Source organism: Gossypium hirsutum, chromosome D03 (genome assembly GCF_007990345.1).
Source record: "Gossypium hirsutum isolate 1008001.06 chromosome D03, Gossypium_hirsutum_v2.1, whole genome shotgun sequence".
In the NCBI taxonomy this organism is placed as follows: Eukaryota; Viridiplantae; Streptophyta; class Magnoliopsida; order Malvales; family Malvaceae; genus Gossypium; species Gossypium hirsutum.
In genome coordinates, this window is record NC_053439.1 from 42,402,879 (window position 1) to 42,471,631 (window position 68,753).

At 33.2% G+C, this 68,753-nt stretch overlaps 4 protein-coding genes, 1 long non-coding RNA gene and 1 pseudogene across 5 annotated transcripts in view; 2 read left to right on the top strand and 4 right to left on the bottom strand.

Annotated features, from left to right (window-relative positions):
* Positions 1 to 845, top strand: part of LOC121215497 (uncharacterized) — a 3,474-nt gene extending 2,629 nt beyond the window's left edge. Inside the window, exon 4 of the long non-coding RNA XR_005911370.1 lies at positions 1 to 845. This exon is cut by the window's left edge and continues 950 nt beyond it. This is a non-coding gene — a long non-coding RNA (uncharacterized lncRNA).
* The window catches only part of LOC107949889 (protein ARABIDILLO 1-like), a 23,108-nt pseudogene extending 14,105 nt beyond the window's left edge, over positions 1 to 9,003 (bottom strand).
* Positions 9,004 to 32,103: 23,100 nt separating this feature from the next.
* Positions 32,104 to 33,402, bottom strand: LOC107949887 (transcription factor DUO1). Its single transcript, XM_016884652.2, has 3 exons — positions 33,209 to 33,402; positions 32,879 to 33,098; positions 32,104 to 32,795 (listed from the first exon to the last, which is right to left on the bottom strand). Exons 1-3 carry the CDS (start codon positions 33,400 to 33,402, stop codon positions 32,352 to 32,354), a joined length of 858 nt encoding a protein of 285 aa, XP_016740141.1. The 3' UTR covers positions 32,104 to 32,351.
* An 804-nt stretch (positions 33,403 to 34,206) lies between these two features.
* LOC107949678 (hexose carrier protein HEX6) lies at positions 34,207 to 37,169 on the bottom strand. Its single transcript, XM_016884406.2, has 4 exons — positions 37,014 to 37,169; positions 36,801 to 36,932; positions 36,363 to 36,685; positions 34,207 to 35,513 (listed from the first exon to the last, which is right to left on the bottom strand). The coding sequence occupies exons 1-4, from the start codon at positions 37,057 to 37,059 to the stop codon at positions 34,437 to 34,439; spliced, it is 1,578 nt and encodes a 525-aa protein (XP_016739895.2). The 5' UTR covers positions 37,060 to 37,169; the 3' UTR covers positions 34,207 to 34,436.
* Positions 37,170 to 42,453: 5,284 nt separating this feature from the next.
* LOC107949677 (8-amino-7-oxononanoate synthase) lies at positions 42,454 to 47,246 on the bottom strand. Its single transcript, XM_016884405.2, has 11 exons — positions 46,922 to 47,246; positions 46,576 to 46,718; positions 46,381 to 46,488; positions 45,814 to 46,052; positions 45,669 to 45,710; positions 45,251 to 45,338; positions 44,785 to 44,918; positions 44,141 to 44,229; positions 43,358 to 43,508; positions 43,107 to 43,175; positions 42,454 to 42,848 (listed from the first exon to the last, which is right to left on the bottom strand). Exons 1-11 carry the CDS (start codon positions 47,169 to 47,171, stop codon positions 42,722 to 42,724), a joined length of 1,440 nt encoding a protein of 479 aa, XP_016739894.2. The 5' UTR covers positions 47,172 to 47,246; the 3' UTR covers positions 42,454 to 42,721.
* A 7,975-nt stretch (positions 47,247 to 55,221) lies between these two features.
* On the top strand, positions 55,222 to 57,487 carry LOC107949676 (F-box protein At5g07670). Its single transcript, XM_016884404.2, has 2 exons — positions 55,222 to 56,664; positions 56,969 to 57,487. Exons 1-2 carry the CDS (start codon positions 55,499 to 55,501, stop codon positions 57,234 to 57,236), a joined length of 1,434 nt encoding a protein of 477 aa, XP_016739893.2. The 5' UTR covers positions 55,222 to 55,498; the 3' UTR covers positions 57,237 to 57,487.
* The last annotated feature ends 11,266 nt before the right edge of the window (positions 57,488 to 68,753 follow it).

The window sequence follows — 68,753 nt, forward strand, 5'->3', positions numbered from 1 at the left end:
ACATCACAATGGTAAAATTACTCTACTTATAGTTTATGTTGATAACATAATTATGACAAAATACAATAGGAAAGAAATGACCCACCTTAAGAAACAATTGGCTCAAGAATTCGAAATCAAATACTTGGGAAAGTTACAATTTTTCCTTAGAATAGAAGTGACTAGATCGAAAGAGGGAATCTTTATTTCCCAAAGAAAGTATGTCTTAGATCTTCTGACAAAGACTGGCATGTTGGGTTGCAAATCAGGAAAATCACCTATTGAGAGTAATCACAAGTTACAAGTAGGGATCGGTGAAATGGTAGATAAAGGGAGATATCAAAGACTCGTCGGACGATTGATTTATCTTGCTCATACTCAACCTATTTATGCATGATCCTCGTGAAGCCCATATACAGACAGTATTGCGCCTTTTGTGCTATTTGAAGTCTGCACCAAGTAAAGGTATTCCTTTCTCCAAAAATAATCATCTCAAGATAGAAGTATTTACAGATGCAGATTGGGCTGACTCTCTTGATGACAGAAGGTCTACAATAGGTTATTGTACTTTTGTGGGAGGAAACTTAGTCACTTAGAGAAGCAAGAAACAAAGTATTATTGCTCGATCAAGTGCAGAGGCTGAATATAGGGCCATGGCTTAAGGTGTTTTTGAGCTTTTATGGCTGCGAAAAGCATTGAAAGAGCTAAAGTTGTTGAATGAAAATGGATCAACCTTATACTGTGACAATAAAGCGGCCATCAACATAGCTCAAAATCAGCACGATAGGACCAAGCACATCGAAATGGATCGTCATTTTATTAAGGAAAAAATAGTCAATGGTGTCTTAAGTTTATCTTATCTAACATCCAAAAAATAGTTGGCTGATGTTTTTACTAAAGGGCTTAGCTATAAGACTTATCATAGTCTTCTCTAGGGATTATAGCTGATTTTTAGAGATTCTAGTTAGAGATATTCTGTACTTACATGATTCAATGCTAATGTATATATATCTATACATATTTTTGAGAAATATATAGTTTTTAAATGAGTTTTTCCTCAATATATTAGAGTATTTATCTCTAGTTTCATCATCTGCCCAGTCACATCAACTTTAAGTCATTTTATTCTCTAAATTGTTTTCAAAAAAAATTCAAAGAAATCACAACCAATGCAATTGCACTAACAACAACATTAGATAGAGGATAGTCATAATAAGATTACAATCACAGTGAATGTAAAGAAAAACATCTTAAACTAAATTTGAGAGAAACGACTAATTTGCAAGCAAGGACTGAAAAACTTACTTCAATATCTGAGCACGCTAAGGCAATAAGGGAAGCTATACCGCATTGTCTTCCAATAGCAATGCTACATTAATAGAAAATATAGAAATATGTATATCAAAATGGCTATTTATAACCAATAAAATAAAGGAAAGGAGGTTGAGTCTTTCAGTTTGACATAATATTACACAATTGAGGCCTAAATCATTGTAGATCATACATTCTGTAGATGCATGAAAACTGAAGATGAATTACATCTAGATTTTAAGGTTTACACACATGTATTAAATGCTTCAAACTTTAAACTAAATAGCACGAACAAGGCCATCACCACTAGCATTCAATTTACAAAAAAAGATCTTTATATAAGTATATAGTACCAAAGCAAATGAGATCTTTAACCTACGAACTGGTTTGAAAAGTATTCATGCATAAGGTGAAAAAAACAAACAATTACAGATAAGAAGTTTCATGCAATACCTATTACTTTCTGATACTGACAATCCCCAAAGGGCATTTGCAGCTCTTTCTTGAAGACCCCGGGAGGCACTTGAGCTAGATTGAGTCAGGGCAACCTAATCATGCAAAACCGGAATAAAATGTTTCAACAACCTGCAATAGGGTTGATAGCAAAATAATATATTTGAGCAAAATCACAACCTAGATGAGGGTTATTAGTTCAAGCAGTGGAATCATAAACTTCTATTTTACTTGTCTGGAGGTATAGGCAAAATTACTAATAGAATCATGGAGGCAGAGAGCTTCTTTAACATGAACGCTTCTCTATATCAAACAAAATCATCTTTAGCACATGTACTTCCTTCCATTTTTGACATCAAACACGGTTATCTTCATTGTTCTTTTATGTAGAGGTGAGCAAACCTCAATTCGATTCGAAAAAATCGAAAAAAAATTTAAATTTCGAGTTAAACTAATCGAGTTACTCGAGTTATTCGAATCAACTCGATTTTTTTTCGAATTTCGAGTTCGAATCGAGTTGAGTTTTCGAATTCGAATAACTGGAATAATTAAAATAATTCGAATATCAAACTATAATATTTTACATTTTTATCCTAAACTCCCAAACTTTTTTACTTTTCCCTCAAAACTTTTACTCCTTCTCACTTTCCCCCAAAAACTTTTACTCCCCTCCCCTCCCAACCCCCCAATCTACCCAAAATCCATTTCCCACCAAAATTTTACTCTTCCATTTACTTTTTCTCAAAATTTTACTCCCCAAAACCCTCAAAACCTTTTATTTTCCCCCAAAATTTTTACTCCCTCCCACTTTTCCCCTAAAACTTTTATTCCCTTCCCATCCCCCTCCCATCTACCCCAAACCCTCCCCCTCCAAGTTTTTTTAATATTTTCCCTCCAAAATTTTACTCCCCTTATTTACTTTCCCTCAAACTTTTATTCCCCAAAACTTTTTATTTTCCCCCTAAACTTTTACTTCTCACCCTTTACTCTCAAATAAAAAATCAAAATTATCCAAAAAAAAATCACTAAACATAAATAGTAATAATTTTATTTATATCTACTATTTATATTATTAAATTAAATTTCACATTTATATTATTTATATTATTAAATTGTTTAGTCATATTGAATATTTATATTAAAATTGAATTCTTAATTATGCCATAAAATATTCGTGTTAAAATTTTATATTGGTATCAATTTCACATTTTATTTTTAAAATAACTTTTATTAAAAAAATCATATGTTTATATTTAATATATTTTTTAATTCCAAAATACATAGTGACAAGAATCTAAAGATAATTGAAACAAGTAAGCAAACAAATAAGCTAACCAGTATATAAAAAATTAATAAATAAATTATGAGGTGATGAAAGTTAATAAAAATTTTGATTAAGGTGGACAAATTTTATTACGATGGGTGACAATGGTTACAAGACCCAAAATTATTTTTTAAAATTTAACTCAAATAAATATATTCGATTCGATTCAATTCGAATTCCATCTCACTCGACTCGATTCGAGAAAACTTCAAATAAAGGTAGGATGATAAAATGAGATTCGAAAACTCGATTAACTCGAAAATTTTCGATTCGATTCGATTCGATCGAATGCTCACCCCTACTTTTATGTAGTTTTAGTTGAACTATAGAATAAACTTTGTATAAACCCCAATTTAGGTTTAGATTCAGTGGGGATATATAGTAGAGACCTCCAATTAGTATTGCTAAAACTATGAAACATCTACCTCAAGTCTAAACGTAGCTAATGCAACAATACTGCCACAACCATTTTAAAGAAAAGAATGACTAGCATATTACGAGTCTCCTGGATTGAGGCTTTGCATATTAATTACCTTATTTTTTATGTTTGAAATCATACATTTTGTGTCCTATTCTAAATGATTGTACTGAATCTTTACAAATAATTCAAATTAAAATAAGAATAAGGAGAAAAGAAAACCAATTGAAAGAGAAAATATGTCAAATTTTGCTATTAGACCGCATAAGTTGTGGATTTAGTACTTGTACTTTAATTTGGTCATTTTTAGTCCCTATATTTTTAGAATTTAAAAAGTTTAGTCCTAACCAAATGATCACTATTAAATTCATTAAGTTAAGTTCTGTTATTTTTAAAATTTGATGTGTCAAACATATTTCACATGTGTAATGCTATGTCTATTTGTTACTTTCACATATTACTCACAAAAGATCAGTTAATAGACTTAAACAATTGCCGTTTGCATTAAGACTAAAATTTTGAAATTAAAAAAATATAGCCACTAAGAATGATCCAATTGGTGAAGGTAGAATAAATATATAACTTTACATATAATACATGACTAATGATATAATTTAACCAAATAGATTTAATTGCTACCATTATGTTAGGACTAAAATTTCAAAATTCGAAAAGTACAGGGACTAAAATTGATCAAATTAAAGTATAGGTATTAAATCCATAATTTATACAAACTATAGGGTCTAATAGAAGAATTTGACAAAAAAAAACTTGTTAACATTCTTATTATAAAAGTAACCATAACTGCAAACTACAAAGAAATTATCAAGGGCATACACATAGCATGGGATACGATCAAATTAAGACCAAGATAAAAAGCATGGTAGAAAAACATTTAATAGTTGTCTAACAGGTAACGAAATACTTGAGATAATTTCATAATTGATGCATCATATGTAAAATAAAACAGAACAATAATTTACTTGAAAACTGAAAACATGAAATAATAAGGTTTTGACATGCAATTCATCATACCAGTGCCTCAACACCACCAGCTGCAGCAATTGCTTCTCGATTTTTGTCATCAAATGATAAATTCCACAAAGCACCAGCCGCTTCCTGCCTGCTTGTTAGTAGATATGAATAAATAAAATGGCATTTTGAAAGGTGGGTTTATGAGTTCGAGCCTAGTTAATAGATGCAATTGCTCACTGGAACGTTTAGGGTGAAATCCCAAGTGTCAGGTAATCTACTCTAGAAGTCATTATTATTGCAGCATGTGATATGAAGTAAAGTAGATTACCTTACAGCTTCATTTTGAGAATAAGTAAGTTGCACCAATGCTTCCAATGCACCTGCCTCTTGTCCAATAGCAGCATTATTGCTATTGCTATCCCCATGAGCAGCCAAATTAGCCAAGGCACGAGCAGCCTAGCCAAGAGAAGAAGAATTCTATTTATCAAGAAAAAATAAATGCTATCTGCTGAAACGATAGTTTGCATAGAAATGCAGAATTATTCTCATACTCTTCAAGAATGGGCTCATGATTTATGATAAAAGTTCGAAAGCAACTGAATGAAGTTAAGGGCTACTTCTTCAACTTATAAAGACATCCCCATTTGCAGGCATATTATTGACCAGGGATAGTATGACCACTTAAAAAATGAAATATGACAATTTTCCAAGTCCTGAAATTAAAAACTTGAAAAAGGATCCAGTTAAATATTGCATTACTCCATGCCTTGTTTGATAATCATAGAGTAGAGGGAGCTATAATCATTAGGCACTCTGAGTGAAAGTATTAGATGCATATTCCATGGTAAAGGCGAAGGTACTTTGCAGTCAACTGTCTTTGGTTACTCAGACATTATACCAACCTACTATGGAAGACAAGAATAGTCTCGATCAAATTCTTTAATCTCCTTATGGTTATTACAAATGCAGATCCATAATCTTTTCAAAAGGACTTCTAAGAAGTCTATTAATTATCCTAAACAAATTATATCAATCAATAACAACGTATCATAAAGAAAACCATCAGCATCAGTTGTCATTCTCAATGTACAAAAGAAACTAAAAACAAAATACCTGCTCTTGCACTCCTTCAAATTTGCAAGTGCGAGCAAGCATCGCTAAAGCATGGATTCCACCAGCCACAGCCACCTCCATGCTGCATTTCTCATCAGCTCCCAAATTTGCCAGTGCTCCAGTTGCATGTTCCTTCATACAGCAGAGGATCAATTTAGCTCTAACAAGAATGCTAATATCTGCAGGAAAGAACAGGTAAAGATGCATACAAGAAGCCCATCAGTGTTTGAAGACCATTTGAATATAAGGTCAACTAAAGCTTTTATACCACCGGCCTCTGCAATGGCACCTTGAAAAAGAACAGGGTTGAATGAAGATAGAAAATCTGAAGATAACTATCAATACAATTCTTCAGTTTTCACAACCTTATGATCATCCCCAACAGAAAGATTCAACAGCCCCCCAGCAGCCTCTTCAGCTACCAATCTGTTCATTGATTTTGCTAAATTGGCAAGAATATTGATTCCTCCACTTTCAGCAACAGCTTTTGCAACTTTTGAATCAATGGACAAGTTTGCTATGGCCTGAATCCCAACAATAAAAAAATGACTAGTCCAGTACCAAAGCAACTTATAAAAACAAATTCCAAGGAGGAGAATTATATGAGAGCATAACTTCTAAAATGGTATTCATGAAAACATCCAAGTTCAGCCGTAGTGACTTCTAACATTGCTTATAATTCATGAAAGTAACGAATTTTTTAACTTTTAGTATATTCTCGGAAAATAGAGGCAATTCATACTTTAACTGCTTCAGACTGAAGCCCCTCTTGACAAGATCTTGCAAGGTCCAATAGCAACCGTATTCCATCTCCCCGTAAAATTGCCTCAGCTCTCTGGCAATCAACAGTAGCATTTTCATCATCAATGACTACAAAACTTGCAACAGCAGTAGCTGCTCTTTCTTGAACTTCCTCCTGTGAACTTCGCAATAAACTGAGTAGTACTGCTGCCCCTTGTGTGAGCCAGAAATCGTCCAACTCCTTCAGATTATTTTCAGCAATACGCAAAAGTGAATATGAAAAGACCCATTCAATCCAAACAACAATCTCATCCAAGTTTTTATCTCTATTCTTTGTTCTCCTCCAATACTGTAACACATCAGTAACATTTTTGGAATTGTCAGCAAATAATGATGTCACTCCCTTGAAAATGCCATTCAGAAAAGTAAGCAATACTCTGCCTTTGTGACTTTGCATAGTGTTACTGTCAACTTCACCCTCAAAAACTGGGCAATTCAAGGCACACAGTACTTTCAAATTTTGGGATGATGACAAAAACCTTGTAATAGCACTCAGATTTACATCAGTTCTAGAAATGTCTAAACAAACCATGCAAGGCAATCTACTCAAAACTTGTGCTGCAGATCCCCATTTCAAGTTTCTAGTCCCTAAAACTGATAAAAATTTAACAGAATTCAAGTTTCCAAGAGCAACTTCATCAATGTTGTCTGATTCGACGAACCCAACATCCTTTAACTTCCTACAATGTTCAGCCAAAGCATTTATAGCATCTCCATTAATTTCCTTAACACCTGGCATCCAAAGCCTCCGCAACCTTGGGCAGCAATATGCAAGTGCTTTGATTGCATCACTGCTTATTCTCTCACAAGCATCTGGGCCAAAATGGACACTCTCAAGCATCTCATGTCTTGCTACTATCACTGAAAGTGCAACATCAGTAATGTCCCGACAGAAACCACCACTAATTTCTCGAAGTTCCCTTGCTTGAAGACTAACTAATGCATCTACTGAGCCGGCTGCATGAAATTTAAGTCTCTGGAGATTCTTGCATCGTGGGGAGAGTGAGACTACAGCTCCAGTGTTAAATCTGTGAGAACGGAGGTCCAGTGACCCCAGAGTGAATGATAACACTCTAGAATAACGTATTTTTATGTATTAATTATGTATTTATTCTGAGTATGATCCTACTAATTTCAGCTATTTATGATTTTTTATCTCATAGGAACTAAATTTGAGTCAAAAATAAAATTAAGGGCCAAAAGCGTAAATTTAGAGATAAAATAGGCCAATGTGCGACACAAGGAAAAGTTTTTGTCAAAAGTGAAAGCATGGAGGACACAATGGTTGAAATATAAAAAGAAGATATTTTATTCTATTAAATTCTATTTTAATTATATTAGGATAATTAATATTGAGATAATTATTAAGGATTATTTTTAGGATTTTATTTTATTTATCTTTATTTATCTTCAATTAAATGTATTTATCTTTTAAGAGTTTAAGTAGGATTAGGCTATCTCCCCTAGCATTATAAATAGGGGGTGAAGTGACTCAAAAGAAATCCATCTTTTTTTCTTTTTCTATAAACATTCTCTCCCCAAAAGTCTAGGCTTTTGTTCTTTTCATATTTCCTTTCAATAAAATCTCCATTTTTATTTTATTTTATTTATTTTCTTTTCCACTACAACCATGAGCCACTAAACCCATCTAGCCAAAAGTTGTCGATATTCCCCAAAAAGGGTTCTTGAGGCTTAGAGTCCGTACTTAGCCTCCTCGCCGAGTATTCATCATTTCTCCGCACTACGGGGCTGACGCTTCCGTCCATATCCCTTAAGAAGTAAGCTTTTCACAGTCGATTCATTAGCTTACTGCGTCAGAGGTTGGCGAGCCTAAGAGACAAAATGGTGTGGGATTCGCCATTGAGAAGTGTTGATCTAGCATAAGACGATCCCACAGAAACGATTGTTAGCTAGAGTCAAGTTCCACTAAATCATAAGTCTAAATCCTTGGAGCTGGTGGTCGTAGGCGTCCTCTTCCACTATAACTAGCTTATTCGGTTTGGGAAGGATTATCTAAAAGTCGAGGATTGAACCCAAGGCGGAATGAGACAATTGGAGGTTGGAATCTCCCATAAGAATTTCCTTTCTCTAAACTCTATTTTTAATTTCTCAAATTTTCGATTCAATATTCTTAATTATGTTTTTATTTTATTTTTCGTTTCCAGATCCAAACATTTAATTCTGTTATTTTTTTATTTTTTTATTTTTTTCCAGTAACGCAGGTTTTCTTGGGCAAGATTCTGCCGGGATTTCACGGAACAAGATATTGTGCAAATCCAATCCCTAAAGATTTGACCCTACTTTCCTTTTACTATTCTTTTTCATTATTTATTAGGGATAAGATATTTTTAGTGTTTTCAACGACCGCGTCAGCGAAGAACTTAAGAGCCTAAATGTTTGGCAAGTTGATGCCAAGCTAGCTCGATCTCGGTAGTTTAAATAAGAGAGTAGTTGAATAACTGAATCATCAGGCAAGGTTGTCCAATCAACTCCAGAAATAGTAGCTGAAGCCAAACTTCCACAGTCAAGGGTCTCTGAACTAATGTTTGTCTTTTCTCCCCAACTATGTTCACGTTTCTGCCTCACTCTTCGACTCATATCCTACAAGTTTTTCAGCACTACAAATGATGACAACAGAGAGAACCAATATTTCTCACTCAATCAAGTTAGAAAATCTCAATGATCAACTCAATCAAAACTCAAACTCGGGGGGAAAAAATCTTGAACCTCAATTGAAGAAACCAAACAAACATTTTTATGAACATGCTACGTAATTTTTTTCAAGAACTAAAGACCCAGTAAGAAGAATCTCAAATTTCAAGCCACAGACACGAAAATAATCCAATTTTCCCAAGAAATAAGCAATGAACGTAATGATCAATCTTGAATTTCAGTAAACAAACAAATGTCCCATCAAACAAGTTTCATTTTTTTCCCTACTACAAAACTACAGAATCCCATTAACAAAAAGTCCTCAAATCAAACATTCAATCAAATAGCCTTTTCCTCAATCCCCAGACACCCGGAAATTCAATTCTCCAAAAAGTCAATAACCCCAGTGCAAAAAAGAAAAAAAATCGAAGTATAAACATAAAGAAGCAAAAAAATGTACCTTCAAGGCAGCAGAAGATTGGAATGGACTGCGGAGGAAGATTCTTTGAAACAGAATAGAAGCTCAATATATATAAAGGGTCAGTAAAACCATGTGGGTTAAAAAAGTAAAAGCAGTAGAAGTTAAAGCCAACAAGGATAAACACACCACTTACATTCCAACTTTCTTACTATTCTTTAGAATTCGTCACTCATTAATTTATTACAATTTTTTTCATATTATTTGTACTGTCAAGTCTACTGCTTTTCCTTTGGACGAGTAGAAGTCAATACCAGAAGTTCTTGCCTATACTTTGTATTGGGGAAAAAATAAGCACGATAAAGTTTATAGGGACTAAAAACTAATTGAGCTCAACTAGATTGCAATTTGCAAGTTTATAAGGACTGCTTTTTAGAACATGCAAATCAGTCGATTGGGGGGGGACTGATGCTTCAGTACCATGAAGTTAAACAAATGATATGATAATATCATGAAGAATTAATAATGGTAGAGGTAAATTGCAGATTTTAGTTAATCATGAATAGGATCAAATATAGACAGGTTTTTTTGTAGTAAATGATGCATACTATATTTAGAACTTCCTTTTCCTACAACTATGAAAAAAAAATGGAAAAGATTTAATCTGATGTTGTTTGGAATCTCTTTTCCTATAGCTATGAACAAAATGAGAAATAGAAAACCAGAATTGAAGAATTTCAGAGCTTTATAGAACTGTCATTGAAGTCCAAAATGCACAAGAATATATTACAACAGTGTAAGAGAGATACCATCTGATCAAATGGATTTCAATACTGTGATCAAATATGCTACGTATAGCAAGGGTCACTTTCACTGAATTAGGATCAAATCTCGGGGACTTCATAATTCCTACAATTCCAATAACAACTAGTTTAAGTTTGTTTTGGTCATTTCTGATATTTTTTTAATATTTTTTAAAAAGTTTCGGTAAAAACCAACTACATCACAACCTATGTAGATATGTGTATACATATATAAAATAAATGATATCTACACATTCATTGGTTTTTTTATTTAAAAAAGTAATTTTAAAAAACACTTAATTCATAATTTGGTTCTTGAAGTATATCCATATTCTAATTTTGGTGCTTAAACTTTTTTTTTGTCCCAATTTGGTACCTAAAGTATCAATTTCCATTATTTTCAGTCGTTAAAAAAATTGTTAGGCAATTTTGTCCAATGAAAAAGCGCCACGTGACATGTTTTAGCCAATGAAAAAATGTCACGTCCCAATTAAGTCTATTTAAAATAAAAAAATTAAACTTACATAAAAAATAAAAAAATTCTAATATAAAATTTTTAAATATTAAAAAAATTATTTTGACCAGTCATTGATCAATCACATAGAACACACCAAATGTAACACCCTCGGTACACCCTTGAGTTAGGAACAGTACCAAAGCTAGTAAGAAATATTAGAGAATTTTAGAAGCGGGTAAATAGGATTTTCAAAGTGTTAGTAAAAGAAATAATTAGAGTTGATAGAAAATTAGAAATACTTCTATAATCAATTTTTGTGTTCACATCTATTTTTAATCTTCCAATTATTACTCTAGTTGCAACTGACAGGAAAATTCAACAAATTATTATATATTTTTATTTCATGTCTTGTATCTATGTCCAAAATTTTCAAGCATAATAGGGAAATGCCTGATTTGTCGTAATTTGATATTTCAAATTAGACTTCCCCGTTATATTTAAGGTGCTTATTTTCGAGTAATTTCGTGTTTTTTCTATAGTTTTTAGGTTTCAATTGAATAAGTGAAAATTGCATCATTTTACTCGTTTTTGAGACCCAAATTGGTCAATGGTATCATTGGGGACCATAACATTCGATTGAGTGTTGTAGGTACTTGTTGGGGGCTTGAAATCATGCAAAAACATCACTAAAGTAGGGGTATCACGACATCAAGGCATTGGAATCGCCATACCCCCATTAATCCCGGGATTAAGGCAAGCTATAGAGGTATCACGATATCTCCCTTGGGTATCGCAATATCCAGGTGACAAGAAGACCTCTATTTCAATAGTGAAGACGATATCACGATATCCAATCCTGAGTATCGCAATATCACTGTCGTCAGGGGACAAAAAATGACACCACATGTAATGTTTTTCCAACCGAAGCACTAATCAAGAGAGGCCCGTTCAAGGGCATTTTGGTCAACAAAATGGGTTAGAAATTGCTACTAAAGCAGCCAAAATTTGTCGAGGAGTAAGGAGGCTACACTGGGATGGTTTTTCCTGTAAGACCCCTCACCCGACCCAATTGTCGGACTTGAGTTACGGAATACTACAACAAACACAAAAATATTCACACACAAATTATAACATTGAATTCAGATAAAATGATCAAATTAATCCAATATTCATGCATAATGGAAGTTATTAGTAAAACAGGGACTACATCGAGCATACAAACATAGCTTAACAGATTCGAGCATGATTAAGGACCAATCTAAAAATTCTTAAAACTTTGGAACTAGGTATCGATACTAAAGTAACAAATACCGATACTTTTATGGTAGGTATCAATATTATAATCGGTATCGATATAGTTTTAGCATTTTGTCATTTTCAAAACACTGTTCATTTGGTCAAGTATCGATACATTGGTCCCTAGTATTGATACTTTTACCCAGATGGTCAAACTCACAAATTTAGAAGTTCATTTCATGCCCAAATCTATATCTTAGCTCATAGATACATATAGGTACACAAATAACCTGCAAATAACTCATTCAATCCATTACTAACATACAACCAATATGTCACAATTGACACCTCAATCTAACAATTCAAATTCAAACATAATACCATATTCAAAACAATCCAATATTCCCTCCAAAGAACTTCAAAACAATTAACATAGCATACCTCATTTAACTATTTATAACACCTTATAATAATGTTTAAATATCAATCATTCAAGCATGCACAATACCTTACCGAATTCATTCCAACCTATTATATACATACCATTCATTTACTAAGCATATTTCAACATGTTACCTTATCACCACCTAAGCATTATAACATACATACTTAGACAATCAACAAAGATTACCAAATACCAAGATCATTACCAAACTTATAGTTATATACATATTCACATAACATTTAAAATGCTAAATTCATTCAAAGCTTAACACATACAACCACATGACTCTCTTTCAAACCAACTAATCTATATCACGACATCATATTACCTATATAATTACATATTCAAAATATCATCTCAAATACCAAATACACAATTCAAACCATTTACTAATGTATATGTTTTCAACAAGCATATTCTTTGACATATTCACACCAACAAGGATTTCAAGCCTTACCACTATATAAGTAAACCAAAACAACTTCTAAGTACATGACACATATAACTGCCTTAATATGGTCAAAAGACTACAGAATCAACACCAAGATAGTGTGAGCTTGTATGATCCACTTAACGTGTTTCGTAAGTTGACAATCTACAGGGAAAGGGAAAACAAACGGGATAAGCATATACAATGCTTAGTAAGTTCATAGGTATAAAACCAAATAACTTACCTCAAGTTATAATTATACATTACACGCTACTTAGCTTGATAAAGTTTTCCTATCATGACAAATCAAATATCAACAAGGTGAGTTCAACATTTATCATACCATAAAATAACTCAGCCATATCGTATTTCAATTCACCTATTTCAGCATTCCATTATCATTCACAAAATAAATAACCATTTAATCAATTTATCATCTTAATCATACCATCCAATCTATTTACCTGCAATACATCTCATTTCAAATTAATGTCAAACATTATTTATATTTCATAATTTGAATTCTCAATCAAATTCATATTAAATCACATAAACTTCATTTTCATATCCTATCAATTCATCTTTATACCAAATAAACATCAATTGTCAATTTTAATGTCAATTACTACTTTGTTTCATAATACGAATTTCGATTCACATTCATCATTTTGCCACGTTTCCATATTAGACCCCTAGGTTTATATAACTAATTCCCAATATGTATATGCATCATCTAATCATTGTATCAAATCAATCTGAAGATCATTTATTCAAATTACATTATACATGTCTCTATTAACCTGATTCGGACTTGGATGAATATACTGATCCAACCAACACATTAATTTGGCATTTAGTGTCTAATGGATAAATCTGTAATAATGAAGTGCGCCTTGCACTGGCTGGTAAAACCAACAAACAAATGTGCCCAACACCGGTCGATATAACCGACAAATGGGGTGCCCAGCACTCCCCGACACAGTAGTCGTATAACCCTAAACTCTTCCTATCCTATGGCATGCCAACTATACCCGACTGTACCCGAACAGTTACTCAATTTCATTACTTACTTTCCACAATCAATCATCAATAACAATACTAATTAGGGATGTTCAGTCAGTTAACTGACCTGAAATACCATTAACTGACCCTTTAAAACTTTTAACCGTTAACCGAACCAAAAATTTTTCAAAAAATAAATTAACCAAACCGAAAATTATATGTTTTTTATTTTTGGTTAAAATAAGTATAAAAATTAACCGAATTAACTGAATTAAAGTATTGAATCACTACATAATTAAAAGCATTACATAAGTCTTGAAATTAACACATAATTGAAATGTAAGTCTTCAATATTCTCCATTTGTATCCATTTCTTCTCTCTAAAAGATCTCCATTTGCATTATACCTACAAAAAAACATGTGCAAAAAATAAGCATATAATAGAAATATATGCATTTAAAAAAATCAAATAATATAAAAAAATGAATATATTGAAAGTTAACAAAAATAAGATAGTAAGCATACCTTCAACTCACGAAAGCTCATGAATTTAGGGTAGGCCCTGATGCATTCCAAGAAAAGTCTAAACATTGAATCAATTAAATAAGTAGAAGTGATTGTAACAGCCCAATTTTCAGTGGCATCGAAAATAGTGGTTTGAGACCACCAAATCCGACGAGTAAGCTCGTAAATTTTATTATTCAGTATTTACTAGTTAAATGTGATTTTAGAAAGATTTTTGAATTCGTAATTTGTGTTTTGTAAGGATTTATTAGGTTAATTGGTTTAGAAAACGAGGTACCGAGACCTCGATTTTATAAACCGAGTCATAAATATTTATAAAAATATTTATGAAGTGTCATTAAGGTATTATTAAAATTTTGTTAGAAAATTTTAACGTTTTGATAGTTAATTAATTAAAAAGAACTAAATTGAAAAACGTATAAAACTTGTTAATTAAAGGAATAGTGATTAAATAGCCTAAATGGTAAATAAGGAAGGACTTAAAGTGTAAATTAGCCTAAAGTAAGTGACTGAGGCAGCATAAGAAAGAAAATAATAATAAAATAATGTCATTAATGGCAAAACTGTAAATAACTTGAAATTAAACATGTAAATTAGAAATTAAAAGAGTTTCTAGGCAATTCTTCTCCAATTTTAAGTCAAAAATAGCCATAGAAGAAAGTTAAAGCTGGTTTTAGCTATTTTTGCTTCATGTAAGTTTAATTCTTGCCTTTTTCTTGTAATTTTTGTGTTTTTAAGATTTTTACAATTAGGTCCAACTAAGTTTTTCATTAGTTTTTTATTCTATTTGAAAATTTGAAAGTTACCATTGATTAATGCTGGATGTTTTTGATGAAATAACATGGATTTAGAGCCTTATTTTTGTTATATGATGATTTTATAAAGTGATTTTGATAGATATTGATAGATATTGATTTTAGGACTAAATTGTGAAAAGACTAAATATTAGGGTTTGATATTAAATTCTGTTTATCAAGGGCTGTATGATGGCTTATAATATTTAGATAAATTTTCAATTGAGAAACATTAGATCATTTGATAGACTAATTAGTAAGGGTCTAAATTGTAAAAATTGTAAAAGTTAGGGTAATTGTGTAATTTTAAAACTTGAGGGGTATTAATTGTGAAGTGAATTGGAACTGAAATATATGATAATGAATGAATAATTTATATTTTACATCAAGAGCTCGTAGACAATTGTGAAAAAAAATTAGCAGAATAGTCCCTAAACTACTACAAATTTTATAATTTAAGCCAGGTAAGTTCGTATGGTTAAAGTTTAATAATTATATTGAATTTATGTATGATATTATACATTTAGTATATTGTTGAAAAATGGAATATTTTTAAATTATGAATTTGAAGTGAATATCTGATTTAAATAAAAACGCAAGATTGAGTACAATCGTTCTGTGGCGACAGACAACAAAGGAATAATTGACGGCAAAATTTCCTAAGTAAATCGGGATTTAGCATTTGTTGCAAACTTTCATGTTTACTTTCCTTTAGCTCTTACGAGCTTCTATTCAACTCATATGAGTTTTCGTTCAACCCTAATGGGTTTTCGTTCAGCTCTTTTGAGCTCTGTTTAACCCTTATGGGTTTCCGTTCAACCCTTATGGGTTCCTGTTTAGCACTTATATGCTTCTGTTTAGCCTTTGGGCTTCCGAAAATGATGTACTCATATCCATATGTCGTTCTCCGTATCGGTAAGATTTGGTAAGTGACATATGAAATTGATTTTAGAAGATTTATTGTTATCATTGGTACTGATTTGAAATAAGTGTATCCATCGATTTAAGTTGTGAATTGACAGGGAAATTACATTAAATGATTTACTTAATTGAATTGTTATAGTAGGTTCGGTAAGATTTACGTTTAACCTATCGAACTTACTAAGCTTCATTAAGCTTACTTATGTTGTTTAATGTTCTTGTAGATTAACTTGAGATCGGTAGATCGGATCAACACATCAAGCCACACTATCCAATTGAATCCAGTAGCTTTTGCAATGTGTACTAAGGTTTATATGGCATATATAGGGTTGGAATGGTTTTAAGCAAAGTTGTTTGGGTAAATATTATGAGTTACACTTTGTTTATATTTCCAATCAACTTATATAAGTATGGATTAATCATGCATGAGGTGTATTTGAAATGGTTAAAATGATGGTTAAGTAATAGGCATATTGAAGCATGGTTTGAGCTAGTGAATTAGTAAAATATGTATATAGGTGTATATGGTTAATTTGGTAAGTTAGGGCATTTGAATATATGTGATGATTTGTTAGGTATAAAATTTGGTATTTGCTTGAATTGAAGGATTTGTTGTGATTTGTGAATGTGCAAATGGTTGTGCCTAGGTTGATACCAAGATTGGGTGAGAGAAGTGGCCGTAAAATGGTCTATTTTTGTCCACACGGGCAGAGACACGGGCGTGTGTCTCACTGTGTGTGACATACGACCTAGCACATGGGTGTGTGGTCTGGCCGTGTATCCCCTGCATCTTTAAATATAGAAACAGAATGCCCAGGTTTTTGTACACGACCTAGCACACGGGCGTGTGGCTTGGCCGTGTGACCTCTGCACCTTAATTTCATAAATTAATATTTTCACACGGCCTAGTACACGGGCGTGTGGCTTGGTCGTGTGACCCAAGTCAGAGAGTTACATTAGCTGGGACACAGCCGTGTGCCTCACATCGAATGCCCACACGGCCTAAGACACATGGCCACACAGGCATGTGTCCCCTACACCTAAGGAAATTTTTAAAATTTTGTGAAAAGTTCTTTAAGTTTCTGGTTTAGTCTCAATTCATTTCTAATGTGAATTTTGGGTCTCGATGGCTCATATAAGGGACAATATGAGTGATTATAATTATTTTCTAATATGTATGTTAAATGATATAAAATATTCGTATTTGATCTAAAAAGTTTGGTAATACTTCGTAACCCTGTTTCGACGACGGTTTAGGGTTAGGGGTGTTACAGTGATATGGTAAAAAAATTGAAACTATTAAAATAAAACAATAAATATATCATTTTCAATCTTGTCAGGCTCTTGGATTTGTTCTTCAATCTTTTTTATGTCTACTTGTGATGATGATTTTTGAATCCAATCTTGAGTACGCACAAGAGCTTGTACAATTTTAGGAGTTAAAGAACTCCTATATTGATCAAGCACATGTCCCCTAGTGCTAAATGCAGACTCTGAAGCAACCGTAGAAACTGGTATAACTAACACATCTTTGGCCATTTTTGAAAGAGTGGGAAATCTAGGGCTACTCACTTTCCACCACAATAAAATATCAAAACCTTCAACAAAATCCTCATTAGCCTCAGCTAGATATTTATCCTACTCAGATGTTTTATCCTTACCACCATTTTCCAACTCACGTTTTTATACAAAGCTTGCATTTGCCTTTTCATTTTTTGTTGTGGTTCACCGAGAGAAACATGTATTGGCACACTCGATTGGATACAAGTACTATGAAGTGGAGGCTTATACTCATCAAACAATTCATACAAAGATTCCTTCAATTTTTGCATCATTTTACAAGTTTTTTCAGAACTAGACATTTCACTAAGTGCAAATTCAAGATACTTTAGTTTTTTCCTAGGATCTAAAACACAAGCAACAAACATAAGCAAATTCATCTTATCAATATTACCCTAATACTATTTAACTGATGGTCATAAACAAACATAAGCAATACTCTTTCAATTTGATGGTCATAACATTTAAATCAACATTACTATTTAACTGAATATCTCGTAAAAGAATATCAATTTCAGAAAGCTCGTCAAAAAAATTATTGGATGTGACATACGAAGTGCCAGATATATGCAAAGTGACTTCATAAAAGTGTTCCAAGAAATCCCTCAAGTTTCTAACATTAGCCCAATCATCCACACTAGGCCAACCTTCTCCCCTTTCAAGTTCAGCCCTAAAGTTTTAATATTGCTCCTTAAATCTCTCAAAAGCTCTCTAAAACTTCTGAGCAGCCTCTAACATTAAGTAGGTCGAGTTCTACCTAGTACAAACATCAAGACGCAACATCTTCTTGGACTCTATCTTTTCCACCACAACACACTCCTTAAACTTTTGTAATCTAGCTGGAGATTGTCTCACATATCTAACAACCCCCCTAACATGTTCAACAGATTTATTCATTTCCTTTAAGCCTTCAACAAAAATTAAATTCACAATGTGTGCTATGTATCTCATATGAAGATATTTACCATTTTGAACTAAACCCCCTCGAGGGTTAAATTTCATTCTCAAATAACCAATAGCAACATCATTTGAACTTGCATTATCAATAGTAACAGTAAACAACATATCAATCCCCCCAATTCAACAAGCATTTCTCAGTCACCATCCTAATGGACTCACCCTTATGAGTAGAAATTGGACAAAAGTTTAAAATCTTTTTATTCAATTTCCAACCGTTATCAATAAAGTGAGTAGTGATACACAAATCATTAACTCTTTGCAAAGAAGTTCATGTGTCAGTAGTTAAGCAAACTTTAGAACAAGAACTTCTCAAAAGTTGTTTTATCTTGACCTTTTCATCTAAATACAATTGATAAACATCCCTAGTCATAGTAGTTTGTGAAGGAATATGAAACCTAGGACATGCCACAAACATAAATTCCTTAAAGCCTTCACTTTTAACAAACTTGAAAGGTAATTCATTAATCACAATCATTTGTGCTAATCCTTTTGATACGAACTCATTTCGTGATTGATTCGAGTCGTTAGTGATGCCCGATCGTGAATTGAGTAGAATAGAATCGTTTCGGTTTAAAGGAAACAAAATAGAAATAATGGCTTCAAACAAAGGTAATAAACAAAATAGATAGGAAACAATAACAAATTAATTGGATAAGACCGAGAATGAACCAACAAATAAGGGAATTGTTGACCCGAATCTCAAAATGGTGCTTAGGTGTTTAACGGTTTAAAGAAACAGCAAGAAACCTTGACCCACTATCAACTATGATAGGAACCAAAGGTATATTGAATGCCACACCAAAGGTGATAAGTTCGGTAAACAAAGAAAAGATGGACGCCACAAGCTATGCTTGATAAGTCAAATCAATTCCGTAAGAACAATGAGAATTGGATAGCTCACAATTCAAATATAACATCTATATTCAGCAAAAGTCCCCTCTCTAAGGCTGATTACAACTATTTATAATGCTAGAACAAGAAAACCGAATGGTAAAAAAAAAACATCCACTTAATGTGCCATAAAAACTGATGTCTTTTCTTATGCTTTGAACCAAAAACTCCTTCCATAAAATCATTTCAATTCAACTGATTTGAATGTCTTTAATGTCTTAAAAATGTCTCTTGAGTTGTCCTTGGCTAGCTGAATAGACACCATCTTTTAACCAACTACTTAATGACATTCAAAGGTTTGATTAATTTCTCTTCAAAGCTCCAAAAACGGCTGGAAGTGGAAGAGTTGCTGCTGAATTTTAAAGGGCATAAAATGCTCTTTAAAAACTCCTTTTAATGATCTTTAAGCTCCTTTTTTTAACAGCCCCTTTAATTGTAACTCAAAAGAACTTGAACAACCACTTATTAAATGTGTAACAGCCTTGAATTGTAACCACTATAAGCTAAAAAGTCACCTGCAATAAACACATTAAAATGAGTTTATTAAACACATTAAAACACTTATTAATCATAACACATATTAAACTTACTTAAATAAATGAACTAAAACATATATGCAATAATTATTCCAGCAACTAGTTTAATTAAAGAAGCATAATTTAAAGAACTTAATTTATGCATCAATAAATAATCCTAGGAACTAGATCAATTAAGAAGCATCTTATTTAATAAAGTTCAATAACTAACTCATGTATTAAAACTTTAAGATAAGTTAAATTAATTGATCAGCAACTTATTTATTAAACTAAAACAAGTTAATTAAAAGAAACAAATTCAGCTTGCAATAAATTGCAAGTAACGCCTTTTGAACGGTTTGAAGCACGACTATCAAATTCGGCCACTCCCTCTTCCCAAGCTCGTTCCACATAGCTTGCTATTACATTTCGAAATCTCTTAGCTCGTGATCGAGTTATTGGTCCTCGTGGCAGCTCAATGGATTCGGTAGTAATTTCCCGGGCTAAGGTTGCATCATTCCCCCTCTTCGAGGCGATTTGCTCCCAAATCGTCACCTAAATCGAAAAGAGATAAATCAGCAACATTAAAAGTAGCACTAACCCCATACTCACCAGGTAAATCTAACTTATAAGCGTTATCATTAATTCTCTCCAAGACTTGAAAAGGTCCATCTCCTCATGGTAATAGTTTGGATCGTCTTTGAACGGGAAATCTCTCCTTGCGCATGTGAATCCAAACCCAATCACCAGGTTCAAATATTACTCGTTTACGGCCCTTGTTAACTTGATGTGCATATTGCTCCGTTCTTCGTTCAATATTATCCCTAACTCGCTGATGTAATTGTTTCACAAAATCTGCCTTTTTCTTTCCATCTACATGCACCAATTTATCAAAAGGTAAAGGCAATAAATCCAATAAAGTTAAGGGATTAAATCCATACACTACCTCAAATGGTGAAAACTTGGTAGCTGAATGTACCGATCGATTGTATGCAAATTCAATGTGAGGTAGACACTCCTCCCAAGTTTTTCAATTCTTACGTATAATGGCCCGCAGTAGTGTTGACAGAACTCTATTAACAACCTCTGTTTGGCCATCAGTTTGGGGATGACTTGTTGTGGAAAATAATAGCTTAGTTCCAATCTTTCCCCATAAAGTCCTCCAAAAGTGGCTGAGAAATTTAGTGTCTCGATCCGAAACAATGGTTCTTGGAATTCCATGCAATCGTACAATCTCCCTAAAAATAGATTGGCAACATTTAAAGCATCATCAGTTTTGTTACATGCAATGAAATGAGCCATTTTTGAAAACCGATCAACTACAACAAACATAGAATCTTTGCCATTCTTTGTTCTAGGAAGACCCAAAACAAAGTCCATAGAAATATCCATCCATGGCATTTCTGGGATCGGTAATGGAGTATAGAGTCCATGTGGCTGGACCCTTGATTTCGCCTTCTTGCAAACAATACAGCGATTGCACACTTTAGCCACATCTCGTTTCATCTTTGGCCAATAAAAGTGTTCTTGAAGAACGACCAAAGTTTTGGCAATACCAAAATGTCCCATTAAACCCCCACTATGTGCTTCATGAACCAGCAAATTTCTAGTTGATCCTTGGGGTATGCACAACTTATTTTCTCGAAATAGGAATCCATCTTGCTGATAGTACCTGTCATACGCACCTTGCACACATAACTTGTAAACTTCTCCAAAATCAGAATCATCAGCATATAATTCCTTTAAATAAGCAACACCAAGTAACTTAACATCCAAATAATTTAAAAGAGCATACCTTCGCGATAAAGCATCTGCAACGATATTTTCCTTACCTTGCTTATACTTAATCACATATGGAAAGGATTCTAAGAATTCTACCCATTTTACATGTCGTTTGTTAAGCTTAGTTTGCCCTCTCAAATGCTTCAAAGCCTCATGGTCCGTGTGTATAACGAATTCCTTAGGCCAAAGGTAATGCTGCCATGTTTCTAATGCACGTATCAATGCGTATATTTCTTTGTCATAGGTGGGATAATTGAGCGTAGCTCCATTAAGTTTCTCGCTAAAATAAGCCACTGGTCACCCATCTTGCGTTAAAACCGCACCTATTCCTATTCCAGAAGCATCACATTCTACCTCGAAAATTTTGTTAAAATTCGGCAAACATAAAAGTGGAGCATTAGTCAAGCAATCTTTGATTTTAACAAAAGCAGATTCTTGTTCATCAGACCAAATAAAAGGTGAATTTTTTTGATAATACCGGTTAATGGGGCAGCAAAAGTGCTAAAATTCGGTACAAACCTCCTATAGAAGCTTGCAAGGCCATGAAAACTTCTAACTTAGCTGATGTTATTCGGTCGTGGCCATTCTTGTATTGCTTTAATCTTCTCTTGGTCCACCTCTAGTCCATTCGCACTTACAACAAAACCTAGAAAAACAACTTTGTCAGTACAAAAGTTACATTTCTTAAGGTTTGCATATAATACTTCCTTTCGTAAAACCTTCAAAATAGCATGCAAATGTTCAAGATGTTCAGTTAATGATTTGCTATAAATTAAAATATCTTCAAAATAAACTACGCAAAATCGACCAATGAAAGACCTCAAAACGTGGTTCATCAACCTCATGAAAGTACTCGGTGCATTGGTGAGGCCAAAAGGCATCACTAACCACTCATACAAACCGTATTTAGTCTTAAATGCAGTCTTCCACTCGTCCCCCTCCCGCATACGAATTTGATGATAGCCACTTTTCAGATCAATCTTAGAGAACAATTTTGCACCACTAAGCTCGTCCAACATATCATCAAGTCTAGGAATGAGATGTCGGTATTTGACGGTAATTTTGTTGATAGCTCGGCAATCTACGCACATCCTCCATGAACCATCTTTTTTAGGCACCAACAGAACGGGAACCGCACATGGACTTAAACTCTCCCGTATATAGCCTTTTTCCATTAATTCCGCTACTTGTCATTGCAACTCTTTAATTTCCTCTGGGTTGCTTCAATAAGCTGGTCGATTTGGAATTGTAGCTCCAAGAATAAAGTCTATTTGGTGATCAATACCTCGAAAAGGAGGCAATCCACTTGGCACATCTTCCGGGAAAACGTCTTTGAATTCCTGAAACAATGAAACAATAGACAAAGGTAAAGAATTATCAAGTTCGTTAGCATCAAATAAGCATTCCTTGTACATAAGTACAAGTACGGGTTGATGCAACAACAATGATTTTCTTATCTCTTTTTCTCTCGCAAATACGCTCATTTTACCACTCTCAATTTCTTTTTGACTTTCTTGTTCCTCTCGTACTTTTACCTCCACTCCCTCAATTTTTTCTTTCTTTTTTTCATTTTTCTTGTCTCTCTCTTTTTCAATCTTTTCCTTCAACTTCAATTGATCTTGGTACACTTGCTTTGGAGTCAATGGCGCTAAAGTTACATTCTTGCCTCGATGCTTGAATGTATAGCGATTTGTATAACCATCATAGATCACGCGCCTATCAAACTGCCATGGACGTCCCAAAAGTAGATGTCCCGCATGCATAGGAACTACATCGCACACCACTTCATCTTGGTACTTTCCAATAGAAAATGCCACCACAGCTTGTTTTGTTACTTTCAGCTCACCTCCATCATTTAGCCATTGCAACTTGTATGGAGTTGGATGTTTAGTTGTAACCAAACCTAGCTTTTCCACCAACATAATACTAGCTACATTAGTACAGCTACCACCATCAATGATCATACTACATACCTTGCCTTGAATGTGGCATCGAGTGTGAAAAATATTCTCCCTTTGTTGATCAGTTTCAACACTTTGAATACTGAGGCTACGCTTCACCACAAGAATTTCTCCTTCAACGGTTAACTCTAAATCTTCATCATCGGATGGCATTTCAGGTTCATTTTCATCCTCTTCCTCCGACTCAACTTCTCTATCAGCTCTTATCACCATAATTCGTCGATTGGGACATTGACTAGCTATGTGCCCTCGGCCTTGACACTTGAAACATCTTATGTCTCTCGTGCGATTTGGCGCTTGCTCATTTTTATTTCGACTTGTCTCTCCAACGGGTTGATTTGATTTAACTGCTATAGTTGGCTCTTTTGTTCTAACAAGGGGTTTGTTGACTCCTTGATTCCATTTGTTGATTGAAGAATTGGCATAGGGTCTACTAACTCCTTTTCGCTTAAGTTGCTTTTCAACCTTAATCGCCATGTGAACCATGTCCATCACTTCAACATAGTGTTGTAGTTCAACTATGTTGGCAATGTCACGGTTTAAACCCGCAAGGAACCTAGCCATGGTTGCCTCTCGATCCTCCTCGATATCAGCTCGAATCATCGCTATCTCCATCTCCTTATAATAGTCTTCAACACTTCTATTTCCTTAAGTAAGGTTTTGAAGTCGTTGATAAAGATCTCGATGGTAGTATGATGGAATAAATCTTTTCCGCATGACTGATTTCATTTCTCCCCAAGTAGAGATGGGTCTTTCACCATTTCGTCTTCGACTAGTTACAAGCTGGTCCCACCACACTATGGCATAATCAGAAAACTCAATTGCCGCGAGTTTCACCTTTTTACTCTCCGAATAGTTGTGGCAATCAAAAACAAGCTCAATCTTCTTTTCCCACTCCAAATAAGCTTCAGGGTCATTCTTACCTTGGAATGGTGGAATTGTCATTTTGATATTCTTAAGATTGTCATCTGGTCGTTCACGATCTCTAGGACCTCGTTGTCGTTGATAGCCTCGACGTCATACACTTTGGGCAGATGAGTGATCACTTTCTTGTCCACTTGCTTCATAAGGATCTTGAATTGGACATTCTCGCTCTTGTCTTGCATCTTCCGGAGTCATCTCACGTTGTTCTCGTCTCTCGACTCGATATAATCGATCTTCAATTGGTTCAAGTTTTCTATCAAATAATCGCTCCATCTCTCGCATAATTGCTTGAAGGGTAAGATCTGGCACTCCTCCTCCAACATTTCTTACGGGACGGAACCCTCCTTCCACATTTTGATTTCTTTCCGGACTTCGTGACATATTTTTTTAAATGAACTCACAACAAAGAATCTCACTATCCACTCACAAAGAAATCTCACTTCCTTGGCTTTTATACTCTCAAATAAACTCACCACTCTCTTGCCTCTTTCCACTCACTCCTCCTCTCTAAGTTCTTGGGAATTATTTAAACTTAAAAAGAAGTTGTTGTGGGTCAGCTTACAACCTTAATGTTTGGGCTTGGTAAGAATATTGTAGGACAAAGGAAAGTAGGCTTGAAACAAGAAATGAAAAGGTTGGATGTGGCGAAATAGTAGAAGGTAGTAATAACTATAATTTGGGCAGCAAACAACAAACTAGCTTTTTATTTTTTTTTCACGAATTTTTTTTTTCACGAAATTTTTTTTTTCAACTTGATATCCAATCTCTTGAGTTTGAAAGGAAACCAATTTTTTTGAATTTTTTTTCGAATTTTTTTTGAAGAAACTACTATACCGTATTACCGACAATGTCGATTCTTACTCCAAATTCGCTAGCTCTGATACCAATTTGATACGAACTCGTTTCGTGATTGATTCGAGTCGTTAGTGATGCCCGATCGTGAATTGAGTAGAATAGAATCGTTTCGGTTTAAAGGAAACAAAATAGAAATAATGGCTTCAAACAAAGGTAATAAACAAAATAGATAGGAAACAATAACAAATTAATTGGTTAAGACCGAGAATGAACCAACAAATAAGGGAATTGTTGACCCGAATCTCAAAATGGTGCTTAGGTGTTTAACGGTTTAAAGAAACAGCAAGAAACCTTGACCCACTATCAACTATGATAGGAACCAAAGGTATATTGAACGCCACACCAAATGTGATAAGTTCGGTAAATAAAGAAAAGATGGACGCCACAAGCTATGCTTGATAAGTCAAATCAATTCCGTAAGAACAATGAGAATTGGATAGCTCACAATTCAAATATAACATCTATATTCAGCAAAAGTCCCCTCTCTAAGGCTGATTACAACTATTTATAATGCTAGAACAAGGTAACCGAATGGTCAAAAAAAAAACATCCACTTAATGTGCCATAAAAACTGATATCTTTTCTTATGCTTTGAACCAAAAACTCCTTCCATAAAATCATTTCAATTCAACTGATTTGAATGTCTTTAATGTCTTAAAAATGTCTCTTGAGTTGTCCTTGGCTAGCTGAATACACACCATCTTTTAACCTGCTACTTAATGACATTCAAAGGTTTGATTAATTTCTCTTCAAAGCTCCAAAAACGACTGGAAGTGGAAAAGTTGCTGCTGAATTTTAAAGGGCATAAAATGCTCTTTAAAAACTCCTTTTAATGATCTTTAAGCTCCTTTTTTTAACAGCCCCTTTAATTGTAACTCAAAAGAACTTGAACAACCACTTATTAAATGTGTAACAGCCTTGAATTGTAACCACTATAAGCTAAAAAGTCACCTGCAATAAACACATTAAAATGAGTTTATTAAACACATTAAAACACTTATTAATCATAACACATATTAAACTTACTTAAATAAATGAACTAAAACATATATGCAATAATTATTCCAGCAACTAGTTTAATTAAAGAAGCATAATTTAAAGAACTTAATTTATGCATCAATAAATAATCCTAGGAACTAGATCAATTAAGAAGCATCTTATTTAATAAAGTTCAATAACTAACTCATGTATTAAAACTTTAAGATAAGTTAAATTAATTGATCAGCAACTTATTTATTAAACTAAAACAAGTTAATTAAAAGAAACAAATTCAGCTTGCAATAAATTGCAAGTAACGCCTTTTGAACGGTTTGAAGCATGACTATCAAATTCGGCCACTCCCTCTTCCCAAGCTCGTTCCACATAGCTTGCTATTACATTTCGAAATCTCTTAGCTCGTGATCGAGTTATTGGTCCTCGTGGCAGCTCAATGGATTCGGTAGTAATTTCCCGAGCTAAGGTTGCATCACCTTTCCTACATGCTTCTTGATCAAATCTCCAAGTTGAAAGATGCCCTTCCCCCTCCCCTTCAACTCCCTTTCTAGGTAAAACTAGTTGTACTTGACTAGTGTCAACAACATTACTAGGATTTTTCTTACAACCAATATGATATTTCAATGACCCTGTACCATTTGTTTTCATATCACAACAAAATTCATTTTGACAATAATTACATTTAGCCTTACTTGCACCCTCACTATTAATAATCTTAGTGAAGTGAGACCAAACTTCTTAGCTTTAAGGAGTGACTTTTCTTTTCCCAGTAGTTCCCTTTTGTTTGGCTTGAAGCTCCAACTCTCGAATTTTCAGAATCTATCGAAGTAGGAGGTGTAACACTACCCTCGAAAGATGTTAGTTCGGAGGACATTCTACAAGAAAAAAAAATTATAAAATAAATTAAAATACATTTACAATATTAAACATATTTTGATGTTGAGTTTTGGAGAAATAAATTATTGTTTGTTTTTTAATGTTGAGTTCAACATATACTATTACATATATATTTTTTAAATAAACATAGAGGATCCTTTAATTATACCAAAGAATAATAGATATGTGTCTTTAGTCACTAAACTGCTTTTATCCATGTCTAATAACTTCTTGTTGACTGGTTCATCGTTCGCACAAGTGGATCAGCTAGACAAACTTTAAAAGTTGGACTTAAAAAAAAATCATGGTGTGAAATAATAAACTAAATTAATATACTTGATAATAAGAAAAATTTGGATTAATAATAATACCTAATGATAAGCAATTTTTTTATTAAAAGAAAAGACTAATGCTTTTGAGCAGAAGTAAATGATCCATAACTCTTCTATCAATGTTTAATTTTCATCCATTGCATTAACCATTCATTTTCTTTTTATTTTAAGGAACCTTTCGTATTTTCTTTTTTCTTTTTTTTTTTGAAGTAGAAGTAACCATTCATTGTGTTTATTTATATTTCATGTTCATGCATTGCTTGTAAATTTTACATTTATCGTTTTTAACATTTTATCGATATTTTATTTCTATCCATGACCTTTATTAATACATTTCATCAATTTAATTTTGTTTGAAAAAAAACAAATATTTTTATTTGAATTTATTTTTTATGTGAAATATGAAAAACTTGATATTAATAATATGAAAAGGTTGAAAATTGTACGCAAAAAAAAGAATTAAACTTTATTTTTAAAATAATAAAATAATTTTCTAAAATAATATTCTTTCAAAAATAACAAAAAAAAATAACATTTAGTGTAGATGTTCTCTATATAACGTATCTTTGGAACAAAGAATCCAACCTTAAAATCTCAATGAATAAGTGGCCCAAGAAACCCAAACTTCAAAAACTCTTAAATAGTATCTATCATAGCATTAAACTTAATTCAACAAGCACCAGATGCAAAACAGAAACAGAAGGGCAGGCAATGGAGTAGAGTCCTTGAGCATGACCTTGTCGAACTAAGAACAGCCTTGACTAGTAAAAAAACGAATCAAGCACTCTCATAAATCAGCAGTTCCCAAACCCAGCAGTCTTCCATCCATTTACTATTTTTTCTTTTCCCCAAATCCTATCTCATTTTCTTCTGTTAATTCGGTTCCCTCATTCTCCGTCCCCATAATCCATCACCAACAACCACCGCCCACTGGCACACTTCCATTCAGGTAACTCTCCCTTTCAATTTTTAGGCAATAACAGAGTAACCCAGGAGATATGTTCTTCTTAAGCAGACCTACAAACTTGAAAACAACTACAAGCATGAGAGGAAAAGCCTACCTCAACTCGCCGGTGATGGTGACCTGGTAGACGCCGGACGGTTCACGAAGGTGGCTGGCAATGACAATAGAAAGATTTTGGGAGATTTCAATTAGGGATTTTGAAGGTTAGGGTCTTAGTTAGGGATTTTTTTTATTTCTGTTGTGTGTTACTGTGTTTTAGTTTTAGACTTTTAGTTTTAGATTTTTATTTTTATTTATTAAATTATTTGTAATTTTTATGAATGGGTTAGGTTGGGTTGGGTACTTGAGTTTATATATATTAGATTGGGTTTATGTTGGATTGGGTTTGGGTGAATAGTGGGCTATTTATATATTATAATTTTATTTATTAAATTTTTTGGTTAAACCGAAAAAATTCGGTTAACCAACCGGTTTCGAATCGAATTAACCGTTAATAAAAAATTCAAAAAATTATTAACCGGCCCCCGACCGAATTAAATCGGTTAACTAATCGATTAACCGAATTTGGTCAGTTAACAAAAATCTTTCGGTTTTACCTGAATTTTGCACACCCCTAATACTAATTCTATTTCACATTATAATATCATATTATACTTTCACACATATGCAATTCAGTCTTTCTCACTAACAACCAGTCTAAATTGAATCAATTCAACTCTTTTCTTCACATCATCACATAACATATCCTATTTCAATCCAGTTTAAGATCAATTTCATAATTATTTCAATTTACAATTCATCGTATTCAATTTAATCTGCTATCTCACATTATTTACCGAATCGCAAACAATTAATATTTCAATTACACATAATTAAAGTTATAATTCTAAATAAATAATAATTTAACACAAACATTGCGTATAAACTTACTTGGTCAAGATAACAAACAACCAACTCTCTAAGGACTAATTATCAAAATTTGTCATTTCCCTAGTTATCTTCAATTTGGTCCAACTTCCAATCTATTCAATAATTCAATTCAATTGATCAACTTAAAATACATTATCAAAATCATTTTTATGCATATGACCAATAAATTTTTATTTTACAAATTTCCCCTAAACTTTTACACTTTGTTCAATTTAGTCCCTAAAACCGAAATTATTTAAATTTTCACATTTAACCTTAAATATCCAAAACCGATTCTAACAACACCTTAAATCAACCTTTACGCATTTGAAAATTTTACAAATTACATGTTGAATTATATATATTTTCATATTAGTCCGTAAGTTCAAAACTATCAAAAATTCTTTTACACAATAATCCTATTTAACAATTAAGTTAAAAATTCATCATTTAACACCAAGAATATCAAAGAATTATTAATGACAAGTTTTAAAATCTTTAACAGTTTTACAAATTAGTACCCAGGTTAGCTAGATTACATAACAACGATCTCAAAAATATAAAAATTATTAAAACCGGATTAAAAATACTTACCATGCAATAGCATTTAGCTTTGGTTGAAGCTGAGGTTCAAAACGATGGTATTTTTGGTGGAACAAAGGAAAAAAAATGAGGAAGATGATGTTTTTTTTTTCCATGTTTTAAATATTATTTAATATTTTAATTACTTAACTTTTATTTTGTTTTAACTAAATTAATGGCATAAACCGTCCACCAACATTCAAAAAGACTATAATTACCTTTTTGATATTTAAAAGCTCAATGATTATGCATTTTATTTAATAAAGTCAATGGTGATGAAGTTTTGTATCTTTTACGATTTAATCCTTTTTCCTTAATTAACTAGCCAAACATTAAAATTTTCAGACCAAACTTCAATATATCTATATATTAACTCCGTAAATATTTAATAAAATATTTACAAGCTCTGTTTACGAAAACGAGGTCTTGATACCTCATTTTCCAAAATCATGACTAATTGCTAAAATCTATTAAATCACGATTCACTATTATAATATATTTAAATTACAAATATTAATTAAATACATCTATGAATTCTCTCGTTAGAATTGTGGTCCCAAAACCATTATTTTTGATACCACTGAAAAACGGGTTGTTACATTTTCTTTTAATTTCTCTTCTCTTTTTTTAGGGTTTCATATTTTCTATCTTCTTCCTTAGCTGTAGATTTAAGATTTCTACAGTTTTCTTCTTTTTCTTCTTGTTAGTTAAGTTAGTTATTACTATAGCTAGAGGTTATTTACACTTTCAGTCCATTTACTTTGCTTGCATTAACACTTTCATCTTTGTTTAATGCATTTTCAATTTTCTTTAGTTTTAGTTGTTAAAGCTTTTACCTTTAATGTTCTTTGCTTCTTATTTTAGTGTTAGATGCTATCTTTACTTTGCTTTTAAGTTTTCTTCATTAAAAATCTCAACTTTTTTATTTTTCTTGAGCTTTCCTTTAATGGCTACCATGTTTATTACTTTAATGCTTGTTAGTTTAGTTTTTATCATGAGTAACTAAACTCCTAAAGGGTTGATTGATAGAGATGTGGGTAAGCTAATTTTTTATTAAGAGGATAAATTGCAATAAATTGGACTAAATTGAATGAATATAAATACTTAAGATTGATGACCCTAAGGGAATATTTAGGCAAATGAGACTGAGAAGAGATCTTGTTGAGCACCGATTCTTTGAACTTCGGGTTAGCTGGTGAGATCAAGAGATAAATCGAACTAATTTGTCTAACTTGATAAAGTTAAGACTGAGAAGTAATACAGAACCACTTTAGGAGTTTAAGCAATTTAGAACCTTAATTAAATGATTAGTGAATTACATCAAAGTCAACCAACCATTGTTTCTTAATTATTTGTGAATTTTATAACATTTCATCCCTTATAGTTTAGTCCTTCAGGTAGTAGCCAATAGTTTAGTTTAATCACTCTTCATTTTATGATTTGCCATAATATAATTTTTAGCAATTAGTTGTTTATACTCTGCATGCTCTTAGCTAGGAATTGCTTAATCGCCTCCTGCCTTGGGTTCAACCCCTTGGAATACCCCGTGTTCCATCAGAACTATAAATATTACAACCGACACTGTATGTTTGCACTCAAAACTCGTTCTTTAAAATAATTTTTATAAAATTGTTTGTTTTTGTGCACGATGTATATGGGTCAACATCCATTGGTCATTCAATGAATGAGTATGCCTACTATGTATTAACCCACAAGATTGGCCTCTAATGGCCTTCCTCTATCCAGGGCGTTGCTGTTACGGTCGTATAAAGTTTGGAGATCATAAGCTAAGATTTTATTATACTTAAGTGTTGAAGATAATACAATTACAAGACACCAATATAAAAGAAAAATAATTAAAACATTATATGAAACACAACATAAAATAATAACATAACACAAATAAATAAATATCAAAATCTATATAATAGGAATTATTAATATATAAAAATTAATAAAATATTAAATATCTTAAACACGGTGACACGAAATATAGGGATATGCAATGATTCAGGGATTGAAAATTGTAATCTCATTCTCTGAAGTACTCGAGCTTTTCAGATTAATTTTCCTTCGTCAGTACCAATTGACATAGATTCCGTAGTAGTTATAACATTAACATATAACTTAGCAGTACGCCAGTAGGAATGTTCCCCGAGTTAGAACTAAAGAGACCGGCACAAGTGTGTTTTACCACTCGGATGAACTCACAAGCGGCTCCAGGCAATCAAACATGTCGGTCGGAAATTCATCAAAGAAGCTATCAGGAGTTGCAGAGTTTCCTATATTTTCCTTCTTTCCAAGTTCAGCATCGCTGCCCTTTATTCCAGCTGATGGAATCTTGGTCAATGATATTGGTTTACTTTCAGATTCAGAAGCCTCCTGATTATTGAACATGGCGGCAAAGTTGAAGTCAAAGGAGTCTGGCAAGATGGGAAGGTCCACTTGTAGTTGCGGTATCATCCTAATCGGCTCAATGTCTAGTGTGGAAAGACCTGTTTCCATGTTCAGGAAATCTGGCTTAATTAGATCAGGTAATGGCACCAATTTGAATTCTTCCAAGTTTCCTGGAAAGAAAGGATGTTGATGAGATGATGATCCTTGCTCTAACGGGACACCATTGCTTGGAACAACCTGAAAACATATAACCAAGTATTCCGTTTATCACAGAAGCAAAAAAGCTAGCTTTGATTTTGTGTGTTGAATTATTAATTTACCTCCACCATTGGCATTTCATGGAGAGCATGATGATCTTTCCCTTTACTTTTCGGTGTGTGCGAAATTCTCTCCAGCCGCTTTCGTCTAGCACTCCAGAAATTCTTCACATCATTATCTGTTCTTCCTGGTAAATGCCTAGCAATCTTGGCCCACTTGTTGCCAAATTCTGCTTGCAATTCTATCACCACCCTCTCTTCCTCTGCTGAAAATTTGCATCCACTAGGCATTTCCCATTTTGTTTTTGGCAAGAAAAACGAAAAATGATTAATATATTTGGTGAAGGAATCCGAAGAAGTAAAGAGATAAAAAAAAAAAGATGAGAAATTTACGTTTTCAAGTTGGGTCTAAGCTTGTTAACCCATCTAAGACGACAAGATTTTCCAGTTCTGGGTAAAAGTCCCATGGATCGAATGGAGCTCCATCCTTTTGGACCATATTTTTTCACGTAGTTCATTAAGATTTCATCTTCCTCACCAGTCCATGGCCCTTTCTTTATGAATGTCCCATCGCTTTGTCTTTCCATATTTCAAGAAATTCAAAACCCAGGTCACTAATTCTCATAAATTATCTGCTGTTGTTGTTGTTGTTTTCTAGTGACGGTTTAGACGGTTAATGGCACTCTCCGATATTCCATTATCCACTAACTAAAGCCCGCCTGTTTTCCCCACATTTCAAATCATGTTATGAAAATCACAAAACACCCCTGCCTTTATCCTCAAAATTACATGTAGCCCCCGTGTCACCCTCACGTCGTCATGGGACGCTACCCTCTCTAAGCTTCTCTTCATACTCCACTCCAATTCTTTGGAACGTGGCCAAACTAATCAGCACAGCAGAAAAGTTACAAGCAAGCAACAAAAAACTGATCCCACACCATTTTGGCAATGGAATTGGCTTCTCTAAGGGTGTGCACGAATGAAACCTGCTGGCAACAATCAATGTCACTGAAGAGCTTCCAAAGTTTCTATGCTTGATTCCCTTTATTCTGATTCCACGCCATCAAAGTTGTGCAAGACAGCAGGGGGACCAAAATGGGTTGTCATGTTCATGTATTAGAATTATCTTTTCTTCTTGTGCTGAATTATTTTTATCATGTAATGTAATCATGTTGTGAAACCATAAGTCCATAACCAAAGTCAAATACTCAGGATATGGGAATTTTGATGGAATTTTAAAGTCCATCTTATTTATACACTTTTTTTTTTTGATAATGTTAAAAGAAATAAAATAAAAATAATTGAAAATTTTTCACATTAATTATTTCTCAAATTGAAGTTTTATTCAGTAAGCTCTCTTTCAAAGAAGACAAATGGCTTCAAATTCAATGTTTCAACATAAAACCAACAACTCCATAAGATATCAAAGCTAAGACAGTGAATTTTAATGGTTTTATGTTTAATACATGTTCAACAAACTTGACTTGATAAACATAGACACATCTAATCACTTGATCCTGTCTCACTAAGCAACGATGTTTTGGTAATTTAAATAACCCTTTTTTGGGCAAAAGAAAATAAAGAAGAAGAGTAAAATATGTTGCAAATGAAACCCTAATTATCATTTGTCTAGCTTGTAAATACTGTCATCAACTTCATCTCCCACAAATCTTTTCCAAAACCAGTGTTCTTTCCACAATTGTTCCACTTTCTCGATTGGTATATTCTTGGTCTCCGGCAAGAAGAAGTATATAAATAGGGTCATCAGAGCCACCCATCCTCCGAAAAAGAAGAAAATCCCTGCCTTCATGTGGCAAAGCATAGCTAGAAAAGTTTGTCCAATAAGAAAACAGAAGAAAAAACTGACTGCTACTGTAATACTTTGGCCAGCTGATCGAATCTCTAATGGATAAATCTCACTAGGGACTAACCATCCCAAGGGACCCCAAGATAACCCAAACCCAGAAATGTATATACATATCAAAACTAGAACCACATAAGCACTCGCCTTGCTCAATCCACCATGATCACCTAATAAAGCTGTCATAAACCCTCCAATTGTTACTTGTGTTGCAAGCATTTGAATTCCACCAAGCATAAACAGTACTCTTCGACCTTGCTTATCGACTACAAACATAGATATGAATGTACAGCCAACGTTGAAACAACGAATCACAACTGCAGACAAGAGTGAAGAACTTTCACGAAGACCAATTGTCCTGAATAGTATTGGAGCATAGAATGTAATGACATTAATCCCTGTCATTTGTGCGAAAAATGGTATTGCTGCTGCCATTACCAGTTGAGGCCTATACTTTCTTTGTAGGATTTTCTTGAATGGGTCTTTGGTTGTTTTTGAAATAGAGCTTGCTTTGAGGAGATCATCGAGTTCTCGTTGAACATCATTGGTGCCTCTTATACGCTGAAGCACACGTGTGGCCTTTTCCAGGTTATTGTCTTTCTGAATCAAGCTGTTTGGTGTGTCAGGAAGAATAATTGCACCTATAGTCAGGATTGATGCTGGAACTGCAGCCATGGATAGGGAGATACGCCAGCCCCAACCGCCGTCAATCTTTTCAGTGCAAAAGTTGATGATATTAGCTATTAGTACTCCGATGCCAACTCCAGTGTCAAAGATAATATTCATTGCTCCTCTGTGTTTAGGTAACGCCATTTCAGAGATATAGAGTGGGATCGACTGCAAAGCAAGCAAATGGAGTATAAATAACAAGCAGATAAATATTTAGAGTCATGTACGTAACTTATCATTGAACATGTTTTAACACTATATTCTGTCACAATCTTGAATTAACAGGAGTTGATCATCTGGTTTGCTTAAAAAAGATCATATCTCTATACTAAAGGGAAAAACAGAAAAGGCCAACATAGACCATTGATTACAAGATTCATTGTCATCAGTAAAGCTTTCTTTTTTCACCACGTCAATGAAAGACAATTCTTAACTGCTGTTACTAGTTACTACATATTTTACGGTAAAAGTACCATAGAGGCCCCTGTAATAGGAGTCGGATTGTATATTGTCCCATTTGCTCAAAATATGAGCAAATTAATCCCTATAAGTTAGAAAAAAGAGCGAAGTGGTCCTTCTGTTGAAAATTCCATTCATTTCTGCTATTAAAAATTGGTCTCTATACATGAGCATGAGGTACACATGACACGCCATATCTCATTGTCTAATTATTCTGTCAGTCACGCCAGTTTGAAACAATATAAATGGATAAAATTTTTAATAGAAAATACCAATTTGCTCTTTGACCTAATATAGGAACTAATTTACCCAATTTTTAATAGAAATGGCAAGATACAATCTAACTTATAGTACATGCCTTCATGATATTCTTACCCATATTTTACTCGTTTCTACCCTCCTTATTGCAACATTTTCTTTGAATTCAGAAGGTAAATTTTCCATCAAACTTGTTGTTTCAGTCCATTTCGACAAGATTTTGCATAATAAGAAGAAATAACAAGGTGCTGAGCAAAAACTTCAATATATATATATATATGACAAAGTAGATTACAGTACCTGGTTGCCAAATCCAAGTCCAATTCCAAGAAAAAGACGACCAAATACAAGCATGTAGAGATTAGAAGCAGCGCCACCAAGGGCTGAACCAATAAGGACAGCAACCCCTGCTACAAGCATCGACGCCTTTCGTCCAAAGACTCGAGTCACAGTAGATGCAAATAAAGAAGAAACAAGGCCAGATAGGTAGAGTGAAGATGTAAACAAGGTCAACAGTTGGCTATCAAATTTGCAGTAATTGCTAATCTTGGTACCTTCTTTCATCCTTCGATACACATTCGGGAAGAATTTTTTGAGGAAAGGGTCCATAGAGGTTACTCCCCCTTCAAAATCAAGGTCAGATAAATGGTGTTAACGGCGGGAATTTACACATGAGAGCATCTGAAACTTAAATTGACTAAAATAGTAAGTTAACCCATAGCCCAAAACCAGACTGACCTGAAACTCCAAGATCATAACCAAAGATAAGTCCCCCCGAGGCAGCCACCACACATGAGAGGACAACAAGCAGGGTAACCTTGCCATTGTATTGCCCTCTTTCACCTGGTATCCCCTCTGCAAACGCCATACCTAAAAGTAACCTCTAAGCTGATCACCATACAAGGGGGGGATATTATAAGTGTACGAACAACAGTGGTAGACCCTACTTACTAAAAAAGAAATCACTAGTGGAAGACTTTGTACGCAAAATCTCCATTTACGTGCGGACCAAAAGGAGTTGTGGAGTTCTTTTTTCTGTCGAGTGGGGTTGAACAACATTAAAGGACATAGAGATGTGTTTTCTAAAACAATGGTTCAAGCTATATAACCAGGGAAACTATATATATACACACACATTAGGTATGGTTTTAATATGCGTAGATTTTTTACCTTTAAAACAATCTTATTAGAGATTATGCAATCGCATGTACTTTGAAACTGGTTAAGTCTTATGGGCCCAACACTTGTTTAATCTCACAGCTTAAGGTCAAATTTGCTAGGCGAAAGTGGAAACCTCCACGGGAGGAGTTGACAAATTAAAGCCCAGTACAACTGAACTAGTGGCGTATTCAATTGGTTGCTTTTTCTTTTCTTTGCTATGTAGCTTTATGTTATACTTTAACTAATTGTTGACTAACTTATGAACAGTTTTGAATGTCTTCACATTGGACTTTAAGAAAGTACTCAAGCACGAGGCCACTAGCTTGCTCCTTGTTCATACTGCTCTTCTTTCCAAGCCGTTATCATATGCGTCATTCCTGGATGATTTCGTATCAGTTTAACGTCATTCTCCTTGTGTGAAAACTGATCTCTTATGACCCCAAAAAAAGTATAGCCATTCCTAGAAAATCCAACCTAATCTATATGATATGAACCAATCCATAACCAGTACAAAGAGGGGTTATAATCTGACGAGGATCAGTGGATTCGAGGTGCAATATTAACACATACCTAGATGAACTGCTTGTCATGATGTGGCACAAGCTAAACATGGAATCTATCTACTTAAAATTGTCACTGACCAATTTTAAGGTGAAGAATGGTCAAGCATATGTATAAATGAGATATTGTAGGAATGTAATAGTTATGATTAATAATTTAATTTATTGAATAAAATATATAAATAGTAATATTTTATTGTTTGGTTAATTACAATAATATTGAGGGTAGATAAGAAATAGATTGAAAATTATCATTTTTCCTAAAATTTAATTTCACTCCAACTAATCCTAATCATAATTAATTTCTTCCTCTGGTTAATCCTTTCCTTTTCTATCATCTTTTATTTTTTATAAGGTAAACTATTAAAATAGTTACTTTGTCATTTATGTTTGAAATATTACGTTCTAGTTATTTATGTTTCAAATGTTACGTTTTAGTCACATATGTTATCGTGTTGTGACATTTTGGTCACTGAGTTGTTAATTGCCGTTAATGGTGTAACGGTTAGCTGACATGACATGTTAAATAATCATTTCAAATAAAAATTTTAGGTTAATTTATACAACCGGTCCCCATATTTTTTCGTTTTGAGTTATTTAATTTTTTTCTTTTATGTTCTTTTAACCCTTTTTTTTTCCTTATTTTTCATTCTTTTCTGCTTCTCCATTTATTTTCCTCCCTTTCTTTTAATGTAGTTTTTCTATGTTTTCAACTTGTTAAAACTAGTCCACAAGCTCGCCTCACTCGAAAAAATTTAAATTGTTCAAAAAATTAAAAATATTGAAATTAGTTTTAACAAATAAAAAAACATAAAATATGGGGACCGATTGTATAAATTAACCTAAAGTTTTTGTTTGAAATGATTATTTAACGTGCCATGTCAGCTTACTGTTATACTGTTAACGGAAATTAGCTGCACGGTGACTAAAATGTTACAACGCGATAATGTAAGTAACTAAAATATAACATTTCAAACATAAGTAACTAAAATGTAACCTGAGGTGAACAAAAATGACTAGTTTAGAAGTTTACCTTTTTATATTCATCTTCCCTCCCTCCGTATACGTTTCATGTTTCCTCTCCTTCATATCTAAAACTTTTGTATTTTCAGAAGCAACAACATGATTTTCGGTGAAAGAGGTGCCATGTATGGCCGCCGGCCACGGTTGGCCAAAAGCTTTTCAACTCCGAAAATTCACCTCAAATATAAATTAAATTCAGTAAATTAAAGACAAAGGCTAAATTGAAAATTTTAAGACTACAAAATAAGGATCGAATTGAATCATGTTTTAAACCTAATAGACTTCATAAAAAATATCCCAAAAGTCAGGAGCCCAGCGTTTCGCTTTCAAAAAAAGGTCTTCCAGCGTCATTTTCCCTTTTTATGTTTATCACTTTTCCTTCTAATTGCTCTACCTTTTTCTTTCTTTTCAATTTTCCTTTAAAGTAAATAATAATAGAAATAATAAATTTAATTCTGTACCCACCACCACATTTGTTTGACAAAATTTTAAATATTATAAAAAAATTATTGTTATAGATTTATAACAACATACGAGACATTTTTAATAAAATTTATAAATGTAATTTCATTTATTAAAAAATATTTTTATTTTAACAAAATTTAAACATTTTATTGAAATAATAACTTAACTAAATTTATTATTTTTATTTCAGTTGGGAGTAAAGTTAATTTACTAAAATTCAAGATAAAACTTTTATAAAGAATTAATTTAATAAATAGTGTATGGTTGATGTTATGAAGATAGAAAGAAAACATAAAGAATGGATTTATACACAACATTAAACATAAAGGGAGGGAAAAGAAATGGCATAAAAAATGAGTTGATAAAAAAATTGAAGTATATTGATTTGATAAGGAGTAATTGGTGCAATTATTTGGGGTTAATTTGCAAATAGAGGAGAGAAGACACTTGTCCACCAACAGAAAGAGGTGGTAACATGAGTCACACGATGAAAAGGGAACACCTTTGGGACAACAACCCATTGCCACACGACGGTGGCTTGAGAAGGCAGGACTTGAGTTGCTTTGTGGAATAAAGAAAGAGAGATGAAGAAGCAGGATGCATCAGGCTCGAATTGAAGATTATGAATATAAGAAGCTGCCACGACCATGACTTCCTCTGCAACTCTGGGGTTGCTTCATTTATTTATTTATGGGTTCAAAAGTTCGTGGATCTTGAATCTAAACAAAATTAAAACACTTTCAAAATGTATGATCTTCATAAATCACATGTCTGCCTCCATAAAATTACATTATGATTATCATTTTCTACTAAAATCTTTGTAAGCCCCATGTCATGAGATAGCTCCAATCTTAGCAAGATTACGCATGCCCACATTCAATCACTCCTCTACTGCATCCCTTCCTTGTCATGTGCTACACCACCCAAACCAACTAGGCGCATACCATTTCCCAATTACATAGTTTCAAATATATAAACAAAAATATGAGATGTATAAAATATTTTATATTTAAAATATTTTTTTAAAAAATCCAAATGATTACGTATCTGCTAAGCCTAAAGATAATAGAGAATGTATGTAAGTGTAAAGCCTAAAAGGCGACAAAAAGTGTGCATAAATGCAATGCCCAAAGGGAACAAAACTCCAAATATACATCACATCTCCCGAATGCATTATACCCTCTATCCGCATGTCAATCATATCCTAATCATTTCCCTAATACTTCGTTTGGTTATTAGTTTCATAACATGAGGAAAAAACTTATTTATTACATATGTATTATAATAGTTAGTACAAATTTAAACTTGAAATTAGAAAGACGAGTAATAACTCTTATAAAAAAAATAAGACCTTTTCAAAATAAGTGAAAAATCTTCCTTCTCTTTGCTAAAATAAGTCACGAGAGCAGTTAAATATTACCAATTGAATTAGTTTATTGTTAACTCATATACTAAAACATATATAAAAAATAATATTCCTACCCAACATAGCATAAACACATTATAATCATAAATATTCTATATCAATTACGACCAATAACATATTCATCATTGACATAGAGATATATTTAGAGTATACAGATTTCAAAATATGTTTAGACAATTCATTATTTAGTTATACATATCACCACATCCACATCCACATAAACTCCACGTTTTAATGTAGGCGTTTATTAATTAGCTTGCATATAACCAATTCCAAAAAGAGTACGTATGGCCTCAAATGTATATATAGACAATTCCTATTTTTATGACCACACACATATTTCTACTTATTAAGTCCACATTTTTTTTTATCAACAACTTGTCAAAGGCATAACACATTTCCCACATTAATATCACGTACACTAAGGTTATTACTTCATGACAACTAAATTTCCATAACACATTGTTAGTTAATATGACATTTCATAACTAAACATTTTTTCTAACTTATCTATGACTTATTTCAACACTTTTAAACCATAAAACTGACACATATTCATTACAAAATCATTTTCATATTTATAACACAAATTTATTATTTCTTTAAACATATTAGAGTAAGAAAAGTATGAGAACCCAAGGGTACTTACCTTGGATGCACTTATGCTTAAAAATCAGGCTTCCAATAATTTGAATCTATCCTTTAGCTTCAAATTTCATTTCTCAATATTTCTTCATAAATTTAACAAAATATTAGTATATAAGCTTTCCAAGCTTTCTTATACAACAAGCTCAAATAAAGTTACTAACATTATAGAACCTTTCTCTCTCTAGTTTCAATTCTCTTTTAAAAACTCGTAAAACCTTGGCTGAAAATGGAGAGATTGAAGGTGGATTAGTTTCCCGGATTTTAACAAGAGCTCAAGTTTTTATGAGATTAAAATAAATCAAAAATAGAATGAGAGAAAATTTTCTCCTCCTTTTAGAAAACTCAGAATTATTATTTTTACACTTTTTCCCCTCTTTTATTCCATAAAAAAAAATCTAAAGTCAAAGTTGGAGACTAACTTAAATTTGTGATCTACAATTCATCTCATCATTTTATTCACATCGAATTGTCTCAATTAATTCCATATATCAAAATAATATTCGATCAAAGTACTCTTATGAAGCAAAATTACTTTTTTACCTCTTAACACGATTTCTTCGCAAAATTATGTAGTCATCACACTCCAAGCTCACAATTCGTATTTAACTTTTATTATAAATTCTTGGGTGGTGAAAATTATACCTTGCCTTTTTTCAATACAAATGAAAAATTTGTAACTTAACCCCACACCTTAAACTCTTTTCCAAATTAGTTCAAAAGTGATTTCCATCACACCAATACATATTCCAAATCATTCTAAAGTCAAAAGATTCTCTTTTTGATAAAATTTACATTTTAATCCTCAAACTTTTCTAAAGTTATAATTTAATCCCTTTTCCACATATTCAAATACACAATTCTCTACATTAATTTTCCATATCAAATATCAATTTCACTTTCATAAAAATTCTCTATCAACTTATTTTCCGATTTTTCTCGAAACTTCAGTATTTCCAATCCCAAGACCGTACTAGATGTTTTATCGGAAATTTTGGGACATTACAAGATGATATAATTGAAAGCCTTTGGTTGTAATACGTAACATTGCTGCCCTTTTTATTTTTTTTTTTGCATAGTATTTCTTTCATAGGTCAGATGGCAACATTACTAGCAAAATTAGTAAATTGATGTTTTCGAGTAGCGTTAAAATTCATAGCCCATAACACGTATCTCATGATGTAACATAGTATGCTTATATTAAACCTGCATATCAACGCCGAGCTAACTTTACCTGTTGAATTGAACCCTAATCGAATATAAATTTATCTTCATGAATGTGATAGCGAATCTAGAAGATGACTGTCTTTAACGAACAAATTCTCATACTTGTGTTCTCTTAAATAAAGAACCTTGCAATCCTTCCAAATTATTTGATCCTATAGCTTAGAATGTATGTGGAGACTGGTACCTCCAGTATCTTGAAAGTTGATGTAACTGGAGAGTGCAGACGTGAGCTTCCTCAAATCATCAGTCGTGTGTGCTGCACTCAAAGCGATTCGCAACCTAAACAAAGTTTGAAGTGAAATGACAAAGTCAGTCCACATTGAAATGAACATGTTTTCCATCATCCAGGCATGATTCAGAACATCCACAATGAGTTAAGCCAAAGGTTTGGTAACCTTATACGCTACATTCCTGACTTCACAGGAGGTTTAAACTAGAAGTGCCCAATGTATGCTACTAATTAGTAGACGACTATGGGCAATGTTTCCACAAAACTGAAACCAACAAGATGGATGATAATAATAAACTGCAACAAACCTGCAAGAGTTGGGGGGCACTGTTGGTGGTCTGATTGCAGTGACATGGAAACCAGATTTCAACAATTCCCTGTTCATAAGAGATGGAACAGTTAGAAGCAATATGAAGAAATTATTAGTTACTCACAGCCATAAAGGGTGATTGATGAACCCCAAATTGTTGCCTATTAATCGGGTGTTCACCTTCACCAGGAATCGAATCATTGTTGTACCAAAAAAAGAAGGGTGATGGATGGGGATGAGAGAAGAAACCTGCTAGCTTTCAGGGCTTTCTCTTCACTTCCTACAATAAGAGATATTATCGGGCTGGAAATGGCAATTCCAGTCAAAGCACGGAAATCCTCCACTCGGTTCCAAAGTTCTCGTCGACGCCAGGTCTCTCTTTTTGCCACAATAACAGCAGCTGCTAAGTTGTATTTATTTTGTTAGCAAGAAGGCAAATGCTACAATTACATCTGCGGATAAGGCAAAAAGAGAATTCATTTCTAACATTGTACATTATATACTCAACTCCATCTCTTTATTTCCTAGAAGTTAATTCTCCCTCACTACTTCTTACAGGGATCATTACTTGAACAGAAATAAATCCTGTTAGTGGTAATAATTAATAATATCAAAATATGATGTCAGTCCCTGTACTTTGATAAAGTATGAGATTTAATTCCTGTACTTGAAAATTAAATACTCAAAACACTTTTTCGATATAAAATTTCAGTCCAATCATAGACACTGTCAGTATTTTTCTTCAAAATTTGCCTACCATCAAGTATGTTTGGTGAGTTCATAATGATTTGCTTTTGAAGTTGGTACTAATTGCATGAATGTATTGATGGCAAATTTTGACAGAAAATACTAACAGTGTCAACGATTTAAGTACAAAGATTAAATCTCAAACTTCATTAAAGTATAGGGATTGGCAGCATATTTGGCCACAAGATAAAGAAGAATGTATCTGATTTCACTGAAATCTACTGGTACAATAGTAAGGATAATAACAAAAGGAATAGGTCACACTGAAATAATGCTGAATTTTACCATGCCCAGCAGCAGCTATAGGAACTGGTGTGGCAGTAGAAAATATGAAAGAACGGCCCCTTGATTGGATAAGCTGTTTCCACCTTTTGCTGTTCACATGGTATTCAGACTGGCATGACTAAATATGATACATTCACATAAATCACATGAAACATTCAATCAAGATACATGCTAAAATACACATGTATTTTGGTGAGTTAGTATATATTAGATATAGATGTGAAGGAATGTTGAAGTCAAAATACATTGTGAGCTAACATATCTTAAGGGGTAACATCATGAACATATCTATGTAATTTTGAATTATGCCAGGGTGTAATTTGAAAGCATATTTCCCCATGAAAGGACACAATAAAAGTTTTAAATTAGCATTAAAAAATCTGAATAGACAAAGAATCTAATTCTTAAAGGTATATAATATAGTCTATTATTTTTGTAGTTATCATATTATTCTGCAAGCCTACAGATGGGATATTTAAATGCTATAAACAGCATAGACCCAAACATCACAAATCTATAAACCTTTACATGTCTAGATGATTTTAAGTCAATAGCTATGTTGTCTATTATTTTTTCTCAATGCTGCTCTATGGCCTTTTCCTATTCTTCTCCACACTAAAAGAAGAAGAAGAAGAAACTATTACCTGCAGGCTATAAATCCACCATGACAACCTGCTGCCTTGCTCAAAGTTCCAATGCATATATCAACATCTCTTTCACACTCAAATTCCTCAGCCACTCCTCCACCACTGTTGCCACAAACAAACGTTCCATGTGCCTGAGAAGCATACAAGCAGCACTTCTTAGATATTGATGGCATATACTAGAGGTAAATCATGTAAATAGAAAGAAGCTATCTTCTGTATACCATGCACAAGCTCAATGTTGGGCAGTCTAGTGACCGAGAATAAGTGGAGAATACAGCACAAGATCAAGTTCATTCTCTTAAATTAGAATTTTTCTTTTTCTAGAATGAATTATATGGATTGTGCTCTCCAAAAGGACAAATTCATGATAGATTCAAGGCCTACATTATATCCTGCAAAAAGGTACTATAAAGTAGACACCTAATATCATCCTGCAGCTCTGTATATGCAAATGCAAACTTACGTCATCGATGACTAACAACAGATTATGCTTCCGCCGGAGCTCTACAAGCTCCAGCATAGGTGCAAAGTCCCCATCCATGCTAAACAAGCTGTAGAAGAGAATATAGAACAAATAATACCAGTTAGACAAACAGATAAAGAAATTGGGTTTTCAGCCATACAGTAGTAAGTTGCAATATATGGTAGAAAGTACATCATTCATAAATGAATGCAGTTGCAAAAATCTAGTTATATTCATAAACATGTATTTCATTGGTAAGATGCAAAAAATGCAAAGTATAGTTATTTGCAAATGTACAATATTCTTGGACATCCAGAAAAAAAAAAGCATGAAAATGCGGAAGAAAGGTTGGCTGTTACTTATTTTTATAGGATAGAGAAATGACAATGTAATGAACATCTGTAGAAACATGACTAACCTATCGGTCACAACAACCTTTTTCTTCATTTTGCAATTTGATCTGTCAAAATCCAAAAAAATTGCCATTATGCAGCATGGTTAGAGAGAAAGTCCTAGAAAGAGAATGATTATCAGAAGAATCTATGTGAAAAGTAAAAACCTACAACAGCGCGCGGAGATGGGACATGTTGCAGTGTTTATATACAAAGAATTCTACACTTCTTTGTCTTTCAGCAAGACGAATACCATCAATTATTGATGCATGGTTTAGTTCATCAGAGAAAATGGCAATCTTTTCATCCTTCACAGGCACGTTGCCTGCTGCAAGGAGGGATGCAAGGTTTCCAAGTGCTACCATCAATGCCATATTGGCTGAAAACCCTGTAGGACAAAGAAGACAGTCCTAAAGCATAAACTCGGAAGAAAAAAACAAGCATCAGTCTTCAGAAAAGTTTAGAATAGAAGAATATTTATGGTTAAAAGAATAAATACTGAAAGAACAAGAATATCATACTGAATATAATCCACGTAATAGCTCATGGGTTTAAAAACTACTTTAGAATTTTTAATCAAAATCTAGACAAAAGTACCACTAGCATCATTCGACCTTTATCATTAACTATCATTTTCCAAACATATTCAAGCACCTAATGAACTGAGCATACAACAAATGGATTAAAAAATTCAAATGTAAACAACTGCACATATAAAGTCTTATCCTAAGTCTATACCTCCTTCTTCTTTAAGCTTGCCAAGCTTGACTCCAGTAATCTATGGTGGTAAGTGTATCCGCAGATTAACGGAGAGCCCCTAGGGCCCATTCCGTAATCTCGAGCTGCCTGTTGCGAAATTAAGTTAGCAAAAGAAAATTACTTAAACAACAATCATGGCAGATACTTGTCCAAGAAGTCAATCTTGAAGCAAACCTCTGCTGCAGCTCTTCGAACTGCTGGATGTGAACTCAAGCCCAAATAATCATTTCCAGAGAACAAAAGTAGCCGCTTGAATTGCTGTTGGCTCGTGCCAAAAGTATCATCAGCTAAACATTCTCCATGAACAATCTCATCTCCTATAAGCCCAATGAGCAAAGTTAATAAGCAAAAACTCAAAAAGCTTATCTTGTTTTATTGGAGCAAAGTTCACTCATTTCCCAATCAAAAAAGAACAAAAAGGGTTATTGCATCTACATTCATTCGGTAATCATTTATCATTTCCATAATTATAAAAGCAAAATAAAAGAGAATCTTTTTTTTTTTGTTCGAAAAAGAATACCTGAACTTGGAATCTCAAGAAGCCATTTACGGTAAGTGGGTTCAGAAATAGAGACATTGACAGAGGAACGATCCCATGGTTGCATTTCGTCGAACACCTCGTACTCTTCTTTACCGGAAACTCGAGTATTGCTCATTTGCTGTTGTTCGTTGGGAAGGTAAAGGGGTCTTAAAGATCGAAGCAATTTCAAAGAGTCGAGCTTCGAAAGCGCTTCTCCGACCCATTTGTCCCATAAGTTGCTAACCTCCATTTCCCGCAGCGGAGAAACCAATGCTGTTTCGAGGGATAAGAGTGGTATAAAATGGTAGGTAAAATAGTCCAATTACCAGCTACCGAAATTGGTTTGATAATTTTACTAATATGAGGTACACACATGCATACCAGTAAATAATTAATTTTTTAAATTTTAAATTTTTAATATATATATATAACTTATTTTAAGAAGTAAAATTCTAAAAAATTTATTCAATATTTTTAATTTTTAAAAATTTAATTAATTGCTAATGTGGCATACACTTAAATTGTTGTGTGGTCTGTAAATTTAATACACATTAACATTTTTATCTATTTTGAAGTGATTATCAAAATGTAAATTTAATGATTAAAAGAGACAAAAAAAATAATTAAATAAAAGATTAAAATGGCTTTTAAAGAACCAAATAAGTCATTATGCATTTTATTTTTACACTTGACAAATATGTGTTGTGGCATAATTTTTTTTTAAGGTACATACTACAAATATATACAAGAATACTTTAGTGTTTTATTTTTTTTAAAGTTAACAAAAAAATATATGTGATGAATTTCAATCCATACCAATTGCATTAATAAAATATTAAATTTATTAATTAATAAAAATTTTATTTTAATAATTTTTATTCATTTTAATTTTATTATTCTTACCATATTACTTTCATCATTTGTATATTTGTACTATTATTTTTTCTATTTCAATATTATACATATTCCATGTACTATTATTAATTAATTTCAAATTATATATCTCATTATTTATTGTATGTTTTTTTTAAATAAACATATGTGTTCTAAATAGAGGTGCTCATGGGCTAAGCCGGGCTGGGTTCAGGTCGGGCTCAACTAAAAATTCAGGCCCATTTACTAGGCCCAAGCCTGGCCCAAAAAATGGGCCTAACATTTTGCCCAAGCTTGACCCGGATAAAAATGCTAAAACCCGGGCCTAACCGGTCCGCCCGTATTAATTTTTTATATAATTTTTAAATATATATAATACATCAAAAATACTAAAAACATCAAAATAAATATTTCCCAACAAATTGAAAATAAATTTTAAAAAATATGTAGGCTTAAATAACAGTAAGATATATCTTAACAAAATAGACTTTTAGCGGCACTTTTTTAGGCTTTTAGCGGTGTTTTTAAAGTAAAATTATTTTTTGTGGCGTTTTTTATAAAAACGCCGCTATTGCTTACCTATGAAAAACGCCGCAAAAAATTATTTCATTTGGAATAAAACGACACTGTTTTGCTATGCTAAAAATCCTTTATTTTGTCTATTAAAAATTATTAGTTAAGTGATTTTATAAAATATTTATTATTATTTTTTATAAATTGAATTTTTATAGATTGAGACGTTAATCATGATTTTATATTATTCATTTCCAATCTAATCTCCATTTTATTAGAGATATTTCTTCCTAACTAAAATATAATTATTTTGCTAGATGTTCGATGTGGAATGATTTTAGTTTTTGTATTTTAGTTTTTGTATTTCATTTTTATTTGTTATAATTTGGTCCTATATATCCAAAACAGATAGTTACATATCCGTATCAATTTGTTACATTTATTTATTTATTTATTTATTTATTTAAATCTAATATTTAAATATATCAAATGGTTTAGATTAAATATTTTTAGTCATAAACACCGCTAATGTTACCTTTTCTGGCGCTTACAGAAGAAACGCCACTAATAAATTAAATTCTTAATGAAACGACACCGTTTTGGAAAATTCTAATACATATTAGTGGCGTTTTTGCTATAAACGCCGCCAAAGCTCGTATATTTTACAATTTTTTTATTCAATTATTGTATATTGCATATCAATTTTAAATTAATAATCTTTACAATTTATTATTATCTCTTTTACAATTATATAAGAACTTATTTAATATATAAATTAAAAAATACTAATTAATCTAAACCTTAAACCCTAACCTGACCCCGAATCTCTAAACCCTAAATCACTAACTCTTAACCCCTAACCTTAAACCCCAAACCCCAAACCACTAACCCCTAAACCTTATTTAATATATAAATTAAAAAACACTAATTAATCTAAACCTAAACCCTAACCCGACCCCGAATCCTTAACCTCTAACCCTTAAACATCATTTAATATATAAATTAAAACACAATAATCAATCTAAACCCTAAACCCTAACCCGACACCAAATCCATAAACCCTAAATCCCTAAGTCTTAACCTCTAACCCTTAACCCATAAACCTTAAATCACAACCCTTAAATCAGAATCCCTAATCCATAATCCCTAATTCCATAATCTATAAGCCTTAAAATTGTAACTCTTAAATCGGCCCTAAATCCTAAATTAACCATATATATACCCTAAACCATATATATTAAACCCTAAACTATAATGATAATTAAATTAAATATTTTAAAATTAATACTATCGTATCTTTTACAATTATATTTAAAATTTTTTAATATATAAATTAAAAATCAATCAATTATGTACCCAAAAAATTTTAAAATTATTTTAAATAATAGTATTTTAATTTCTCCATTTTTAACAAATATTTTTCTATGTTTTTTTTATTTCAAATTATTTCTACGTGTCATTATTTCAAATTTATCCATTTTTAACAAATATTCAATTAAAAATAAATTGAATTTTAATTAATATAAATAAAAAAATTAAATAGTAAATAGACATATAAAATGTTTTTGCGGCGCTTTTTTAAAAACGCCGCTAAAGATCTGAGCATTAGCGACGCTTTTTTTAAAAACGCTACTAAAGCCCTGAAGGGTAGAAAACGGTGTCGTTAAGCTTAGGTTTTTTGCGCCGTTTTTCCAAAAAACGCCGTTTTTAGGAAAGAGCCGCTAATGCTTAATCTTTAGCGGCGCTTTACGTAAGGCGCAGCTAAAAATGCCGCTAAAAGCCTATTTTGCTGTAGTGATAAATATAACTTAACAAGCAAATGCCTCTAAAATAATAACAATATTAACAAATACCTTTAAAATAATAACAAAATTAACAATAAAATAAGTTTTATACAATATCCAAACAATAAAAATAAAATAGTAGCAACATAATAGTAAAATGGTAGCAAAATAGGGAGAAAACAACAAGAAAATAACATTAAAAAAAAGCAGATTTTTTTTATCTTTTAGTGAATTCGAGCTGGGCCGGGCCGGGCGCAGGCTAAAAATACCTTACCCAAGACCCGACCCATTTTTTAAACTGGCCTTATTTTTTTTGTCCAAGCCCATTTTTCAGGCCTATATTTTTGCCCAAACCCTCCCACATTTCGAGTGGGCCTTTGGGCCGAGTCAGGTGGCCCGACCCATGATCAAGTCTAGTTCTAAATATGTGGTTTTCATACACATACACGTGTGATAGAAATTCTAGTGGTTAATAAACAAGTTGTTTTATTTTTCTATGCAATATTAGCCGTGGGAGTTTCTAGTAGTTAATAAACAAGTTTGTTTTATTTTTTTTTATACAATATTAGCCTTGGGACTAGGGAATGGGGATAACATAGTTTGAACTCGTGTCAAACCGGCGTCTAACAAAAGCTTTAATTACTTCTTTATACAAGTCAAGACAATTAATATTTTGAATATGTTTAATACTCTTATTCAATTTTTATTTAATGTGAAAGTGTTGAATAAAAAATATATAGATACTTATTAGGTTAAATTTGCTATTAGGTTAAATTGATGGCTTAGATCTGTTATAATATAATAATTAGGATGTTTAGAAACATGTTTGGGGATTTGGATCGAAAATTGAGCAAGTCTCTTATATCGATAAATTTAGCTAGATTTCGGTATTGAGAAAAGAGAGCAAAGATCTGCGTTTTTAATGTGATTTGATTGTGTTTGTCATTTTTCATGATGTGTTTATACTATGTTTAATGTGTATGCAAAGTGTCAGATCCATCAAGAGCTTCTACGAGCAAAGTGAAGGGGAAAGAAAAGTTTGTTTAAGCTTTCAACATTGAAGTAAAAGTTAAATCGGTGAGTGATTTGGAATTGCTACTTTTAGGCACAATTCAATGTGCTGAAAGGGGAGCTTAGGTAGCCTAATCACCTATCCTAAGTTCCAAGTGTAAGTGTTTCTACTTAAACTTAAGGTACTTTACAAATAAAGCTAAAATGTGATGTGATGTGTATAAAATGTGCTAATGTGATTATATGAAATGTGATTATGTCAGAATATGACTTGTGATCTGCTGGTTTATTGCACACATATGAGATTATAATGTATGTGGCTCAATGAGCATTGTGATAGACTTGAGAGTGCAGAAAATATGGATAAGATAGTGATGTGATCATGATGAACATGACATGTGAAAGTGTGTATAAACCATAAAAATAAATGTGTAAAATGGATATGTTGGAGAGATAAGGGAATGTTGAGCTAAGCTACATTCATTGGGACATCTTTGGTTTGTTGGAGAGTGTCAGCTTATTGCTACACTTATTTGGGACATGTTAGACTCTATAAGTCATTGGTGTGATGGAGATTTGTGTATCTGATGTGTTGTATTTCCGTGCATATTTCATAATCACAAGACGCCAATGTATCAACATAAATTAAAGATTGATGATTATATGTGATATTGTGCTTAGTATGCTTTCTATTAACCGTTAATGTTGTGGTTTATTGTGGCATTTTTTAGCATTCACTGAGCTTGCTTAAGCCCACACTCTTATATGTTTATTTTGCAGAAAAATAGTAATAGCAAGGAGGAGAAGTGAGCAAGCCAAGTGATCCAAATAAGGCTATCTTATTGAGTATGTGATGTGGCTTCCAACTATGAAAATGATGGTAATGTGGGACCATACTTGAGGGATTAAACTTTAACATTTCTTTGGTTTTTAAATGGACATTTTATTGACTATTTAAGGACTCTTATAATTGGTTTGTGATAGTTTGATTGACTAGGAACAATAACTGAAATGCATGGTACAAGATGGTTGAGATCTAGTTGATTGAATGGTGTGTGGATGGTTGAAATTTGATAGGAGTGTTAGAATAGCAAGTTGGACATTGAGACAAGTTTAAAATGACCAAATGGTATAAACTGAACTTAAAATGCACTTAGAAATGCATGAGATGCATAATTGGCATGTTGAGTATGTTGATATGTTAACTTGGAAATGCATGCTAGCCTAGTTAATTACTCAGGGTGTCAAACTTTGATATTGTATGTTTTAAGGTAATTGAGAATGTTGTGAATGATCTCCATATGTTATATGACATGTTAGAATAGAGAAACTAGCTGGAAAACAAGAAATGGCATGTTTAATTTAGGTACAAAGTGTCAAATGTTGGTTTCTAGGCTATTTTTGCAAAAATTGAAGGTGACATCGCGACGACATTCGTGTGATGTCACGACGAGGGATTGATGTTGGGGCACCATTTTTCGCATCGTTGTGACGAGAGAGGTTTTCCAGATCACGTTGCGATGAGGTAAGTCATGTTGTCACGACAAGACTCTCTAAGTGTTTTTGGCATGTTTTGTTATTTTTGCAATTGAGTCTTGATTTTTATGCAATGCAATTGGAGCCCTTAAATGCCATAAAATGCCTTGAAATTTTGTATGATTAAGTAGTATATGTATAATTTCATAATTTTAATTTTAATTTTTCAAAAATATTTTTCGGGATATTTTACCAAATTTACCATTTAGTCCTTAAACCTTTGTTTTAAATTACTTGAGTTTACTTATCGGTTTAGTCGATTCTTTCAAATATTGTTTTAAATAATACTGCATATACTTAATGTATGCTTAATCTATGTTTATGATTGTTTCATATAATGTATGTTGAATGACGATTTTACCCCTACTTGTTATTTTGATTATTTTACTAGAGAAGCATAAATCTAGGGATTTGTATGTTTATTTTTATTTGAGGATCAATTATTTTGCATGTATTTGTGTGGTATGAATGGTGGTTTGTGGTGTGATTGGTGGTTGGTAAGCAGGCTATACAAGTGACTAATGTGACGTTCTGGATTTGGGTTGGTCAATCCTAGCATGTTTAATAATATTTAAAAAAAACTATGTTATTAAAAATAAAAAATTCTTATTATTTAATATAATTTTATCCATATCCATAAATTACCAAATTTAAAAAATTCCTGGTAATAAATTTTATAAAAATCAATTTAAAGGTTTAGAATTTAATGAGGTTAATGAACTATGTTTAAATTAAATTATTTTTAAAGAAAATGTATTAATTTGAAATTTGAATGAATTGATTAAAATTTCATATTTAAGTGTTATTAATTTTGAAATAGATTAATATTACGTTAACTCTATTTAAATATTCATTAATTTAATTCTAAATAAAAATAATTTTTATTTTAAAAATTATAAAGTATTTACGTGATTCAGTTCTAATAATTAATTTGAAGATGACACTTATATATATTGACTATCAAATTTGAAAACTTCCTTTTAACAATTTTATTAAAAAAATAATTTAAATATTTAGGATTTAATGCTTAGTTGTAGTTTCACAATCTATGTTTCAATTAAATTATATATAAATAAAAATTATAATTTATATATCGTTTTTATTAGTGGTCGATCCAAAAATACGATTTACGGGGTAAACTTATATCAGTATTGTCAATTTAGTTGGTGTTTTTTGAGGTTTGGGGGTAGAATTTAAAATTTTAAGGGGTTAATATAATAAAGTTTATCTTAAAGGGGATGCTATGTAAATTTCTAAAAAGCTAGGGGGCAGTAGCCTACACCTGCCCCGTTGTATCTGTCGGTGTTTCTCACTACATCATTCATGGTTTCTTTCCAATTATTTAATGACATTTCAACAATCTTTTCTATGTTATCGATACGTAATTTTGATGAATTTTTTATCATAAATTTTGAATTTCGAATCTCGAATATTGAATCATAAACCTTAAACCTCGAACTTTAAGCCCTAAATTATGTATAAAGAACATGAAAAACATTATCGAAGCATCATTAAAAAATTAGAAAAAAATCATAAATAATGTAATTAGAGAGATCCATAACATAAAATAATATCTCTAGGATTAATGAGTTTTTTTGATCTTTTGTGAAATGGATGAAGTTGGTATTTTCAACTTCGGTATACTTGGCGAGTTGGTGTCCCAAGTCCCAACGACCAAAAGGAAAAAGCGACATTGAAATTATCCAACGGCTATTGTTACAAGAGACGTTACCAAACCCCCCTCTCTCCTTTCTAAATTTTCTTTTTCGCCTCAACGCTCCAATTAAAATTGAATAAATTTTAAAATAATATTAATGTACATTTTGCTTGTTCAAATTTCATTCAATTAAAATACATAAATATTAATGATTCTATCACTTAAACATAATACAAAACTTACTTTAACTTCAACACCTATGAATCTTGAGGTCAAATTAAAAATGATGTTACCCTAACCTCCCCACCCCTAGTTAACGAGGTTAGGTTCAAGTCTTTCTTTCATCATTTACACAAATTATTCTTTTAATTTTCCTTTAAATTTTTTTTTTGTTTTCTAAACCAAACTTAATAACTAATCATTCACCTTCAATTTATTATTTCTAAATTTTCCAAGTTTTACAATTATTTTTATAATGCAAGTGTCTTTTTTCTTCAATTTTCATAGTTTGAGATATTTTAGATTTTTTTTATGTTATTTTGTACTCTTATTGCAATTTATATTACTGCCATTCAATAACTCTATAATATAAAAAGATGGTGTTGATTCAAATCGCAAGGACTCGAGCCTAATGTGAAACATTAGTAAATGTTTTGGTATTTAATTATTAATAAAAAAATTTAGGTGAGTCAATTATGAAAAATTAAAAAATAATTATCTAATCATTTAATTTGATTTTTTTAATCACCGAACACCAAAAATATAAAATAATTAAGTCAAATAAACATTTTATAATTAAAATTTTATTTAGTTTAGTGAACATTTTTTTACTAAAATAATCATTTTATAAAATTAGGTAAAAAATAGAATTAAAAAAGCAACTAAAATATTCAAAATCTGACATAAAAACAAAAAGCAATAGTAGTAGAAAAGCGTCATTAGAGAAACAGGTTTGGATTCAAAATCCCGACCCCACCGCTTCAAGGAATCCGTTAGCAGCATCACTAAACTGAAGCATAAGAAAAACAACTCCCCATCTCATCTCTGCGTCTCTTCTTAAAAACAAAAACACAAGATTTCGCATAAATTCGAAATTCCATTCGTTTTGCTGGAAATTCACCGATGCTAACTTACTGTAGTGGCAAAACAAAGAAAGAGGTCAAGGAGTGAGTGACAGAGGCAGAGGAGGCATTGATTAAAACGATGTCAGTTTTGGAGGAAAACCCAGATTCCCCGTTGAAGAAGAGGCCGCCGCGCTGGTCGGACATTTGGCTCAAGAAAACAAAGCCATTGAAGCATGTGGTGTTCGCTATGCAGCTTCAGTCTTTAGCTTCTAAAGACCCCAAATCCCAAACCCTTATCCCCCATTTCGCTAACATCGACCGAACTCTTCTCTTGTCCGACGAGCTCCTCCTAAAAATCCTCTCTAAGCTACCCCTTTCTCAAAGGAACCCTAACTCCCTTGTCTGCAAACGGTGGCTCTATCTCCAAGGCCGTTTGGTTCGGTCCTTGAAGATCCTAGATTGGAACTTTCTCGTTTCAGGTCGGTTAATCACTAGATTCCCTAACTTAGCACACGTGGATTTGCTCAATGGCTGTTTGTTTTCACCCCGAAATTCCGGGATTCTGTTAACTCATCGGATGGTTTCGATGCAAATGAGGTATGGGAATTGTTCAAATTGGGAGCTTTTGGAAGAAAACCTATTGCCTGTTGAAGTTGTTGATGGAGGTCTACAAGCACTTGCTAATGGCTTCCCCAATCTTCGAAGACTTGTGGTAATTAACGCCAGCGAGTTGGGGTTGTTAACCTTGGCTGAAGAATGTTTGACACTACAAGAGCTTGAGTTACATAAGTGTAACGACAACGTTTTACGAGGGATTGCAGCGTGTGAGAATTTGCAAATCCTGAAACTTGTCGGAAACGTTGACGGTCTTTATTGTTCATTGGTTTCCGATGTTGGGTTAACTATCCTAGCTCAAGGGTGCAAGAGGTTAGTTAAGCTTGAACTTAGTGGTTGTGAAGGGAGTTTTGATGGGATTAAAGCCATTGGGCAATGCTGTTTAATGCTTGAAGAATTAACTATTTGTGATCATAGAATGGAAGATGGATGGTTGGCTGCATTGTCTTATTGTGAGAATTTGAAGACTTTGAGGTTGCTGTCTTGTAAGAGGATCTACTTGGATCCCGGCCCCGATGAGTACTTGGGGTTTTGTCCGTCTCTCGAGCGATTGCATTTGCAAAAGTGTCAATTGCGGAGTAAGAAGAGTGTGAGAGCTTTGTTTCGAGTATGTGAAGCTGTCAGAGAGGTTGTTGTTTTGGACTGCTGGGGATTGGACAACGATATGTTCACCTTTGCTAGTGTTTGCAGGTAATTAATTGTTCTTGTTTTGTTCTTTTATGAATCTCTTAGCCTGTTTTCATTACCTTTGCTTGCTTGCCTGAATGAAAGAAAAAGAAAAAGGGTTAGTTAATTGCCATCGAGTCATGTACCTCAGGTAGATGTGCTTTATTAGATTGTTAGCGGAAATTTATGATCATAATGTTTGTTAGGTAGCAATATGATGAGCATTGATTTATTTAGTGACATGGAAGAATATGAAATCTGGGAACAGGGATTTGGACAACCGACATTGTTTTTGATTGAGAAACTAAGTCATTTATTTTTCTCGCAGGAGAGTGAAGTTCTTATCTTTAGAAGGATGCTCATTACTGACAACTGAAGGTTTGGAAGCCACGGTTCTTTCGTGGTTGGACCTCGAAACTCTGGTAGTCGTATCATGCAAGAACATAAAGGAAAGTGACATATCTCCCGCACTCGCAACCTTATTCTGTAATCTTATAGAGTTGCGGTGGAGGCCAGACGCCAAATCTTTGCTTTCGTCGAGTCTTATGGGAACTGGCATGGGAAAAAAAGGTGGGAAATTTTTCAAAAGGACGTGAGACGCAGAATTTTCAGGTATCAAGGATTCGGTTCTTTGCTGCCGATGCAATGATGTACTTCTAACATGGAAATATTTTATCCGTCGCTTCCCTTTCTGTAAGACTAACTAGGTTAGCGAACAGAGAACGGATTATTAGAATTTTGGTGTAATTTATAATGTAAAACATTTCTTATATATCCTTATTATGGATATCTGAATGTGTGGACTGTAGAGAGAAATGCATTAACATTACTCCAAGAGTTTGGCTTTCGTTCATTATTATTTTTTCATTAATTATTAATAGACTTATCAGCTTACTTGTATGTGTAGGATTCTTTCATAAATTATGGAAGCTGAATTTGTAGACTGTGACCTAAGTTACATTGAAAAGTAACAGACCGAATGCTTTTATATTAGTACTATCGGATTCAGGGAAATGATTTTGAGTAATTCTGTTGCTTTTTGTTGATAATAATAGCATCAAAAGTATAATAGTAGTGCAAAATATTTTTGGTAATTGTTGCGGATGAGAAAGTTTTGCTATTTGCAAAAATGCACCAAAGATGGAGATGGAGTGGACGAAGACTTAGGACCATGTTTGATGTAGAGGGAGACCTTTGTTCACCATGACGGTGTCTTGGACGGGTGTAGACGCCATGAGTGCCTTAAGGGATGAGCAACATCCAAGGTGAAACCTTCAGACAAACATAAATGTCGAGAATGTTAAAAGGGAGTGAACAATGGTCATGGAAGGACCTTCGAAAGAGTGTTGGTAAAGGTTATGTCCTTCCTTTATGTTGATTGACTTTCAAACATTTGCAAAGAGGAAACATTCATGAGAGGACATTGGAGGTTGTCCTTCGGGGCACACTTTGGTGGTTAAGTCAATCTATCAAACAAGAATAAATAAGGCAAACGAAAACTAATATATGGAACAATGAAGATAAGATGTGCTTGTGTAGTGAGCATGATAAGGCCCTTAGCTAATGCTTGAAGCCTTTGATAGTGGCTTTTTCCAATGGGGGCCTAGAATCGTATAGAGAAAGAGAGTTTTTAGAAAGAAATGCTTTCAACATGTGGAAGACGAGCTCTTAGATGTAAGGAGAGGATATGCTAAATGAATTGTATTATGAGATGTGTGTATGAAATGATGTTATCCAATGGGAGAGTCCTCTCTATTTATACTTCAGTTCGTGGCCAAGCAACTTGTCAATTTGTGCAAGTTGTTGGCCACCACCTATCTCTTCCTTATTAGATAGAGGAGAGATCTGTGCTTAGATGCACACATCCTTTTACTGTCTAAGGGTGCAAGTGGTGATCCCTTGCACTTCTATAAGAGGGTAAAAGAGGCCTCTCTAATAGGCGGGCTTCATGTTTAAATTGTGGACTTATATAGCTTAAATGATGGTCCTGGGAGAGCCCAATGATGCTCCATTTACGCCTTTGGTGGTTTCATAGGCCCAAGAGTGGGCCTTAAAACCCTCTCTTGCTAGGCAAAATTGGAGGCCTACATTGGGTTCAGCCTAGCAACCCTGTTGAACATTTAATGTCTTGATGAGGTTTGGGGACTCTGGTGCTCATACATCAGGGTCCAAAACTGTTGGATCTAGTTCCCTAAGTATTTCATCTATATACACTTTTAATTTCTTCGAATAGATTGGTAAGTAAAATAATTCATGGATTATAATAATATACTTTGTATAATCTTCCTCATATGATTTTTACATGAAAAGCAACATAGAAGCAAATATTAGCTCACTAATTGTCTAATGTTTAAACTAATACTAAATGGTATTACGTAGTAGGAACATAATATAGAAAAATAACTTATATTAATAGACGAACCTAAACATGTCTTTAGTCTAATTAGAAATGAACAAATCGTTTGAAAAACTAATATGTCGTCTATCAAGTCCAATTGGGGAGATGTTTTCTTTTGAGTATAGAAGCGGATGACTCCCAAAAGATAGAGACATAGATGTGACTGGACTGATAGTACTTGGACTAAACCCAAGAAGAATAGATCCTGAATCCATTTATAGATTTATTCACTTGTGACGTTCATAGTGTGGCACACCTAAATCCTGAGTGGATGGCGGGCTATGCATGCGTAACTTGTGCACTTTGATGTAAGTAAAAACATGAGTTCAAATAGATAAGGAATCGAAAGTTAGTGTGTTGGCTAATATGACTTTTGCAATATGTAACGTCATTCGCAACAGTGGAATCTATAGCCCGAGACATGGAAAAATGATATTCTCTCATTGGCATTACATGGTTGATGAAAAGTAAACGTGGCCACGAGTTGTTCGTCTTTATGATGAATGACTTGATTACTATTTGATAGTAATTGACTTTTCATGAAGGAATATTTAATGGTTACCATGAGATAAAATAGGATCATATTGGGAGAACAAATATTATCCCAAAAAGATTAAGGATATCCTATGAGGGTAACACACTTATAACAAGGTCATTGGACGAGCATTAATCGAGTTACTTTCATAATGGTATGCTGTTGGGAAGAGCTCAGTCGTGATACTATAGTGGAATGCATTCGTGACTAAATTAGTTTATAATTAATTGGAGAAAAGCTAGAACTTAATTATAAATAATTTGAGCCTCAACCGCATATGTCCAATCAGTTCCTCCACTAGCTCGTCGAAACCAAAAATGAATTGTATGTTGAATCAAATGAGTCCACGAAACTAACTAAAAATTTGACTAAGGCAAGTGCACCTATCAATTAATAGTATAGCTACGGTGAGTAAAGATATTGTTTCCACGAAGACTAAAAGTACTAGTAATTACCATCTTTCTATTATTTAACCGAATAATTCGAGTGATTGATTAAACCTAAAGTTAACTAAATTAATTAACTAACGAACACAAAAAAAAGAATAAATCATCAAAATAATTGAGTAACAACCAATAAGCGAAACGATACACAGGAAAGAATCCACCTAGATTTCATTTGTCACTATCAATCGAAATTTCACAATTTCTTTACTTAGTATTTTAATCCGTAGAAATCCCTAAAATATGCTAATATTTCTTTCAAGCATAAGTACAATTGACTATATGTTAATTAATTGAAATTTCTTTATAATTAAAACCCTTATTATCGCATTAACTCATGCTATGGATTCCCCTATTAGATTTGAATCTAATTCAGTAAACTTATGTCATCCTATTTCTAAGATTGCATGCAACTCCACTCAATTACGCAAGATTTACTCTTAAACAGGGTTGTAACAACCCGTTTTTAGTGAAATTGGAATAGTGGTTTTGGGACCACAAATCTAATTAGTAAATCTTTATTTTTATTATTATTTTAATTTTTACGAGACTATATTAGGGTCATGTTAAAGTTTAGTTAAGAAATTTTGACGTTTGCATGATTAATTATGTGAAAAGGACTAAATCGTAAAAGGTGCAACAGTAGAGTGCTATTAGCTAAAGGTGTTAAATAACTATGAAATATTAATCTAAGGGACTTGGATGGTAAATAAACCAATTGAGTTGTTGGTGAATATTTATGGACTCGGTTTTGAAGAAATTATGAATGTTTTTAAAGTATAAAATGTTAAATAAGTAATTAAAGTTCAAATAACTTAAAGAAAATGCATCCATCTTCTTCATTTTACAATTTTTCAACCGAATTCAAAATTGAAGATATATTTAGTGTTCGGTAAAGCTTAGTTCATTTGCATGGTATGTAATTTTGTCCCGTTTTTAATGATTTTTATGTTTTCGGGATCATTGTAGCTTAATCTAGCTAGCCCAGGGATTTATTTGCAAAATTTTTAAATATTTAGGGTTTATAAGAATTTTCTTGCATGATTCTTGATGTTTAATAGAAGATTATGAGTCCTTGTTGATAAATAAACTAGTTTTGTAAGGTGATTTTAAATGAAAACAACATTTAGGGATTTATTTGTAAAATTGATGAAAGTTCATGGTAAATTTGTGAAATGATGATTTGTATGGATTGATATAGGTCCCTAGAGAAATCATCTAGCTTGAAAAAAGGATGAAAATGCTTAGATATCAATTTATGTGTTAAATGACTAAATTGTAAAAAAGTTAAAATATTAGGGGCAAAATAGTAATTTTACAAAATATGAAATGTGGACTAAATTGAATGCTAGGGTTATTTAATTAATTAAAATTTTCTATTTAGATCAAGATAGACCGAGAACGGATTTAGATCGGGAAAAAGCTAAATCATCGGATTAGTCGATTTCATTTTTACGCTCTAATTGTCAAGGTAAGTTCGTATGAAAAAGTATCATTTTTAATGCTATTTTTAATTATATGTTAGTATGTTAGTTCTTATGTAATTGAATGATAAATATCCGACAATGCCATGACAGTTATCGAGCCCCAATTGAACCTTAAGAATTCGTAGGATACAAATGACATGTTATTAGGGTTTTCATGTTTCGGGTGCTGGTCTTGAATGTCCTACCGATGGCTGAGGTCTTACATTTGTTGCGGATACTCCATAGCCTGCATGAGCAGCATCGTGTAGCGTACATTCCTACCCAAAGCTTGTGTGAGTAGGCCTATTTCACAGCTCGTGTGACAAACGATGTAAAGGAAATGTTACAATTTTATGTTAAGCACACTTCGTGTGAGCTTTCCTGAGTATCTGATGATATTCTAAATGATTCAACGGGCATGAAAAGGAAAGGAACAATAAGTGTTCAAAGGAACTATATCATGTATTTACGGAAAGGATTGAAACGGTAAGCTTTAAGGGAAGTATGCTTATGTTTATGAAAATGAGAATGACTCAAATGATGTATGTTTCCATGGAAATGAATTACCATATGCTATATTTAATTGGATCATGTATAAATGCACTAACATGTATTGTTGATGGTGCTTAGGCTTGTGCCAAGCTTATAGTTGGATTGTATTATGCTTAATTTTAATGTTATGCATTGAAATGGTAAGTTATGTTCATGTTTTATGAACTTACTAAGCATTATGTGCTTATGTAGTTTTCTTTCCTATGTTTTTTTTAGATAATCGGAAGCTCGATCGGTTGAGAATCTCGTCGAAGACTTATCACACTATCTAGCATAAATATTGGTAGCTTTTTATGTTTTGGCCAAGGTTATAATGGCATGTATAGGTGGACTTGTGTTGGTATCTATTTGAATGTTAGTTGATGATTTTGGCATGTATGAGTGTTTTGGTACCATTTTATGTTGGTTGGATTGGGTCATGTTGGTACTTTTGGTGTCCTATTAGTATGTATTAATGTGGTTATATATTGATGCATGTTTGAATGGCCAAAATGGTATGTGATGAGTTAATTTCAATATGGCCAAAATATGGTATGTTTAAAGATGGTATTGAACTAGATATGTATATTTGAAATCTAGTAAAGTATACATGTTTAGGTAAGTCTGAATATTTGCATTTGAGGTGCCTTATATGATATATTGGTTGAATGATCTTGGACTATTGAATTTGTCATTTCATGCAAGTTTTGGTCATGTTTTAAGGCTTTGATTATGTGCACAAAATGCCTTTAGGTGTATGCATGGTTTGGTGTTAGAAATTGCTTAAATTTGGGCAAATTCATGTCCACACGGCCTAAGACACGGGCGTGTGGGGATATTTCGAGAGTTACACGGCCTGGCACACGGGCGTGTGACTTAGCCGTGTGACCCTACTCAGTGAATTACACAGGTGAGGAGACGAGCTGGGACACGGCCGTGTGACCCGCAGTTCAATTTTTCTAACTTTTTTGTGTACTTTTTGATTGATTCCAATTTTGTCCCAAATTTTTTCTAAGGTATTTCTAGGGCCTCGAGGGCTCGATTAAGAGACATTGTGTATGTGATTGAATGTATTTAGATTATGTTCGTAATGGTGTATAAAATATATATATTAATGTTCTGTTTGTACGGTAATGCTTTGTAACCCTATTTTAGTGATAGATACGGGTTTGGGGTGTTAATTTAGTGGTATCAGAGCTACGATTTAGTCGGTTCTCGAACTGAACATAGCATGTATGAGTCTAGAAATACATACCATTATATAACCTGTGATAGTGCGATAACTCCTGACTCAAATGAAACTATGTTTTCATATAGATAAAATATCGTCCAACCAAGCTGATTCCGATGAAGTAGAAAGTAACGTGTAAGCCTCCATTCATAGGGTAGCGTCTAGTGGAAGTAGGCTCATATCTGAAGGCCGGGAATGAGAGGCTAAGGAAGCCTTCTTCCAGATGATGCCTAAATAGTTCTCTGAGTTCGTGCGAATGAACCTAATGGCTCCACGACCTCCACCCCTACTTGTACCCCAACCGGTCCCCGTAGTTTCTTAGGGTTTGGAACCAGTACGAGCGAGCAAGCCTTTAGTTGATAAAATCCATAAATATTGGCTGAAGAGTTTAGAGGTACAGTTGAAGATGATCTAGAGAGAGCCGAGTTTTGGTTAGAAAACACGGTCAGATTTTTTGACGAATTATCATGTACTCCTATGGAATGCTTAAAATGCGATGTTTCATTGTTGAAATATTCAACTTATTAGTGGTGGAACACTTTGGTTGCGGTTGTACCAAGAGATCAAGTAAATTGGGAGTTCTTTCAGATTGAATTCTGAAAGAAATATGTGTGCTAGAGATTTCTTGATAAGAAATGTAAAGATTTCCTTGAGTTGAAGAAAGGCCATATGTCAGTGTCAGAATATGAGAGGAAATTTGTGCAACTTAGCAAGTATGCCTGATAAAGTGTACCAACCGAAGTTGCAATGTGTAGTCAATTTAAAGACAGGCTAAATGAAGACATTAATTTGCTTGTCATGATTCTTGAGTTGAAAGAATTTGTAGTTCTGGTTGACAGAGCGCATAAAGCCGATGAACTTAGCAAAGAAAAGAGTAATGCTAATTCTAAGGCTCGTGATTCAGTAAAGTAACATTTGGGAAAGTCATACTCATCACCGTCAAAGAAGTCAAAAGAATATAATGGTTGTTCGTTAACTTCGGTAGGTTACTCCGGGAAAGATAGAGGAAAATAATATTCAAGCTTGAAACCTTAAGTTACGTCTATAGCAAGTGTAGGCAGTGTCAAAAACAACAAGCCCGAATGTCAGCAATGTAATAGAAGACACTTTGGTGAATGTAGATTGTAAGACGGGTCATGAAATGTGGTTCATATGAACATTATCTCGGAGATTGCCTTGAAAGGTCCGACAAAAAAAGGCACAGACTACTCGACTGAGTAATATAGTTGCGAGAGGGAGACCACCTCAAAACACTGGAAATGTAGGTAATAGCCATAGTGGGACGAAAGACTCTACTGTGAGGTCTGAGGCACGAGCACCAGCTAGAGCTTACGCAATCCGTGCTCGAGAGAAAGCTTCAGCGCCAGATGTTATCACCGGTACATTTTCTATCTTTGGTACTAATGTAACTACTTTGATTGACCTGGGGTCAACATAACCATATGTATGTACGACTTTAGTGTCAGCTAAGAAATTGCCTTTCGAGTCTACTGTGTTTGTGATTAAAGTAACGAACCCCCTAGGTCAGTATGTGTTAGTTGATAAAGTTTGTAAAATCTGTCCTTTGATGATTTGGGGTTCCGGCTGATTTGATGTTACTACCCTTTGATGAGTTTGATGTGATTTTGGGTATAGACTGGTTAACTCTGTATGATGCTGCTGTGAACTTTAGAAGAAAACATATTGTGTTAAAATGTCAGAATGGTGAAAAACTTCAAATTGAATCTGATAGACTGGATAGTGCATCTAATGTTATTTCAACTATGTTAGCATAGAAGTATGTTAGAAAAGGCTGTAAAGCGTATCTCTCTTATATATTTGATTTTAGAGTTTCAAAATTGAAATTAGAACCGGTTCCAGTAGTATGTGAGTATACAGATGTGTTTCTAGAAGAGTTACTAGGGTTACCGCGGATTAGAGAGGTTGAGTTTGGTATTGAGTTAGTGTTGGGAACATCTCTAATATTGATAGCTCCATATAGAATGTCACCTACAGAATTAAAAGAGTTGAAAGCACAGTTGCAAAAGTTGATAGATAGGGGCTTTGCTCGGCCCAACTTTTTTTCTTGAGGTGCTCATATATTGTTTGTCAAGAAAAATGACGGATCTATGCGACTATGTATCGATTATCGACAACTCAACAAAGTCACGATCATGAGTAAGTATCATTTGCCACGTATTGATGATCTATTTGACTAGTTGAAAGGTGTGACTATTTTCTCAAAGATCGATCTTTGTTCTGGTTATTATCAGTTGCGGGTTAAAGACTTAGATGTGCCAAAAACCACATTTAGAACCAGGTACGGGCATTATGAGTTTCTTGTGATGCCATTTGGTTTGACTAATGCACCTGTTGTATTCATAGATTTAATGATTAGAATATTTAGACCGTATTTAGACAGATTTGTTGTTGTATTTCATGATCTATTCATGAGATGGGACAGAGCATACCCAACATTTGAGATTGTTTTGCAAACTTTACGTGAAAAACAATTGTTCGCTAAGTTTAGCAAATGTGAGTTCTGGCTCCGAGAAGTCAGATTTTTGGGACATGTTGTATTGGCAGATGGCATTAGAGTTGATTTGAATAAAATTTCAGTTGTAGTAGACTAGAAGCCTTCGAGAAATGTATCTGAAGTTAAAAGTTTTTTGGGTTTAGTAGGATATTATAGAAGGTTCATCAAGGGATTCTTGATGATTGCTACGCTGTTGACGAGATTGTTACAAAAAGATGTTAAATTCAAATGGTCCGAGAAATGTCAGCAAAGTTTTAATCAGTTGAAAGCTTTCTTAACCGAGGCACTTGTGTTGGTTCAACTAGAGTTTGGAAAAGAATTTGTGATTTACAGTGATGTGTCATTAAATGGTTTGGGTTGTGTTTTGATGCAAGAAGGCAAAGTAATAGCTTATGCTTCTTAACAGTTGAAACCGCACGAAAATAATTATCCGACTCACGATTTAGAACTTGCAGCTATTGTGTTTGCTTTAAAGATTTGGTGACACCATTTGTACGGAGAAAAATGTCACATTTTTACTGATCACAAAATCTTGAAGTATTTGATGTCATAGAAAGATCTAAATTTAGACAACGCAGATGGCTCGAGCTATTAAGACTACGATTTGATCATTGACTATTATCTGGGAAAGACTAATGTTGTTGCTGATGCTTTGATTAGAAAATCATTGTTTGCTTTGTGAGCATTGAACGTACAATTGACGTTGATTGATGAAGGCTCGATTTTATCTGAATTAAAAGTTAGACCGACGTTTTTACAACAAATTTGCGAAGCTAAAAAATGTGGCGATATTTTGATAGCTAAACGGAAACAGATTGAGACGACACCTGATTCAAATTTTTATGTTGGTTTTGGTGATAGTTTGTACTTCAAAGGCAGAATTTGTGTCTCGATAAATTCTAATTTCGTTCAGAAGATCTTACAGGAAACTCACAGTAGTAGCATGTCGATTCATCCTGGTAGCAATAAAATGTACAACGATTTGAAACAGATGTATTGGTGGCCAAGTATGAAACGATAGATTTCTAAGTTCGTATTGAAATATTTGGTTTGTCAACAGGTTAAAGCCAAACATCACGTACCTTCTAGTTTGCTACAACCAATGATGATTCCAGAGTGGAAATGGGAACGTGTCACGATGGATTCCGAGAAAGAAGGATGTTGTATAGGTTATTGTAAATCGTTTGACAAAGTCCGCACATTTCATTCTAGTGCATACTGATTATTCACTCGAAAGATTGGCAGAGTTATATGTTGTTGAGATTGTTAGATTGCATAATGTGCCAGTTTTTATTATTTCAGACAAAGATCCACAGTTTACGTCTCGATTCTAGAGCAAGTTACAAGAAGCTCTAGGTACTCATTTGCACTTTAACACAACGTTTCATCCACAAACTGATGATCAATCTGAACGAGTAATTCAGATACACGAATACATGCTTCGATGTTGTGTTCTGGAGTTCGAAGGTAATTGGGAAAGATTTTTACCGTTGGTTGAATTTGCATACAACAACAGTTATCAAGTGAGCATTAAAATGGCACCGTATGAAGCTTTGTATGGTCGAAAGTGTCGAACTCCGTTATACTAGATTGAACTCAGTGAGAAAAATTTATCCGGTAATGATTTGATACGGGTAATCGAAGAAAAGGGTAAAGTGATACAAGGCAATTTGAAAGTAGCTTCGGAACTACAGAAATCTTACTCAGATTTGAAAAGAAAAGACATTGCATTTCAATTCAGAGACAAATTATTCCTAAAAGTGTCACCTTGGAAGAAAGTTCTTCGATTTGGCTGGAAAGGAAAACTTAGTCCGCAGTTTATGGGACCGTATGAGGTCATTGATAGAATTGGACTAGTAGTTTACAGATTGGTTTTGCCATCAGAGTTAGAAAAAGATTCATAATGTCTTCCATGTATCGATGTTACGACAGTATCGGTCAGGTCCTTCACATGTAATTTTGTCCCATTTTTAATAATTTTTATGTTTTCGAGATCATTGTAGCTTAATCTAGCTAGCCCAAGGATTTATTTGCAAAACTGTTAAAGTTTTAGGGTTTTTCCATGAATGTTCTTACATGATACATGATGTTTAATGGAAGATTATGAGTCCTTGTTGATAAATAAACTAGTTTTGTAAAGTGATTTTAGATGAAAATGGCATTTAAGGACTCATTTTTAAAATTGATGAAAGTTCATGGTAAATTTATGAAATGATGATTTGTATAGATTGGTATAGGTCCTTAGAGAAATCAGCTAGCTTGAGAAAAGGATGAAAATGCTTAGATTTCAATTTATGTGTTGAAGGACTAAATTGTAAAAAAGTTAAAATGTTAGGGGAAAAATAGTAATTTTGTAAAAAATGAAATGTGCACTAAATTGAATGCTATGGTTTTTAAATGAATTAAGTTTTTCTATTTAGATCAAGATAGACTAAGAACGAATTTAGATCGGGGAAAAGCTAAAGTCTTAATTTAGTCGATTCCGTTTCTACGCTCTAATTGTTGAGGTAAGTTCGTACGAAAAATTATCATTTTGAATGCTATTTTTAATTATATTTTAATATGTTAGTTGTTATGTAATTAAATGATAAATATCGGACAATGCCATGACGATTATCGAGCCCCAATTGAACCTTAAGAATTTGTAGGATACAAATGACTTGTCATTAAGGTTTCATGTTTCGGGTGCTGGTCTTGAATGTTCTACCGATGACTGAGGTCCTACATTTGTTGCGGATATCCCACAGCTCACGTGAGCAGCATCATGTAGCTTACATTTCGACCCACAGCTCATGTGAGCAGACCCATTTCATAGCTCATATGAGCAACCATGTAAAGGAAAGGTTACGGTTTTATGTTAAGCACACTTCATGTGAGCTTTCCCAAGTATCTGATGATATTTTAAATGGTTCAACGGGCATGAAAAAGAAAGGAACGCTAAGTGTTCAAATGAACTATATCATGTATTTATGGAAATGATTGAAATGGTAAGCT

Coding starts and splice junctions, on each gene's coding strand:
- LOC107949676 (XM_016884404.2), top strand. CDS start 55,499: ATGTCAGTTTTGGAGGAAAACCCAGATTCCCCGTTGAAGAAGAGGCCG. Junction 56,665..56,968: donor ACCTTTGCTAGTGTTTGCAG/GTAATTAATTGT, acceptor TTTTTCTCGCAG/GAGAGTGAAGTTCTTATCTT.
- LOC107949678 (XM_016884406.2), bottom strand. CDS start 37,059: ATGGAGATTTTGCGTACAAAGTCTTCCACTAGTGATTTCTTTTTTA. Junction 36,686..36,800: donor TTATGATCTTGGAGTTTCAG/GTCAGTCTGGTT, acceptor TTGATTTTGAAG/GGGGAGTAACCTCTATGGAC. Junction 35,514..36,362: donor GACTTGGATTTGGCAACCAG/GTACTGTAATCT, acceptor CTTGCTTTGCAG/TCGATCCCACTCTATATCTC.
- LOC107949677 (XM_016884405.2), bottom strand. CDS start 47,171: ATGGAGGTTAGCAACTTATGGGACAAATGGGTCGGAGAAGCGCTTTCG. Junction 46,489..46,575: donor TTCGAAGAGCTGCAGCAGAG/GTTTGCTTCAAG, acceptor ATTTCGCAACAG/GCAGCTCGAGATTACGGAAT. Junction 45,711..45,813: donor TCCCATCTCCGCGCGCTGTT/GTAGGTTTTTAC, acceptor GGATTTTGACAG/ATCAAATTGCAAAATGAAGA.
- LOC107949887 (XM_016884652.2), bottom strand. CDS start 33,402: ATGGAAAGACAAAGCGATGGGACATTCATAAAGAAAGGGCCATGGACT. Junction 33,099..33,208: donor CTTAGACCCAACTTGAAAAC/GTAAATTTCTCA, acceptor GGAAATGCCTAG/TGGATGCAAATTTTCAGCAG. Junction 32,796..32,878: donor ATGAAATGCCAATGGTGGAG/GTAAATTAATAA, acceptor ATATGTTTTCAG/GTTGTTCCAAGCAATGGTGT.